Consider the following 72,089-nt stretch of genomic DNA (forward strand, 5'->3'; position numbering starts at 1 on the left):
ATTTTTCCCCGGTGAGATTTAGAATGATAACTAAAGAATATGAGTGGCGACATCCCAGCGATAGGTTTCGTGGATTTTTAACTGTTTTATTAAATAAAAATGTTGAAGAAATATTTACGTTAGAAACTGATAAGACAACAAATCCAACATCATTCTGGTGGGTCATGGAATTTATAGCTGAATCTCCTCAATTATTTACTAGATAAAACATTTGAATCATGATAAAAATATAATGATCACTCGCGATAGTGCATCCCAATACAGGTATAATCAAGCACGTGAGTGGCAAACTAAATTAAAAGGCATCATTGACGTGTACACGATAAAGACAAAAACATACCAAATACGACTAGTTATCGCTGATGTATTAGTCTACTCGGTATCCGCGGTTGTTGTTGCTGCAGGTGTTGTATTATCCACGGTAACAATGCTAGCTCCGGTAGCTGTCACGATCTTTATTTCAGCAACAACAACAATTGCTGGTGTTTTTAATATAATTACAAAAAAAGTATGTACCTGTGCGGTAGAAAAATTATCTGATTAGGCGATAAAATTACACACAGCAAAAGTTGCTTATTCAAAACTTTCTTTGTTGGTATCGAGAAGCCTAAATGAAGGAATTATACCTGACATCGAGTATTTAGAGATGATTACCGTGTGTAATTCCGCTGGTATTAAACATATAAATAAAAATAATGACCGAGTTTCTCCAGCAGATAGTTACGAACACAATTCCGCACAAAACAATGATCTCGGCAAGCTCGACTAAGCCAGAATTTAGTATTAATTTTCCAATCGCGATTCCTATAAATGAAATCGCGCTATCACAATTGCGAGTATATTATGGCTGGCCTAATATTAGATCAAAACCATTTGTCTCGTTAATATCAAATAACTCGATCGTGTTCGCGAACAAAAACAAACCAGACGGAACACCTGACTGGACCGTCGTTGGATTAGCAACAGGTAGTTATCAAATCGAAGAAATTAATAATGAGTTACTACTTAGAATAACAAATATTACCGGAGAAAAAGAACCTGGAATCAAAAATATCAGTTCACGAACCAACGTTATCTTCGATTATTGAGATAACTTCACCTAATTATGCCGTGGATATTTATCAGTCTTCGATTAGAACCGTTCTAGGTTGGCCTGAAATTTAACCACCAACACCACCAACGCCGCCAGAACCTATAAAATCCGATTGTACCACAGACAGGCAATCTCATCATCATATTGATCCAAATTACAAACAACATTTATTTGGGATAAAATATGTAATTTGGAGTAGCAAAATTATCCTGAGACATAAAAGCAATATATTGTGCGACCTTACTGCAACTGCTAAAGATGAAGAAATTTTTAATACATTTTTTGAGTTCTGTGATATTATTGAGTATTTTAAATACATTAATCAAGAGCATAAAAATCAACTACAGCTGCTACGGCGGGATTTTCAAGAGTGTACTTTTAATGTATCAGGTTCATGTAGCGATATTATTAAAAGCGTAGAAGTATTAAATCAGCTCGCAGCCGACATGGAAAATATTAACCAAGTAATTATTCAGGTAACAATTAATGCTAAGGATTTAACCGCTAAACAATCATTTTCAGACGCGTATTCGTTAACAGAAGCAACTTTACCAAATTATAAATTTCCCGATTATACCGTACCTGAATTAAGAAAATCAGTCAGCGATGTCATTGATGAGTTATTTCCTGAAATGCACACCGCGTGGAGAAGATCATTACCACCAGCGAGTATCCTTAGACATAATAATGATCAATTTGGGCGCGGACGGCATATTTCGGTCGAACCAGGAAATATAACAAATGTTGTCGCAGTCAATTTAACGTGTGATATCGTCGAAAACAGCTACAGCGCAGACGCGTCAATATCAAATCAAGCTCAACAGGGTTTTATTCTCTATTCGTTTTCATCAAAAGATATACCCCCTGGCTTTTTAATTGTGCAAGAACCAATTAATCCGGTTTATCTGAGATGTCATAATGATTATTATCAAGAATGAATTTCAGATTAACGGATCAGTCTGGAAATTTACTTGATCTGCGCGGACAAACATTAAGTATTAATTTACTTATAAAATCCTGAGTATATTTTTACCTTTCTATAGAGAAAAAACAAACAAAAAAATAGATAAAAACCTAGAAAAATGAACAAAAACTACTAAATTAATTAATAATCAGTTTTTTTACTGAAAAATAATCGATTTATTAATTTTTGATGGGGTATTTAGCAGTCAAAATTACAAAATTGTTTGATTTTTAATTTTTGATGTGGTAATTGGTAGTCAAAATTACAAAATTGTTTGACTTATTAATTCTCATAGCGTATTTGGTAGTCAAAATCAAGAAATTTATGCAAATTACCTGAAATTTCAGCAAAATTTAAATATTTCAATAAAAAAAATTAATTGAGTACAATAATTAATTCAGTAAAATAATTAATTTTAGATTGTAGTTGATTCCTCTTCGTTGTCCATCAATATTTTTAAATGTCTTACGCGGACACTGACTGTTCTTGCTGATTCATACTCGTTAGATAACTCCGATCTAATTTTTTCGATTGCGCGAGATAAATTAACAATTTTTTTTATTTGTAATTCTTCTACGGTAGCTAATAATCGATAAACCGCAGATTGACTTTTCTTTATTAACCTGTATTCGGACGACAGTGTGTATCTACCGTCATATTTATTTTGTAATATTGTCACGATATCAGGAATTATCCTTTTAGGAATTAGTTCATCTGATAATTTTATTCCTGATAATTTTAATTTTTCAATTGCATTAATCACGTTGTTGATATTTTCGTTATTCATCTATCACAAATATCATTTATCAAAAACAAAAAAAATAGTGTTGATAACTAATTACTTGAATAAGACTGATTTTAGTTATCGTCATCATCAAGTATCAGAGGAATATATGAGAACAAAATCAAGTCACCAAACCGATATGAGAACGTTGATTTGTATATTTTTTCTGCAGTTCGTCGTACTGAAGCAGTGTTGATGCTAAAATATTTACCAGCGGCGGTCATCGACTGAAATATCATCTCCTCGCTGGTCTCCATATTTATTGATTTAACTGCCTTAGCGCTTTTATTTGTGTTACGACCGGTTTTTTTCCGGCGAAGAATTCTCGCTAGGAGTAATTGCTTGAAGGTTTTGTATAGAATTATTTAGTGTGTCTCCGTCTATGCGTCAATTACAAGATTATCTTTAATTAGTCCATGAAAACATTCAAACACAAAACGCTGGTTGAGATAATCTTTTTTTCCGGCCAAAAAATGAAGATAAGCAAATTTATTTATAGTACCAACACATTTTTTTAGTTTAATGTGTCTGACAACACCATCGCAGGATGGTTCGCAGTTATTAATGATTGAATGCTTCATAAATGATGGATTCATATAACAATAATCATTTGTCTAAATCAGATCTGTTTGGAAATCTATTGAGATAATCCTCTTCGCACTTGATGATTTTGTCATCGTCGGTATTTTTTTGTCGTAATGTCGCTTGAGTTCTCTATAGCTTTAGCGCCACATTTTAAGCACAAATGAGTTTTTCCTCTAACTCCAACATCACACTGAATACATCTTATAGGTCCTAAATGACATTTACGAATACCTTGTAAATGCTCACCACAAAATTCACTTTTGCATGATTTATTGTAACAAGTCAATGAACCGATCATTAACCACTTGCACTGATTCATTATATAGTTAGATATTTGTCTAATATATAATATGAATCAAATATTTGATCTTGATGGAGTTGAGCAGATTTTAACCGAGACTGATTCTACCAAGGAGAAATTCTACAAAGATGGTGCATCTCACGTATGGTCCACTTGGAAAACTAGTGATATTGATTTTACAATGAATGATGAACGAGCGAATTAATTAATTGAAAGTCTTAATGATGAAAAGTATATTTTTCGAATAAATTTATTGTGCAAACGAATGATTTAGATGTGTGGATAATTCGCGATAAACGCGATCCGATCTTTGGTGGGAAAATAAACTATAATTTTACATAAAACTCTAAGCCAGGACAATTAACTGGTTTAGATAAACCATGTTACGATCGATCCTATCCTGTTACCGCTGTTGTTTATGGTCTTTATAAATTAAATGATAAACCCGATATCGAAAATCTTGCTCCGATGGAAATATCTGGGAATCTAAATTGTGTAGCAGAACGAGTAATGGAGCACTGTACAAAAACAAAACGCGGATCGGGTTTAACTGATTTGCGACGTGAGAAAATAACATCATGGGCTGAATCACTTAATGATGGAGCATCTATAAATGATGTTGCTGCATTATCAAGGAGGTTAAAATTTCCTATGATGGTAAAAACACTATCGGGGGAGATTTTATACTCGTCAGTAACTAAATCGCGAGGATCTCCAATAGAAATAATTGACCATAACTGTCACGCTTGGACATCCGTGGTAACAATATTTCCGCGAGATCGTGTTGTTAAATTCTATTCTTCGGGGGATGTTTGATTTTATTTACGAAATAAGTAAATCCGATCCGGTATCAATGTGGCTGTTTAAAAGCTCCGATGAAAAGTATGATCAGTTTGTTCGGGTTAACGGAGATTTATACCGCAAGGAATCTCTTCATAATGAGATGAAACAGTTATTAGAAAAGTATTCAATAGCTGATGAACTATTAATTAATTGTTTCACGGTTCCATCAGATGCTGCTCACGTTGCTAGAAAGAAAAACTCGTGGAAGCCAACGCGAAATGAGTTTCTCAGTGATGTACAATCAAGTTGTATTGAATACGGTCACGGCGGATTATGGAATACCAGGTACGACCATAGTTGTATGATATCTGTTGATATGATAGCTTGTTATCCTGGAAGTTTTCTAGGATTAGGTGATTGTGCTGAGTATTTTAAGGAGTTTGGACATCCGACACATGAAATGACTCGTGTAGCAATTAATGGTCCGCTGCCAGATTTTCCGTTAACTGGATTCGCTCGTGTAGTATCGTTTGAATTTGCTAGGGATCTTCATAAAATATGCTATATTTGGTTTGGAAAAAACTTTTCGAAACAACGTTGGGTACCAATAGTACTATTAAGATATATGTTGGACTGTTTGATGTTAAAATCACTGATAATCAGTGAGGCAATTATATCGTATCGAAAACAAACTTCTGTGTGGTTGCCAACGGATCACGATGAGAAAACAGCAAAAGATTTAGGTAGAAAAATAATAGGTAAATTTACTCAGGGTGGCGCGTATGATCACCAAAGACATCATTCTAGATTAATCATGGGTGATGTTGAATTAGATTTTATAATTGCTGATACCGCTGCAAAAAATACATTTTGTAGTCGAGAAGTTGTTCATTTATCCGACAGAAAAAAATTAGGTACCGTTGTTAGTTATATTGATGGAGAATCCCTGCAATATACTCATTTAAGATCATCTGTACTCGCGTACGTGAGTATAAATTTACTATCAATGATAAATAAGTTTCCTAAACTCGCAGTTAGGGTTGCTACTGATACATTCTATATTGAAGCTAAATACACATCATTGCTAAGTTCGTTAGCAGAAACTGAGTGGGGATCATGGAGAATAAAGCGCGAACAAATACTTGATTATTGTGCATCAGCTGATGTAATACTTAGAGATAATTATTGCTGCGGTGAAATATCAGAAATATCGTTGGCACCATCTGTGCACGATCCAATATAGCGATATAAAACAGTCTACGTAAATGGATTAGGTGGTTCAGGTAAAACAACGCGGTTAATAAAACTATTTCACGACTTTGATATGATTGTGTTAACGCCACCACACAGACTCGCTCGAGAAATGAAGCAGCATGGGGTTAATTCGTGTATTTATCACAGCTTTTTAAATATAACGGTGGAACGTGGACATCCTCGCGAATGGGGGAAAAATATATTCCAAAAGTAATTATTTGGGATGATGTACTGTATCTGTTGAGATACTAAAAACATTTCTCGATTGGTTATTATCTAGAAATACCGCGGTAATAATGTGCGGAGATCACGGTCAACCTAACCCTATTGATGGAAAATCTCCTCATGACTGGTTAAAAGGTTTTGTTGATTATTATGAAGAATTTGATACTGATTATAGATCTCTTGACGAAAAATTTTTGAATTTTAGGAAATTAATTCGATTGCAGTCAAATAAAATTCAGTGTGATGTAATGAGAAAAAGTAATCTCAGAAACATCGATGAGAAATTTTCCACTTGCGTGGAGACCAAATGATTTAATAGTTGCTAGCAGAAAAATAGTTAATGATAAAATTCAAGAGAAGTTTTTTCAGCTACATAAAATAAAATTTCCCAACGAGTAAGTCCCGCTTTATTATCGACCAGCAGATACGCGACAACAAAATATTGACGTTGATGTGCCAGGAGAATCAGTAAAGCAAAATTTAGTAATAAATGATATTGTTTTGGTTGATACTGATGTTGCTGAATGTGCGCTGCATGTGAATAAATCTCCTTAGACACTTGGATATGCAATGACAATTCACTCGTCGCAAGGATTAACTATCGCTGATACACGAGTCTGGATTGTTGATGATCGTGTGGAGTGGTCAAATTTAGTTTATTTAGCGGTATCTCGGGTTAAAAAATATCCCACCTCTGTAGAATTGTTCTTGAGGTAGCGGTTAATGATGATATTTGTCACAATGACGTATTAAGAAAAAAATTATCCAGTTATGAGCAGTATGAGAAAAAATTATAATTACAAATTTGACCTTCATGTGGAATTTATTGTATCGCTAAAGCAACAGCAAAATAATCATTGCGCGATTTGTAATTGTATAATGTTGTGGAAATACCAAAAAAATGATCCAAGACAATTTAACGCAGATAGAAAAGATAACCGTTGTGGTCATACAAAAGAAAATATTATGTTGACCTGTCTTGAGTGTAATCGTAATCGTGGAGCTAGTTAAGTGATTTAGGTGGTAATTGAGTATCTGCTGGAACTATTTGTAATTCTTCACGTGTAAAACCGCGTTGAGGAGCAGATGAATCAAGTGCATAAATTGCTGGTCTACCGGTTGATCTTGTTACTGTAGATATTTTATGTGTTGTAATGCTCCAAATTGGATCAGTTGCTCTTTTTCTGCCGCCCTCAAGTTCACCGTCTTTATTTAAATATCGTACGGTCATACTATCTAGCACTGGTTGTGTTGAAAAATCACGTCTTTTTATTGGTATAATTTTTTTTGTAATCGCGATAGCCGGTCTCATATTTATTGCTCGTGTTGGATCGCTATTTATCGCTGATATTACAGATGGTAATCTTTTAGTCCATTCGTATGATCTTGAATCCTGAATAAATTCTCTCGCGTACTGATATCCAAATAATCTCTCAGCTAGAGTTTTATTAAATCGCTCAACAATTGCCTGATCGCGGTGAATTTCAGTGAGTCCGCGACGTATTTTAACGTTATTTTGTTTCATTAAAAATTAGACGGCACCTAAAAACTCTCTGCCAGGATCAACCTGAAGTAAATTTGGCCATTTTAATGGTCCTCGTTGATAATATTTATTAAACGCATCTGCAACATCAACGGCTGTTTTATTTGTTAGTGGTTCCGCTTCTTTATATCTGCTTGCAATATCAACTACGGTGAGTATATACTTGTATATTTTTAAACCAATAATATCATGATGAAAGAACATTATATCGGCTTGATGAACTTCATTAGGAACACTAACGTCAAAATGAGCAAACGGAATTCGTTTTGGTGGTGGTAAATAAATTTGCCACACCGCTTGTTTGGATAACCACGATGCATCAGTTGGAATCTTTACTCGAGCGGCTTTAGCGAGTTTATTTATTGCTGCTTTACCTTTCCAAAATCCCGCAGGAGAATATTAAATCGATCCCATCATATTAATTACCAGCTAATAACGCTAATTTACCTTTCATTGCTGATTTTATCAACCAACTTGATAATTTTTCTCTAATAGATTTACTAGAAATAGAATTTAATGTGTGAATCAATTTTACATCCGCGAGATGCCTTTGTTGTAGATCGTTGCTTCGATAAGCAATATCATGAACGTAGCATGCTCTGTCAATGGCATTTACAGGATCTTCATTTAATTTTGGTTGATCGTTTTCATCAAGTCTGATATCGAGTCGTGTTCCTGGACCATAATAATTATATCCGGGAAGATGTTTTTCTCCAGGATACTAAGCCCAGGGAACACCAGGCAATTTTGTTAATTGTGCGGCAAGATCACCTCCGTAGTTTTTTATTATAAATCTGAACTTTTTTGTGCCACAAACAGCGCATTTACCAGTAATAGTTGATCTGTTATTGCGTGTTTTAACTGTAATTGGATCAATCGTTGATGCGCGTGATTTACATTTTACACAATATAGATCCATAGTATATTTATATCATGAATGGTTTTGATTTTTCCACTACAAAAAAAAAAAAACAAGAACCAGTTAAACATCATGCTGCGTTGCCAAATTCTATTAGAATGTTAATAATAGGTCCATCTGGTAGTGGAAAAACTCAGCTGTTGCATGATTTGGTAATGAGGTGGTTAAAATGGGATAAATTATATTTAGTTGCACCATCTGTTGATGATCAGAGATGCTATGAGGTACTTAAAGAATTTAACGAGAATGCGAGAAAGTATTTTCTTGTTGATATTTTTAGCTCATTTTACAAAACATAATCTTAATTACCTTTTAGAAGCTGTACGTGGTTCTTTAGAAGCAAGAACTTTTTTTAGGGTCTCCTTGGTATTTTCTCACTGCTCCATCCAAAGATGAATGGCATTGCTTCAGAGCATAGTCTGTTTTGTACTGGTGTCTACGACGTGTAATCATACTTTGCAAAATGTTTTGAACACACGACTGTTCACTTTGCAAAATAATTAAATGTCTTGCATAAAAAGATTAATACACATTACTAAGAGGAAGTAGTTCAGGCTTTTATTAAAATATTACCATTGAGTAGTAAGTGAATTTTTTGTGCGGTAAAAGAGAGAACATCTTTGGAATGAAGAACTTTCATATACTGAGAAATAGTAAAACACAGCTGGAAAGATTAAATAAAATGAAATATAAAACATTACTTTATATTTTGAAAACAAATATTAAAGTGCAGAACTTCATTTAACTTGAGCGAAAAGTGGATAAATTGAGAATACTCGCTTGAAAGTGTGGGCTTTCATCTCTTTTATATTTGTTATCGATTTCTTTTGCAATGTAGGAATCTTAAGATTCAAGGACAATGAAGTATTGGATCATATCGTGAAGCTGACTTACAATCGGGCACACAACAATGTTGTGCTGATTTTCTGCTAGTATTACTAGCGGCATCCATAATTACAGCAGCTTCTGCTACAGCTTGCTATGTTAGCCTCGTTCTGGCAATGGAATCTCGGGATGCATATTTGAGAGAGGTCTTATCTGGAAGAAAACCCATAAGAGGCGAAGTCATTTTAACTCTCGAGAAGGGCCTGTAGTAATAACTTACAACCTCACATGCCAGGCAGGTAAGGGCACTTATTCGTAGATTGCTTGTACATACATGCTTTAATAAATGTTTTGGACTGATAAGAGTTACCTAACGTTCCCCAGATGTACGCGGTGTAGGAACGCACACACCAGACGCTTACGTTGTAAGGGATTTATTTACATTTTGTAAGTATCGATCTACTATATATGTTCTTAAAACTACACAACTGCACATTCATATTACATGTGTTTACAACTGCGGGAACTCCGGTATAGTTAATGGGTGTAGTGCTTATAGAATGACGTTATACTTTCGGCCGCATTTAGTATCCATTATAGACGCAAATATTTAAAATGGCTGGGATCTAACTTGACACAGTTGAGTGATCGAGCAGTCGTTTTGACTCTAAAAGCGTCCAGGTGCAGACATTTGCTGAAAAGAGTACATTAGTTTTCTTGTGGCCTACAAGTTAGGAAGTCGAAAAGGAATGCTAGCATAAGAGGCGTATGTTTGCATTGGTCTCAAGTAGCTGTAGTATATGAGAATGAACGAATCATTATCTGATCTGTATTCTTCAAAATGTTTACTAAATTCTCACCGTAAAAAAAGTATTTTGTTTCATTAAGCCTTTTAGGTAGGTGCTTAACTCCAATTTTCAAATAATAAAATAAACTGTTATATTTTGCAAAATAACACAAAAGATGGCTTGGTCTAACTACTTCAATGGCTAGATCACAACTGACTAAAACAGTAAGCACACGCACACTAGTTTCTCACGCTAAAGTTATCATAAGGCATATAGGGTTACAACCGAGTGAGAGGCTGAAGCTGACCTCAAGTGACCCGTAACTGTCAGATCTTTTGTAACAACATAATGTTAATACCGAAAATTACCACAACTCCCCCTAACAATGAATTTTGTGCTTTTTTAATCCACACATTCATTTCTTCTTCTCTCTTGTTATAAATTTGTAAACATATTCAAATTTGACAATGGTCTATTTTGCACATAAATATATATCTGAAATAGTTTCCGATGAGTTGGAAAAGTTTTACTAATTGTAGTTCAAAGTAAGTTCTAGCCCTATGACATTCACAATCATTCTTATACTCATGAAAATAAGTACATGGTGATATATTGGCTTTGCCACTAAAATAGTTTGTCCTTCAATCCAGTTGTTATCACTGCAAAAAACTTATTTGATATAACAGATGTATTATTATGTCCTTGACTACTTCCAGTTTCTAATGTTTACAAGACATAACATAATTCAGAACAGCTATCAAGATCGCATCGCAAAATCTCTATATCTTGCAATCTTATTTATTCTACGTCCACTCCTTGTTCTAATCTCCCCTGTCTGGTTTGGTTCATTGATGAGTAACTGCATCTTGTCATTCAGTTCAGTTACCTCCTTGTTAGTATATTCGTATGTATCGTATATATCTGGTAACACATGTCTTCGTTTTCTCCTGTATATGGTACCATCCAGGGTTTTCACATCATATGACCTTGCCGTTCTAATTAGCCGGACAACTACAGCTGGTTCCCAAAAGGCAAAGCTCTTGTATTCTGATACTTACTTTGTCTCCAGAAGTCAGATTTGGAAGCTCCTCAGCTGTTCTGCCATACTGTTTCTTTTGCTGATTTTTCTTTTCACCCCGTTTCCAAGTTAGGTTTCTCTATTTTATAACTTGCGGACGCTGCATATTGGTAGTATGCGAAGTGGATCGAAGTCTTCGATTCATCAGTTCTTGTTCCGGAGAGCCTGTGTCATCAATTGTGTATTTCAATACTCCAATATCGATAAATATGAATCTTTCACATCTGTGTCTGCCTTATTGTATGCTTGAATCCCATTGTTTGTGCAAACCGATCATATTCTTTTGAGGAGAACAGTGGTCCATTACCACCCTTTACTTCTCGTGGTATTCCATGCTTTGCAAAAACTGACTTTGTGTTTGTGATTACTGTGCTTGCTTGTGTATTTTCTAACTTGGCAAATTCAAAATATATGGATCAATAGTCTATTATCAAGACAGTTGTAATTATTCCACATAAATAAATATATTCCAACGATTTTTCTTCGTGCGGTAGGTTGTCTAGACGTCAATGGTTCTTTTTTATTTGACTTTCTGTATTAATGCCAAGTAGAACCGTTCCATACTGTGTCTGCAATATGTGCATTCATGCCAGGTCAATACGTAAGGTCTCTTGCTGTTTGCTTTGTCTTCTCAATGCCCATATGACTTTTTGCAATTCTTTCAGGATTTATTTTTGAATGGCATCTTGTATTACAATCTTCTCTCCTTTTAGAACTTATCCGTCCATTTTCAAAGTTCATATATGCAGTTCCAGACATTCATGATTTCAAAAGGTATGAGATGTTTATCATTTGGCCATCCCTTTTCAATCGTTTCGCGTAATTCGGTCATTTTATTATCACGTTTAGTTCCATTATATTTGGTGTCTAAGTGTGTATCTGCACTCTATACATTTGACATGATCTTATGCACATATCACTCACTTTCACTATCCATGTTCATCTCAGATGTGTCTGTCTGTCTGTATGCTCTCGACAATGTATCTGCTACAATTAACTCTTTTCCTGGACAATACCTTAAGTCAGAACTGTACTTCTGCAGACGTAAAAGCATTCCCTGAAGTTTAGAGGTGTATTGAGGATTGATTCCAGAGCGTTATGATCCGATTCAACGTTTACTTGACGACCTTAACTATATTGATTAAATTTGTTAAGACCAAATAACATAGCAAACAGTTCTCTTTTGATCCGTGCATACGTTGTTTCTACATCTGTGAAGGACCTTTATGCAAATGCCTGACTGCATTAACACTGTTCCAAGTCCTGATTTTGACGCATCAAAACTAACAAAAACAGGCTTCTTAACATCGAAGTATTTCGACCTAGGTTCCTTGCTTCGAATCTGTTTGTTCGCTTTAAATGCATGTTTCAGTACCGTTTCCCAAACAAATTCCAAAACAAATTGAGTGTCACGTTTCAAACGTGCTCTGATTGGTTCTGTCACTGCAGACATAATTGGGAAAAATTTAGCTAAGTAGTTGACTGTACCCAGTTCTTTTCTTGTCCGTCATAACGGGCATTTCTGTGATTGTTAATCTTTTTCTGGATCAGGTGTAATACCTGATGATGTCAACATGTGTTCCACGTAGCAATCTTGTGTTAGTCCAAACTGGCTTTTTTAAAATTCAGTGTCGGATTTATTTAATGGTTCTCTTTAAAACATATTTTAGTTTACCAGCATGATCTTACTGTGATGTTCCCCAAACAATTATGACATCTCTATCAGTCTTCACCCCAGGCAGGTCTTCAAAACACTGTGACATGCGTTTCGCGGAACACTACACGAGCAGATGTAACACAAAAAGGCATTCTCAGGTAACAATATCCACCAAACGGACTGTTAGATATAGTCAATAACTGGCTTTCTTCATTCAGGGATATTTGCCAGAAACCATGACTGGCATCTAGTATGGAGAAAACCTTAGCACCAGCCATCCTTGTGGTTATCTCTTCAATTTTAGGAAGTTGATAATGCTCTCGCTTGATCGCTTGATTCAAATGTATCGGATCTAGACAAATTCGCAGGTTTACCGACTTTGGTTTTTCCACAACTGCTAATGAACTGACCCATTTTGTTGGTTCTTCAACTTTCCGCATTACATTTTTGCGAACCATCTCTTCCAATGTTGATTTAAGTGGTTCTAGTAAGGCTTTTCTTGATGGATTAATGACAGGTTTTACTTTTTGTTGTCATTTGCAACACGATATTGTTGTTTTAGGCATCCTAGACATTTGAACACACTGGGGAATTCTTTCACGATATGACTGTCCTTATTCCTGTGAACATTGCAAACAACTTGTATTAAGTACAAATCTTGAGAGGCTCTGAACACAAGGATAGAAGATAGGTTTGCTTTTGTGGTATAAAAATCAAATTCGTGATTTTTGCAGTTTAATTTGTATTTGACTGTGACAATTCGTTTGTCACCAGCATAGCTTCTGAGAAATGTCTTACTTGGTTTTAATTCAACGTTGTCAATGTTCATTGTTTCAAAAATGATTTGGAATGATGTTTACTTGCGAGCCAGTATCAATTTTAAATTTGACATCAGTTCCGTGAAGAGTCAGAGTGACGTACCATTCTTCTTTGTCACTGATTTCAGTGTTTACCTTTCACACTGTTCCTACAAAAGATTTCTTCCTCTTCACTTGAGTATTCTTGCATACCATGCACCCGTTTTGTCTTGCAGCATTTCAGAAAATGATGCTGCTTTCGACACTTGTAGCAAGTTTTTCCATAGGCTAGACACCTACCTTTTGCATGTAATTTGCCACATTAACCACATTTGAATAATCTGGAGTTGAGTTCATGTATAATATTGTCGGTCTTTTTTTTGTTTGTGCCATTTTATTTTCTTTTTTCTTCATTTTCACACCATGAACATCTGATGCAGCTGTTCATTTTGCATACTGTGAATTTACTTTTTGGATTCTTCGTCTGCTCTGCAGATAGCCAGTGCTTTTTGTAATGTCAATTGATCTTCTCGTAAAAATCTTTCTTTTACTTTTTCAGAATTATTCCAACGGACAATTCTATCTCTAATCATTTCATCCTGTCGATTTTCAAATTTCCAGTTCTTTGCAATCAATTTAAGTTCAGTTACATAGTGGTCAATGGTTTCATTTTTTTTTTTTTTTTGTTGTATTCTTGTATTGAATATGTGCCTTTCTAATGTAATGTTAATTTTCTGCTTGTTACTGCAATAATCCTCAAACGTTTTGATCAGTGGATCAATTTTTATTCATCTTCATTGGCCTCAAATGTAAATGTGTTGTAAATGTCACTACCATCCTGGCCAATAATACATAGGAAATCACTGAATTTTTCTTTGCCTTCTTTATCTGTAAGCACAACATCCAAGTAACACTGCATAATCTGCTTTCACCTCCTCCAAGTTTCTGCTAGGTGGTAGGAATTAAAGCCCATTTCAGGTGGCTGAATGAGTTTTTTTTAGTTTATCGATGAGGTCAAAATTAACCAACACACTTGTGTGTCCAAATTTCAGAATTCTTATGGAGATACAAGTCTTAATGGTAAAAATCCAACCTTTTCTAGAAGTTCCCTTTCAAACACAACGTTGTGTTTCGAGAAATTGTAAAAATGGTAAATATCCAACCTTTTCCAGAAGTTACCCTTCAAACACCGCGTTATGTTTCCAGAAATGGTAAAAATGGTAAAATTCCAACTTTTTCCAGAAGTTCCCCTTCAAACACCACGTTATGTTTCGCTAAATAACACAAAACATGGTTTGGTCTAGCAAGTTTGATGGCTAGATTACAACTAAATAAAACCGACAACATACTCACACTAATTTCTCACGCTAATATTATCATAAGGCATATATGGTTGGAATGTTATCATAAGGCATATATGGTTGGAATGTTATCATAAGGCATTTATGGTTGTAATGTTATCATAAGGCATATATGGTTGGAATGTTATCATAAGGCATATATGGTTGGAATGTTATCATAAGGCATATATGGCTGGAATGTTATCATAAGGCATATATGGCTGGAATGTTATCATAAGGCATATATGGTTGGAATGTTATCATAAGGCATATATGGTTGGAATGTTATCATAAGGCATTTATGGTTGGAATGTTATCATAAGGCATATATGGTTGAAATGTTATCATAAGGCATTTATGGTTGGAATGTTATCATAAGGCATATATGGTTGGAATGTTATCATAAGGCATATATGGTTGGAATGTTATCATAAGGCATATATGGTTGGAATGTTATCATAAGGCATATATGGTTGAAATGTTATCATAAGGCATATATGGTTGAAATGTTATCATAAGGCATATATGGTTGGAATGTTATCATAAGGCATATATGGCTGGAATGTTATCATAAGGCATTTATGGTTGTAATGTTATCATAAGGCATATATGGTTGGAATGTTATCATAAGGCATATATGGCTGGAATGTTATCATAAGGCATTTATGGTTGTAATGTTATCATAAGGCATATATGGTTGGAATGTTATCATAAGGCATATATGGCTGGAATGTTATCATAAGGCATTTATGGTTGTAATGTTATCATAAGGCATATATGGTTGGAATGTTATCATAAGGCATATATGGTTGAAATGTTATCATAAGGCATATATGGTTGGAATGTTATCATAAGGCATATATGGTTGAAATGTTATCATAAGGCATATATGGTTGGAATGTTATCATAAGGCATATATGGTTGAAATGTTATCATAAGGCATATATGGTTGGAATGTTATCATAAGGCATATATGGTTGGAATGTTATCATAAGGCATATATGGTTGGAATGTTATCATAAGGCATATATGGTTGGAATGTTATCATAAGGCATATATGGTTGGAATGTTATCATAAGGCATATATGGTTGAAATGTTATCATAAGGCATATATGGTTGAAATGTTATCATAAGGCATATATGGTTGGAATGTTATCATAAGGCATTTATGGTTGGAATGTTATCATAAGGCATATATGGCTGGAATGTTATCATAAGGCATTTATGGTTGTAATGTTATCATAAGGCATATATGGTTGGAATGTTATCATAAGGCATATATGGTTGAAATGTTATCATAAGGCATATATGGTTGGAATGTTATCATAAGGCATATATGGTTGAAATGTTATCATAAGGCATATATGGTTTGAATGTTATCATAAGGCATATATGGTTGAAATGTTATCATAAGGCATATATGGTTGAAATGTTATCATAAGGCATATATGGCTGGAATGTTATCATAAGGCATATATGGTTGGAATGTTATCATAAGGCATATATGGTTGGAATGTTATCATAAGGCATATATGGTTGGAATGTTATCATAAGGCATATATGGTTGAAATGTTATCATAAGGCATATATGGTTGAAATGTTATCATAAGGCATATATGGTTGGAATGTTATCATAAGGCATTTATGGTTGGAATGTTATCATAAGGCATATATGGTTGGAATGTTATCATAAGGCATATATGGTTGGAATGTTATCATAAGGCATTTATGGTTGGAATGTTATCATAAGGCATTTATGGTTGGAATGTTATCATAAGGCATATATGGTTGGAATGTTATCATAAGGCATTTGTGGTTGGAATGTTATCATAAGGCATATATGGCTGGAATGTTATCATAAGGCATATATGGCTGGAATGTTATCATAAGGCATATATGGTTGGAATGTTATCATAAGGCATTTATGGTTGAAATGTTATCATAAGGCATACATGGTTGAAATGTTATCATAAGGCATATATGGTTGGAATGTTATCATAAGGCATATATGGCTGGAATGTTATCATAAGGCATATATGGTTGGAATGTTATCATAAGGCATATATGGCTGGAATGTTATCATAAGGCATATATGGCTGGAATGTTATCATAAGGCATATATGGTTGGAATGTTATCATAAGGCATATATGGCTGGAATGTTATCATAAGGCATATATGGCTGGAATGTTATCATAAGGCATATATGGCTGGAATGTTATCATAAGGCACATATGGTTGGAATGTTATCATAAGGCATATATGGCTGGAATGTTATCATAAGGCATATATGGCTGGAATGTTATCATAAGGCATATATGGCTGGAATGTTATCATAAGGCATATATGGTTGGAATGTTATCATAAGGCATATATGGCTGGAATGTTATCATAAGGCATATATGGCTGGAATGTTATCATAAGGCATATATGGTTGGAATGTTATCATAAGGCATATATGGCTGGAATGTTATCATAAGGCATATATGGCTGGAATGTTATCATAAGGCATATATGGTTGAAATGTTATCATAAGGCATATATGGTTGGAATGTTATCATAAGGCATATATGGTTGGAATGTTATCATAAGGCATTTATGGTTGAAATGTTATCATAAGGCATATATGGTTGGAATGTTATCATAAGGCATTTATGGTTACAACTGAGTGAGAGCCTGGGGCTGATCTCAGGTGACCTAAAACTGTCAGAATGTTAATACCATTTATTACCAAAGAAGCTATAATTTTCAATGGCAGGTCAAAGTTGCTATTTTGGTTAGCAATGGATGCATTGTTAGGGCCTATGTGATGTACGTCTGCTAGCGACTATAAGCACAAGAAGTAGTAAGATATGTTGCTTTCTCTTTTCGTAATTAAATGATGTTTTATTAAGCTTTAATCTTCATTTATTAGGCAGTTTTACTTATTCTCAGCTGTAAGGTTATCATGTGTGTGTATTAGGGATTTGTTATATGATTTAACTGTTTTCCAATTTTCTAGTCTTGTACATAGTCACGTTGAATAGAATCCACATCTTTCAAAACAATACAAGCAGAATCTTTACAGCACACTCACCCCATGACCTTATGGACATTAAACATTTGGTTTAACAGGTCTAGCTCTATGGTCTATGTAAGTGAGAACAGTCATTTGTGTTTATGCAAATTAATTAACTGATTATTTACAGGACTTACAATTAGTTTTAGATTTTGAAAATGCTGATAATATTAGAGACAATGCAGTAGATTATGTTTCTCTGATTAGCATGAGTATATTATGTAGAGATTTTAAAGAAATATATATTTTATACTTAAAATCTGACAATCTTTGCCAACCGTTACACTTAAACTACATTTATTTAATATATAAATTTTGAGGAAGTGGATGAAAGTGAGTGCGAGTCTGATCAGATATATAATAATGATTTATATGTTTTCAAATCAAATTCCAGACAACTTATTAGTGAGATATCAAATGTTTAGTTTAATGTAGGAAACACATATCTATGTGCTAGAAACAATCAAGGTTACAGCCAGTTATAGTAATATGATATCAGGATGAAGTTCGCTCGGCTGAAGTGGTTGGAGAGAGCTTTTGAATTTGAATTAAATACATATGTAATCTAGATGTTTGCTTGTCTGCTCTACCAGCAAATTCCCCAATGTAGCTGTCGCCCACCCTACACAGCTACACCATATGCACTGAATCTATTTGCACGAGGTTGTCTCGACCTATAACTGAAGTCTGAGGTACAGGATTGTCTTCTGTACGTCAATGAATGACATAATTTAAGAATAGGTCATCTCGTCTGATATCAACCTAAACGCCACATTGAATAATAACGAAATGCTTGTAACATTCCTATTCTTGATGTACCTAAGGCATATAGAAATAATTACCTAAGCAAGCCAATATTTTTTAGAGTTTATAATCATAAGCAATTATGCGTAAAGGAGAGAAAAATAAACCTTGACTAATACTAACATGTCCCGTATCTCAGCAGGGTTTATTAGGGATGCTTTTATCTACCTACATCTCTCTCTCTCTCTCTCTCTCTCTCTATATATATATATATACATATATATATATATATATATATATATATATATATATATATATATATATATATATATATATATATATATATATCTCCATCGATGGGTACAACTTGGAAGTTGTCGAGAACTTCACATACCTTGGGTCTAACATCTCCAGCTCACTCTCCATTGATTCTGAGATGAATGGCAGGATTGCCAAGGCAGCAGCAGTGATGGCCAGACTTAACCAGAGGGTCTGGAACAACCCCAACCTCACAGAGAAGACCAAACTGCTTGTCTACCAAGCTTGCGTGCTCAGCTCACTTCTCTACAGCAGCGAAACATGGACCACCTATGCAACACACGAGAGGAAACTCAACAGCTTCCACTTGAGATGTCTGCGGCGCATTCTGCACATCCAGTGGCATGACAAAGTACCCAACACAGAGGTTCTAGAACGCGCCAACATGAACAGCATGTTCTCCATTCTCAGCGAGAGGCGCCTTCGCTGGCTTGGCCATGTCAAAATAATGGATCCAGGCCGCATTCCCAAGGATCTGTTATATGGAGAGTTAGCAGAAGTTGCACGACCAACTGGACGACCACATCTGCGCTACAAAGATGTCTGAAAGAAGGATATGAAGACGGCAAACATCAATGTCAACGACTGGGAGAGCTGTGCAAACAACCGTTCCAGCTGGCGTCTAGCTGTCAGGCAGGGAGTTCAAAACGCAGAGGAAGAGAGAAAAATAAAACAAGCTGAAAAGAGAGCTAGAAAGAAGGATAAACAAAAGCTTACTTTGGAGTTACGCCATCGTCTCCCGTAGACGGACGGATGCCAAGAGAAAAAAAAAAAAATATATATATATATATATATATATATATATATATATATATATATATATATATATATATATAATCTTTGTAGGTGCGATTGGGTTTAATTTAACTGACTACTATAAATTTATTCTTTGTATCCTCTGACCTCTGTCAGGTTCGGTTTAGAAGTTGGGAGGGAGGCCCATCCCAACATAACAGTCCAAATGTTAGAATCCAACATGGGTTCTGGTATCTCCAGGGAACTAAGGTAAATTGAACTTGACGTGTTTTAACCTTTGATAGTCCATGGTCAGTTTCTCATTTTTCGTTCATATTTAAATCCATTGCGTGTTGTTTACTTATATTCCATATTAATCCATAAAAGCGATAAAGGGAGAAAATAAACAATATTCTAAAGGACTGAGAATGGATACAATAGTTGCATAATTACATTTTCAAGCGGACACATCAGGAATGGGTGTAAGGAAAGTCATTCCTTTTCGAAACTTAAGAATGTACATGATCCAGTATTGATACACTAATACTTTTATTACTTTGTCATTGCGAGGAAACTAGGCGAGCTTTATTTACTTCAAACTAAAGAGAGATTTATAACACGAAAAAAGATTAAATATATTGACTATACGTATGTTTCATTTTAAATTCGCGATATACTTGTCATTTAGTAATTGATATGTAAACACGGAAGGAGTAGCACGCTTGTTCATATTTTTCCTCATTTAGTCTCTCTCTCTCTCTCTCTCTCTGTGTGTGCCTGACATTTACTCTCTAATAATAATAATAATAATAATGATATAGCTAGTACTACTAATACTGCAACTACTAATAATAAATAGTTATATAAGACAAATAATAATAGTTATGATAACTCATTTAAATTTTTCAATTAGGAGTAAATTCTGTGTAGTTTTATGACGAATGAGTATCCGTTGTCTTAATGAAGAATTTGAAAGCACGGCGGTTTTAATAACGCTGTACCGCCTGATCTCACTAAGGTCATCTTTTTTAATATTCACTAAAAATTGAAATCATCAATTTTAATTTATAATACACATATAATATTCATGTTGCTGTATATTTCATTAGGGCCGTCATATTTATCACTATTATAATTTCGATGAGTCTAGTTGTAGTTGCACTATCTGAGAGGGATAACCGTTAAGCTCATGGCTAAGAAATATCATTATTACGGAAGCACGATTACTACTTCGGTATTTCCCGTACATGTTCATGCAAAACAAACAATATTTTAAAAGATATTAGCTCAGTAGCCAGTGACTTTATATGAATGTAATTGTTTGCATTCACTTTAATTTCCTGTTGAATTGCAAATAAATGTGTTTTACATTTTACTACATCATGCTAGCCGTCGCAGTCTTAAGATTAATTTACCGTATGCACCAATCCCTTTGTCACCATTGTGCCCCGATAAATCGATCCTCACCTAATACGCTAACAGAAGTATATTACAAACGGTGGCATTTAGATGCCATTTGAACAGGTGGGGTCGGTCTAACCCTGCAACATCTTCTGAAACATTCTAAGAATACAGTTAGTGACAGAAATAACATATTGGTATGCTTAACATGACCATGAAATGAAGGAAACAGAGGTGTAAGTTTATTTGAAACCTATACCTATATAAGGAAGGGTAAGTTATAAGCAATCCTAGTCTAATATGTTTGAACAGCAGCATGATTTTTATATAACAAAAGTACTGGTGTCTCCACGTCTACTAATCTAAATCTAATCCACGTCTACTAATCTAAATCTAATCCACGTCTACTAATCTAAATCTAATCCACGTCTACAAATCTAGATCTAATCCACGTCTACTAATCTAAATCTAATCCACGTCTACTAATCTAAATCTAATCCACGCCTACTAATCTAAATCTAATCCACGTGGATTAAACAGGGCCAATATAACTCACGATTTCGTCAAGCTCATTTAGTCTACTCTCGTTTCTCGTATTCGTTGACAACACATAGGCTGTAATGAAATACCGTCAAGGGGAAATTAAATGCAATACGTATACGACCATAATTAAAGAAAAACAAACACAAGTATGTTTGAATTCGAAAAGGCGTATGCATTCAAAGGAGGATCGAATGAATGATAGTCACAGTAACGGGAATTATTAAGCATATGTAAACCAACCAAAACAACCGAGTGAGCCGTACATTGAGAGAAAACGCGTCATAGTATAAGATCTGATTTACGTGCAAAAAATGAATACTGTTTACATCTCTCTATTTTGCTCTATGTACATGGTGTTGCCTCTCCCTAGAAGGCTTACCTTACTGTTACAGTGCTTGCTCCTCGGCAACAGCACATGGTCAGTTGAGTTGTTGTTGTAGGGTTTACCGCCATTTTTCAGCACACGATAGGCTATACATGGCGGCCAGTATTAATGGTGGAGGAAGAACCCGGGAAAACCTCGGAGAGAATCGCCGACCCACGAGAAGCTACTGGCAAGCTTTCTCACATACCCACATTGGCTGAATCCGAGACTCGAACCCATGCAGACAGAGGTGAGATGGCTGTGATCCTTAACGGACAGCGCTTTAGACCACTCGGCCACTCGGGGCCCCTGGTCAGTTGAGTAAATATGTTTAGATGGTAATTAGTCAGAAGAGAAAATATATTTCTCACTTGATTGTTGGTAGGAATTGGCGTTATTGAATTAGCCTTCGTTTCTAGAAAGTAACTTAGTGATGTATATGCGGTATTTTCTTCACAGAGTTATGTGCCCCAAAGACGACTCTTCCCCAGGGAGCAAATTCATCCAGCACAAACTTCCAATGACCATGTGTGTTGGGTGGGTGGGTGGTGGGTGCATAACACGCGTAATGCTTCGTTTGTACGTGATGACAATTGTTAAATGCACGACTGTTTTGCAGCAAAAGATAATCAAACATAATAAAAATGGACTGCTGATGATAAAATATGGCACTGTATCATCATTAAACTTGGAATACACACACACATACACACATACACATATATACACACACATATATATATACACACACAAAAGCCCCCCCCCCCCCATAAAAATTGATAGCTGTAAAGCCAAACTATGCACTTGTACGTAGACTCTGAAACACAAACAGGCAAAGAGCGAAAACAAACCATCACATTGACTTGACATTACTTTAGTATACCTGACTTAATACGACCGGAGTTATTGTAATGGATCAGTGGATTTGTAAATCAAATATTAATGGTTGAAAGATTCATCTCCGCCCAAAATTTTCGCCTAGAGAGTTGATTACATCTTGTTAAATCAATCACAACTAGATATGTTCTACATTGAATGCTGCGTGGACACTCAATAAATGAACAACAAAAGAATGACTTCAGGTACGAGCTGGTGTTATGCAAAGAACATGTGTTTGGAGCCTCTTGATGTCAAGATTAAGCCACCATGAATGAGGCAGTCAATGTCAGTCACAAATGCCCTGGGAAGGAGCCACCATGAATGAGGCAGTCAATGTCAGTCACAAATGCCCTGGGAAGGAGCCACCATGAATGAGGCAGTCAATGTCAGTCACAAATGCTCCGAGAAGGAGCCACCATGAATGAGGCAGTCAATGTCAGTCACAAATGCTCCGAGAAGGAGCCACCATGAATGAGGCAGTCAATGTCAGTCACAAATGCCCTGGGAAGGAGCCACCATGAATGAGGCAGTCAATGTCAGTCACAAATGCTCCGAGAAGGAACCACCATGAATGAGGCAGTCAATGTCAGTCACAAATGCTCCGAGAAGGAGCCACCATAAATGAGGCAGTCAATGTCAGTCACAAATGCTCTGAGAAGGAGCCACCATAAATGAGGCAGTCAATGTCAGTCACAAATGCCCCGAGAAGGAGCCACCATGAATTAAAGACGTATGAAATTAGCAACACTTTATAAAGGTTCTAGATGAGAACAGATGATGTGCTATCACGTAGGAATCTAATCTCCTCTCGGTGGATTGTATGTTCGCTATTTTCTATTTTCTACACATGGGGAAGAGGTAATACGTACTAAAATGTGAAACGTGTTACATTTATAACTAAAACTTATGGCAACAAGTCACTACTTATGGGATATTACGTTTTGGCAACTCCAAACCAGACCGTTATAATAACTGTATCAAATTGTTTTTATACAAAAAATTGTACGGTGGACTATTGTTGAGTCTAAACAATGATACAATTGAAACTAAATGTGGAGCGTGAAATGCATTGATATAGCTCATATAGATCATTTGGATAGAATAGTTGTGCATGATTTGTATGCAGTGTCAATATCGTGGCAACCGTACCACAGGCTGGCACGTGAAGGACGAGGCAAATACATCTATGTAATCTACGCACATTTCCTATTATTCCGATATTTTTAGTTGTATTACAGCGACACCATACACAATCAATAATGTGAAATAAAACATTTCATCAGCTCGTCATTGGGTAGAATGTATTAGAATGTGTCCTAATATGAGAGCAGTGCAATGAATACTGCATCAAGAAAGTAACCGGTAGGCTCGTGGTCGTTTGTGTTTGCACATATTACGCATACAGAACGTACATTTTGGGGATGATATTCCTGTGATAACGTTTATCAGTATGATTAATTTATTAATTGTCTGACATTTCATTCATCATTTGTGTTCTCAACGTGTATTGGACCCGCAGTTTGTACAGCTCTTAGGGATGTCTCGAATTTGTTGATGATGCAAGTTATAAAAACAAACAACAACAATTTTAAGTAGAACGGGTATCAAACAACGTCTTTCCCTCTGTTTTATGGACTATCACATCAATATCCATGATGTGTGAGATTATCAACCATTTGATATAAACCGACTGTTCTATTCGTTGCATAATGAGAACATATTCAAACCTGGTGATCTGACCTGTTTGTTCAAAATATTTTATTCAGTCTATATCAAACTGTACGATTTCTTAGCTGTTAATTTTGGTGCTTTTTAGTCTTTCAACACCGCCAGCATGTTTGAATTCAGGCTGATAAATCGTTTCACATATTTAGGTTGTATATGTAACTGCATGCTTTGGTTGAAACTAAAGTGAATTCACATTTAATGGTTATGGAAAATAAGGGCACTTTTTATGCATCAACTATATATGGGAGGAAATCGTTGAGTACCTGAAAGCTTCAATAGGTACTCCCAAACTCTCACTCAAAATGACAGAGATTCATTATGAGACACTATCTAACTATCACTGAACAGTCCTGATCAGTGCCATCCGGACAAATTTAGGTGTGACCCGTGTGCTTAAATTATTGACTTAATACAATGCACCTATGATAAATCGGTACTCATTATAAGTGGAGTCTAGCTGTATCTGCACTATTAGAAAGGCATCACAGTTCAACTCGTAGCGAATAAAAGCCATTTTATCGGAAGCACTCAAATTGTTTCAATAGTTACCATACAAGTACAAAGAAAACAAAGCAAAATGTTTTTAACACGTGTAACTCAGTAACGAACGCTTTTATCTACATATCATTGTTTCGCATTGACTTTACTTTGCAATCTGTACTTGCAATTAAATTAAGAAGGATTTTCAGTTCATACTATTCTTGTTAATACTGAATATGAATGAATGCTAAGCTTTCTCGTAAAAACGTAACTAAAATTCATTGAATTTGCCCTTCTAGATCTCTTTCGGTTCCTTAACTTCCTTGATGGTCCAATATTTTATGTTGGTACATTACGGATGCGCCGCGTCCTTCACATGTCATCTTTTCGTCATAATGTCCTCTAAGTCAATGGATGATGAACTTTTGTGGCAATGCTAAGATATGTAGTGTTTATCACCTAGATATTGTATAGCTTAAAATTATTTTCTGTCAGAAGAAGTTAGTAATGCTTGAGAGAGATAAAACGCGATTTTGCTTCATTATACGGCTTCTCAATATAGTGGCTAGTAATGTGGAAAACGATGGCGACTTTCGATAGGTTAAACACGTACATTTATGAATGTAAATGGTTCAGTTAAGTTCACTGCCTATAAACTTTTACATGTTCCAATTACTGCAGTATTTATTTGTGACAAACATTATCGTTAGCATGGCCTTTGATTAGTACGAATTTACTTTCAAGAAACGCAGTTTCAAGTTTGGAAGCAAAACCATAGATTTGTACGCATTCTAAATTGTACACGAGCATATCACGCGCATGCCTATATAGTACATCGGGTTACGATGTCATGTTTTTCATCACGTGCACACATAGCATAAGGAAACATCATCACTGCAATCATGTGGATATTTTACTAAAGGGATGTCATACAAAGTGATTGCTGAAAAGTTGTCAGCTCAGTGGTCCGAATGGCAAGAAGTTGAATATCGTGAATGTTTAAATGGTTCGATTAAACAGGTATCGTGTAGGTTAATGTAAACCGTGTAGATGTTTTCAAATGGTTCGATTAAACAGGTATCGTGTAGGTTAATGTAAACCGTGTAGATGTTTTCAAATGGTTCGATTAAACAGGTATCGTGTAGGTTAATGTAAACCGTGTAGATGTTTTCAAATGGTTCGATTAAACAGGTATCGTGTAGGTTAATGTAAACCGTGTAGATGTTTTCAAATGGTTCGATTAAACAGGTATCGTGTAGGTTAATGTAAACCGTGTAGATGTTTTCAAATGGTTCGATTAAACAGGTATCGTGTAGGTTAATGTAAACCGTGTAGATGTTTTCAAATGGTTCGATTAAACAGGTATCGTGTAGGTTAATGTAAACCGTGTAGATGTTTTCAAATGGTTCGATTAAACAGGTATCGTGTAGGTTAATGTAAACCGTGTAGATGTTTTCAAATGGTTCGATTAAACAGGTATCGTGTAGGTTAATGTAAACCGTGTAGATGTTTTCAAATGGTTCGATTAAACAGGTATCGTGTAGGTTAATGTAAACCGTGTAGATGTTTTCAAATGGTTCGATTAAACAGGTATCGTGTAGGTTAATGTAAACCGTGTAGATGTTTTCAAATGGTTCGATTAAACAGGTATCGTGTAGGTTAATGTAAACCGTGTAGATGTTTTTAAATCGTGTAAAATGTTGTAGTCTTAAGAGGTGACACGTTAAATCAAATATGATGCTAGGAATGCTATATGGAGGACATTAGTATTTAGATTGCAGTTGTAAAACTGGGAAAGTTCTAAACCAGCTACATCTTCTGGCGTATTTTAATAATACTTATAACAAGGGAATACAACTTTTTACTTTTCAATTGACCATGAAAGAAAGGAAACATGTACAGGTGTGCGCTTATTTAAAAACCTGACCAACATAAGTAAAGTTATCTGTTAACAATCTCTAGTTCCGACCTTGCATAGGTGGTACTCAACACACTTTTATCAAAAACACCAAGGTGCTTCTCCTACCCTCACAAGCTTGTATTTAACAGCGTTGATCAAACTGAGCTAAAACAATTCAACAGTTCGACAAGTTTATTTTGTCTACCTCTATTTGTTTTATTATTTAATATTGCATACACTGCTTATTTATTAAATACTCTCAGTGAGAGAGATTAAAGCATATTATCAAATGGTTACATAATTTACTGCTTGCACATTTACATGTACACGATCAAACAATAACAATTTGAGTAGGAAAGGTGTTTACATTCAATAGAGGATAATTAGCTGATATCGAACAATAGAGTTAACATGTACATGTAAACCAACAGAAAGAAACGAAGTAGCCGTATACTGCGAGAAAATAGGTCATATTAAATGGCCAAATTGAGAACGAACAATGTCTACAAATATATCTTGCTCTTTGTACATGGTGTTCCACTAATGTAGTGCGCGATTGTGATGATACAATTTAAAATTATGCAATGTTCCATGCTGGAGAACAAACTGCAAACATGACCAGGAGAATGTGTGTAACACAAGACTTTTTTGTAGTTCAATACAGTTAGGCTAGCATAACAAACAAAGTTAAAAGACTTGCAAAAGGAGCAAACATTAATAGCTGAAAATATAATTATTCGTTTCAGGTCGAGCCTGAAACATAACAAGTCAAAGAACGAAAACAAATCTTCACATAAACTTTAAATGAGACTTAATCTACCTGACTGAATTAGATCAACATTATTCTAATTTTATTTGTACACTAATTATCCTTGGCTTGAGCGGTTTTTTCTTCTTCTAAAGTCACGTGAAATTAGCAGCAACAAAAGTCCTAAGCGAGAGAGTACAACGTACTAACACGCAGAAAACAACTTCCCCCTTCTGTTGTTTGTATGCTCTTGTTTTCCAATTGTTTCCCACGGAAGCAAAGGTGTACTCTCTAAAGGGAGGAACCTTTTAAGATGTACGGCTACATCTTATATGGCAACACGTCACTATTGGCTGAATATTTGTTTTTGTCTCTGTTTTTTCTGGCAGTTATGTGAGCTTTATCAACTTTTCAAAACTCTTTTGTACGATGGACCAATCGTGAGGCTAGCATTTTGTTTACTTTTTTAACTATAACACAATCGTTATGTCTCGCATCATTTGCAACATTTATTTGGGTAATATTGTTTTAGACTGCAATTAGCGCAACATCCACATCACATAATAACAATTTATGAAAGTTAACGCAAAGCAATCTGCACTACCTATATCAATTATCCCAGAATTGTGATTCCTTTTGTTGTATCACAACGACGTCATACACAACGAAGACTTGAAATAAATCATTTCGTGGAATTCAAAATGAGTTACAATAAATCAGAGACGATATGGACGAAGTCAAAGGATATGCCCATGGGAACAAAAGCTGCAGAATCACAAGGTTTTGAGAGCGCGAAATCTTATTTGTAGTTGCACAGATCACGTATAGAAAACATATGTCGGTGATGTTATAGTTGTGGCTATGTTACTCTGTATGATTAATTGCTAATTTTAGGACATTTCATTTGCTGATGTATGCCCTCATTATGTATTGCAACTGCACTTTGTACTGGTTTTATGTATGTATCCAGTTTGTAGATCGTTCAGGTTATATTAACAAACAATAAGAACATTAAATAGACTTCGCAACATATAACACCTTTTCCTATGTGTCATCGGTTTCCATTGTTAACACATCAATAATCGTAGGTAGGATATCATCATCCTTGTTAACTTGTTTGTTCTATTCGTTACGAAATGAAGCACTTGTTAAGATTTGAATGTACGATAAGCACCTATTTATATAGTATATTTAACGCATTTAATATCAAACTATACACTGTTATTATTTTCTTGCGTTTAGCCTTTACAAGGCCTTCACATAGAACATCGTTTAATTCATACTGTTGTCTTTTCACATGTTACGGATCAATGCCATCTCACCTCTGTCTGCGTGGATTCGAGTCTCATATTCAGCCAGTGTGGGTATATGAGAAAGCTTGCCAGTAGCTTATCGACCGTCGGTGGTTTTTTTCCGGGGATTTCCCGGGTTCTTCCTCCACCATTAATACAGGCGGTCATGTATAGCCTATCGTGTGCTGAAAATGGCGTTAAACCCTACAACAACAATAACAACTTGTCTCATGAAACAGTTTGACGTTCATTGATTGACATGCTCTAAATTTACTTCCGCGTGGCTGATCATATCGATACAGGTTATATATAATTGTCGCCAACAAGACAAAAAAACATACTGCAAATCAGAAATCGCAAGGTTTTAAATCCCATAATCTGTGCCTTTTACGAATATACGAATATGCCTTATCGAATGTTTACTTAGGCAATCAACACTTCTGAATATTCACTTCAACCGTTGTTGTAGTTGTTGTTGTAGGGTTTAACGCCATTTTTCAGCACAATATAGGCTATACATGGCGGCCAGTATTAATGGTGGAGGAAGAACCCGGAAAAACCCCGGAAAGAACCAACGACCCACGAGAAGCTACTGGCAAGCTTTCTCACATAACCACATTAGCCGAATCCGAGACTAGAACCGACGCAGACAGAGGTGAGATGGCAGTGATCCGTAACGGTGAGCGCTTTAGACCACTCGGCCACTCGGAGCCCCACTTCTACCGTTCATTGATTGTTTTACCTATCCAAGGACGCTTTACAAATGCTATTTCTCCCCATTACTTAGCTCATTGAAAGGGTATCTGAGCCAAGCAGGAACGGTTGACTTAGTCTTAATCTAAGACACTTTTATCAACTCTGCACAAGAATAGGACACAGTAGTTGCAAGCGAATGCCACTTGTCCGTATTAATAATTAAACAGTTGTTCCTTGTAACACATTTTTATGTTCGTACAATGACCGATCCAAGAGCAGAACTATGTGCTGTAAAAGTATTTGGAAAAAAACAAACTTTCTGAAAGGACTGACAATTTCTCTTCTTCTACATGTCTGTGTATACGGAAGTGATTCTGACATTTGGCTGAAACGTTAGAAAACGAAGCGTTATATATGTGCTTTTATAAGATCGTTAATCTGTAACAGTCTCACCTCATGTTCATCGTGGTTTAAAAAGATGTGTTTGATGTTGACTGAAACAGTAATCTGTGGACGAGTGTGTCCACATGGTATCAATATATCGAACTGCAATATATCCGTACACTCATTTTATTTCTAAGTGGTTATTAAGTGCGGCTACTCTCTCTCTCTCTCTCTCTCTCTCTCTCTCTGATGTATGTTTCAATACATCACGTGAGCGATGATAATAGTACCTTTGTATGCCAAAGCAAACACTTATTCACTTTTTCGAAGACTGTCGATTGGCTATTAGATACGTTCTCTCCTTGGCTGAGAGTGCAATATTTTAGAAAAAGAATTATTATTATATTGACTTCCTTAACATTCAAATTGTCCGAATTAAATGTTGTATATATTACTCGATTTCTTCAGATATGCATAAATTGGCAGTTGCCGGAGCGATCTGTGGTGCTGTGTCACTTGTTCTCTGTATCATAGCAATAGCTTCTCCGCGTTGGTTGGCAGAAGATTTGGATGTGGCAGAAGTATACTACGGACTGTGGAACAATTGCTCCAAGGATTATAAAACGGGGCATGAGAAATGCGGGTTAAAGGACATATTTCCAGGTAATAAGAGGAAAGTAAATCACTGTCTCTGTCTGTATGTATGTCTCTTATTTATGAGTCTTCGTAGTCGACCAGAACTCTCCTGTCATATACCAGAAGACTATATGTCAGCATAATTTACATTATACGTCGTATTGGCTACATTGACCGTTCATGAACATTGCAATAGAATTCGCCCCATCGTCACCTATCGCAAGTTAAATAGTCATTTTGCTTATGTATATCTGCCATTTTTTGTCTGTTTCTTCATCTGATCCTTCCTATTGCAAATTTCGCTTCTCCTATATTTTTCATTATTGCTTGCATATATGTATATCCATGATATCAATTTTTTTATAACGGCATTTTTGTGTCGTTTGATTTTACACTAGAGTTCACTGAGTTTGCAATATTAGCGTCGACTTACAAAAATCTGACTATATTAATCTATGTACCAAATACACATCGTCATGTTCATTCTGTTCATATTTCAATGCATATGCAATATTAAAAACCAGTTGCTACTGTGATCTTCAATCAGAACTGACACGCGTAATATGCATTTATATTTTATGTTGGTAAAGCGACTGTACTCTAATAAAGTTTGACAAGTCTCTATTTAATATCATTATCAATGTTATGAATGCGGTGAATGTACACCTAATTATCAATGTAATTTTAATCTCTATCTGTTTAGAAATAAATTTGTTTTTTTTTTCTTCTCTTAGACTGGACAATAGCTACACTGTTCCTAGAGATGGCAGGGTTGATCCTTATCTTTGGTGCTGTTTTACTTGAAATCGTGTACATTTTTATCACTAGATATAACCACAAAGCTGGAAAAATACCAGGACTATATGCGATCACTGGTGGTAAGTTTAAACGAAGAATCAATTCAACACTAATTCAATTATACAAGTATATTACCATGTAATATCAAATATTTCAGTATCCCTTCTTCACGATATATTTAATTTCTGCTTTTCTCCGACATAATGGGAGCTGCATTCCTTGTATGTGATGAGGTTAGATCCAATTTTCTGTGTTGCATTTTACAATATGATTGTGACAGTACTGAATAAATTGTGTTTCCTTCTTGCGTTCAAACCCGGCGGCTTAAATCAGGAATAACTAAATTTGGCATTTGTTAAAGCACAGGTAACAAGTAACTGACAGGTTACCAAGTCACATTTTCTTGCCATTAATTCTCTTTCTCAAACACATTGTCTTAGCTCTCATTTTTGTGTAAAAAGAAGTCAAATATAAAAAATGCATTTATAAATTTATTAAATAACGTTTAAACTTTCTATAGCACTCTCAGCTGTGTCTTGTTATATTCCCATTAGTGTAATTGTCAGTTGTAGCTTAGAACCATTGAAAACAGAGTCGGTAGTCTTCGAAAGCGATAGTGCTGGCTTGGCACCAGATTTGCAATGTTCTTCGTCAGTCCTTCTCTCTCTCTCTCTCTCTCTCTCTCTCTCTCTCAAATATGTTTCAGAGTATCTATGTTGTGTAATAGAAAATTTGAGTAAAGGTGGTAACGATGTCAGTATACGTTTGGTTTAGTACTTAATAATATATCAATACAAATATATTATTTAACGCCGATTTAAAACGGGCAAAATACAAGTACATGGTCACACCACTGTAGCCGACCAGGGCTGAAACTATGGTAGTATTTGAACCTGTGTCATTGCCGACACGCGTCCAACACTCAAGCCAGCCTCGGATGCGAGAGGTCGTGGGTTCGATCCCCAGCCGAGTCATACTAACAGCTGCCTCGCTTGACGCTCAGCATTAAGAGGTTAGTGTTAGTACTGGTCGGCCTGGTGTCAGGATAATTTGACTGGGTGGGACATCATGCTACGTGTCTGTGGCATGATGTCCCAGTGCGAGACATCAGCACACACACACACACACAAACACACACACACACACACTCAAACCAGCGTGCCAACTCTGGTTGAAAAATGAATAATAATGGATAAACAAAGCTACCTTTTCAATTATTCGACGTGAGAATGATATGATTGGTCCATTTACATCAAAGCAAACGATTTTGTATTCATGGAAAAAAAATTTAAACAAGGATTATACATCAGGGTATCACGCAAAAGCCGTTTCTTAAATTTAGAGAAGTTTGAGTTCTAAACGCACATGACATAACAAATTGATCGTTCAATAATGTGCATGCGTCGCTAGCAAATAGGACCCATCAGATTCATTCTGTAATGCATTTCCTTCAGTACTCGAGTCATATACTGTTCTATACATTCAGTACTCGAGTCATATTCTGTTTTATACATTTATTAGGACAGAAATTTTTAGTACAAGTAGCAAGATTGAAAATTCCTCTAAATTGTATTAAGAGTAAGTTTTGATTAAATTGTATTAGAAGTAAATTGATAAATCATATTGGAAGCAATTTTCTACTAAAATATATTGAAATTGAATCCATTTATTTGTGTTACAATTATATACTACTATTCAACAATGATTACGCTATTATGATCAAGTACGAACCGTCTTATACAAAACATTACTCTTCGTAAAAGCTAAGTCAATCCGTTTCTCAAATCCGAGAGAGAGAGAGAGAGAGAGAGAGAGAGAGAGAGAGAGAGAGAGAGAGAAGAAAGGAAGTTCAATCCTCTTGAAAGAGGTGTCACTTGATGATGTTGAAAATACAGCTACATGTTTGAAAATCTTGGCTTGCGAGGGTAGGGGATCGAGCTGTAAAGACAAAGCCTGTTTGAGCTTCTGGCCAGCAAAACTGATGTCAGCCCGTGGCTGGGTCTTTTTATACCCGTTTCTTAAGACAACGCCAAATATGGCGCGTTCCTAGCTTTTGCGTTGGCCACAATCTCAAAGTGAGGCTTCGTAGTCTCTTACAGATTATTGTCTAGGTTTATGTACATTATTACGTAGGTACTTCTGCAAGATCAGCACATTTGCCCTCTATAGGAATCTTTGGAATCTGTCTAGTTCACTATTTACGTAACCTAATGAATGTACTCTTTTTGTGCTGAGTCTGAGATACAAGTAATGTTTTGTATAAGACGGTTTGTACTTGATCATAATAGCGTAATCATTGTTGAATAGTAGTATATAATTGTAACACAAATAAATGGATTCAATCTCAATATATTTTAGTAGAAAATTGCTTCCAATATGATTTATCAATTTACTTCTAATACAATTTAATCAAAACTTACTCTTAATACAATTTAGAGAAATTTTCAATCTTGTTACTTGTACTAAAATATTCTGTCCTAATACATTCAGTACTCGAGTCATATACTGTTTTATACATTCAGGCCATCCGACTCATTCTGTAATGCATTTCTTGCAGTACTCGAGTCATATACTGTTTTATACATTCAGTACTTGAGTCATATACTGTTTTATACATTCAGTACTCGAGTCATATACTGTTTTATACATTCAGTACTCGAGTCATATACTATTTTATACATTCAGTACTCGAGTCATATACTGTTTTATACATTCAGTACTTGAGTCATATACTGTTTTATACATTCAGTACTCGAGTCATATACTGTTTTATACATTCAGTACTTGAGTCATATACTGTTTTATACATTCAGTACTTGAGTCATATACTGTTTTATACATTCAGTACTTGAGTCATATACTGTTTTATACATTCAGTACTTGAGTCATATACTGTTTTATACATTCAGTACTCGAGTCATATACTGTTTTATACATTCAGTACTCGAGTCATATACTATTTTATACATTCAGTACTCGAGTCATATACTGTTTTATACATTCAGTACTTGAGTCATATACTGTTTTATACATTCAGGCCATCCGACTCATTCTGTAATGCATTTCTTGCAGTACTCGAGTCATATACTATTTTATACATTCAGTACTTGAGTCATATACTGTTTTATACATTCAGTACTCGAGTCATATACTGTTTTATACATTCAGTACTCGAGTCATATACTATTTTATACATTCAGTACTCGAGTCATATACTGTTTTATACATTCAGTACTTGAGTCATATACTGTTTTATACATTCAGGCCATCAGACTCATTCTGTAATGCATTTCTTGCAGTACTCGAGTCATATACTGTTTTATACATTCAGTACTTGAGTCATATACTGTTTTATACATTCAGTACTCGAGTCATATACTGTTTTATACATTCAGTACTTGAGTCATATACTATTTTATACATTCAGTACTCGAGTCATATACTGTTTTATACATTCAGTACTTAAGTCATATACTGTTTTATACATTCAGTACTCTAGTCATATACTGTTTTATACATCAAGTACTGGAGTCATAAACTGTTTTGTACATTCAGGCCTGGTTATTACTCTCGGAGCCATCGTCTGGGCAGCGAAGTACAAGGATGATCAAGATTTGGCAACGTGTCATCTTTCAGGTGGTTTCTCCGTCGCTATTCTGTCAGCCGCTATGTCCATCCCTACCGGAACTTTGCTTTTACTGGCTTGGAGAGCGGAGTCGCGAGAGCATTTATATATGGCCCTTTGAGGATTTTTTAAGACTAAAAGATTGTAAATCGGCCCTTTGAGGATTTTTTCAGACTAAAAGATTGTAAATCGTATCCCCGATTTTCAAACCGATATAACGCCTTCGATATCAGAGATTCCATTCCAGAAACTACAGCACTGGTATCAATGACTCTTATGCACTCTGTGTATACCAAACACATAATGCATGTACAAGTGTGACTGACTGTGTTTCTTCATCATGTAATGTTAAAATAATAATGCCGACATATTATCATTGCTGCATAATTTCTTTCCCTTTTCATTCTTCATTCTTTCCATCAGCTCATTCATATTTATTTTTCTAAATTCAGCTCTTTTGTTTTTAAAAATGAAAATGAAAATGCAATGATAGAGATTCGCCGTATTCCTAATAATGTTATTGACATTGAATCAAATAATGAATAATTTATGACAAAATATGGCGATTTAAAATTATTCTCATTATTTAGTAAAATTCACATCAACATCAAAATGACACTCTTCGACTGCTTCCATAACCTGACCATTACAGTTCTTTATTGAAAACATGTCACGCAATTTTTATAGACCAGATGCAGAACAAAATGGTATGGCGCCCAATTACATAGTCCCACTGAATCAAAACATCTGGCAGGCTAATCAAGACAGGCTCCTTTTCCAAAACGACTGATTTCCTAATTGTCCAGCTTTTAAAGCAATCTTTCGCCAGCACCAGCGCCAGAAAGCAAAGTTTGTTTTAAGGAAAGAATATATATATGCAAAGCCGATGAATGGTTTTAATAATATCAGATAGCATTTCTGTTCTCGTTCAGAGCAGGTCCTATTAACTACAGAGTGAACATGACCGTACACATATTGAACATCAGAATTTACAGGAGCTTAATGTAAATGTAACAAACTTTCATTCTAGAATTTATTGATGCCTTTAACTAAATGTGTGCGTTTACATTTTAAAAGACCCACCGTTCTCCATCCCTCTGAAATGTATTGGTGTTAAATTATGGATAAATTATGTGTCTATTTTTACATTTTAAATGAAGTCTGATATTGATTGTGTCTAAATCATTTTGGAAAAGAAGATCCTTGATTAGATTCGTATTAATCAATATTATCACATTAGGTATTTCAATTCATTTTCTGTGTGCCGCTTTGTCAGTTTAATTTTAAAAACCAATGAACTTCAAGTGTGATGTATCGTAAAACGTGTAGGTTGCATGTTTAAATAAGCATTTAAGTATTCTACTGTCTGCTGCACTAAATGGACAATTTGCACATATAAACATATGTTAATTGCATTTAGAATGTTGACGTTGTGATACTAATAGGAACGATTACTAGCTTCTTATGCACAACATCAATATGTGCAAAAATTCGAAGTAGGTCAATGGTAACCATGGTTACTAATGTTTCAGGCATGCACTTTGTTTAATTGATACAAGTTCAAACGGGCCGTTAGCTATTCAACCAATAATAATTACAGTTGCATCAGTTTGTAAATATAGGGAAGATTTCCATTGGTCAGAACAAATCCATGTGATCAGTCTCATTTGGGTTTATTTATGTATAAACTGTACGGAAATCTACTTTATACTAACTTTTGTAAATAGTCACGTGCAAAGTAACTATTATAAACACGGAATGGGAAGGCATACACACTGCATGTCAATACAATCAATAAAATCAACTACTGTTAGCGTATTGTTTATAGATGATTGTCGGAGAAAAATGGTGGACTACTAAGCGAATTAGGTGTTTCGCTTGAACATGCGTTGATTTGTCATGGGCATTAACATGGCTAAGAGTTTGTGTCTGGTCAATTGACAGTGGTCCGATCAAACGAGAAATCAATATAAGTGATTTCACATCGTCTGTGTGCATATGCAGAGTCTTCAACCTATCAACTAGTCCGAACGAATAAGTATACTTAAACAGTAATACGTTTTACTCTAATACGAGAAGAATAAAACGACATATGGGACCTTATTTACCACGAGTTTGTTTAATCAATGTTATCGTTAAAGCAAGACATTTTAGTATTATCTCACCACAAAACTGTCAAAGATATAACTTGCATTATTATACTCTGCTAATATCAATAAACGCAAAGAACCCTCAAAGGTGTATTGAAAACCAGATGTAGAGATTTAAATAAAATTGAGATGCATTAATGTATTGAAGTCTGCTAAGAAGGGCGATTAGGGCTAAATAGAGAATTGTTTTCCTTTCTTGGTCAAACAATGCTACTAGTTTTAACCGCGATTAAATGCAACATCCGTTCTTTCTCGTCATTTACATCTTGTATTTCACAACATTTTAAATGTTCATTTATTTTTGTGAAAAAATACAAGTAAGTTTTCAAGTTGAACTTATAGTTCTACAATAATGTGACAACCATTCTTTGCTGTTTGATTTTGGTTCATATATAAATTAATGTGTATCATAATCCGCAAGTTTGTCTATCTAGATCTGTTCGTAAATTCGTTTGTTATTCATTCGTTTGTTCATTAATTCTAATTTCTACACCTTAACTTACCCACATAATGGCAGCAAAGTCTGTTTGTTTGTCTGTCTTCGTGCTTACCTCTTGTAACTGTCAGACTGGCAGGTGAAATTGATGAGTAATTAATAAGCTTAATAATGAGAATCTTCATAACAGATATTGGTTTAGAAACATCGCCAGTCAAATCTTAAGGCCCCCTCCTCCCCCACCCCCAGGTCTCTTTCTCAAACTCAACTTTTCCAAATGGTAATGGCTATCATTTTCAACCATGTATAGTAATTTGTCATGGACAATAAACCAGTATAAAGGTTTCTCATTTAAAACTCCTCTATAAGGGATTCTCTGTTCACATATAAATATGATTTTTCTGCATTTTGTGGAGCCTTTAATCAAGACTATGTAGAAGGCCATACTGCCGTATGACAAATTGATTCCAATTTAAAGAATTCATTTATGATCAATTGTTCTCTATGATAATAATATAATTTCTTGTCAGCTAACATACTTCGCTTACAGCGTGTTAGTTACGAACTTTGGAAATGAGCATGTTCAAACTTTCCAGACTGCTCCGGTGGGCTAGTGGTTAGAGCGTCAGCCTCGGATACGGAAGGTCTGGGTTCGAACTCCCGGCCGAATCATATCGAAGACTTATAAAAATTACTAACAGTTGCATCACTAGTCGCTCAGCATTAAGACGTCAGTGTTAGGACTGGTCGATCTGATGTCAGGATAACGTAAATGAGTGGGACATCATGTTACATGTCTGAGGCATGAGGCCCCAGTGAGAGACATCACTATAAACTGCCACACTGCAGATATCGTAGCTTAATGACTGAAAAATTGATAAAGCTACGTTAAAAATCTTAATCACACACACACACACACACACACACACACACACACACTCTTTCCACGGTAGTGTCTTACTTTAAATCAAAGCGAGCACAACGACCGCAGCTTTCTTCGCAACGTCTCTTTACAAGAAGTCATGTCCTTCAGCAGTTAATAGGTAGTTATTTTCTATAGTTACTTATTCGGCTGTCATGAGACGCAAAATAAATTACATCAGGTTGTTGCTGTCACGATGTAAATGAACACAAACAAGACTTTTCTTTATTTTCATTGATTCTATTATTTTGAGAGCATACATACATGTTAAACCATTTCTTGCTCTTCAGTTGCTTACACTACGAAACCAGTCTCTATATGTTTGATATTCGTTTTTTTTTTTACTAACTGCTTCATTCGACAACACAGGTATGCTTTCACGTGTTCGTTCATTTATGTTACTCCTTTATTCAATTGCATTCCGAAAGAAGACCCCGCCCTCCTCCCTTCTGTTAGTTAGCTGAAATATACCGCGTTTTCGTGTCATTACTCGCGAAACGTATCAAGTGAAGGTAACAACGCGAAAGCCTTTTATCTGACTTGGAAACTTAAATTTCAGTAAATTATATTTATTACTCTGAGTCCTACATATTTGGGGCATCGTATATCACAGTGGTACGCGTCTTCCCAGATATCGTATTTTCTCGTGATTGTTTATGTCTATCATCACGACCAACCGACCCAGTCCTAGCGTATAGCTAGAGTTTATTGTTTACATTAACCTATACTAGCATAATAAATTTGTGACATTTTTAAATATTACTTGTTAACAAAAATACAACTGCATGGTGGGTGTTTGTCACGAACGGAGCAACATTTGTTTGCATAGTGTCACAGAAATTGATGTGCTTTAATTCTCGAACAAATATACAGGGTCGGCCTTAGGTCGGTTGGACCGATTTGGCGCAGTCGGGCCCCGCGCTCACAGGGCTCCGCGCCATTGCAATTTTTAAAAATAGTCCAGAAAGAGAAAGTAATTTTAAGGCGATGGAAGAAAATATTAAGTTCAATATTATATAAAACATGCTTAAAAGTTTATTTCCAAATGCCGTGCTCACAGGGGGCCCGGTGCGTAAATCCAGGGAGGCCCCGCAAAAATGATCAATACAGATCATTGATGCAAGTTACTTCCCCACGTTACAAATGCGAGCTGTACATTGCGATCAGAGGGATCACCCGAACAAACTAAAACCAGTCTCTTCAAGGCATCTATTTAATAAGGGTCGCTTTTGTATCGTTTCCCATTTTAATGGCATAATGTATGTTGCAAGTATGATGTGGTTTCATTTAATTTCTAACATCATTTTTGTGTTCACTTTCTCGTTGCCATGGAAACCGTGTGTTAAGAAAAGACCAAAGAAGGTTTGCAAAGCATTGCATATTTTCCACGTATTTCTCAATATTATATACTAATTTACTGTTAACTAATTTTAAAACAAACAGTTTTCATTATTTTTCTGGTATAAAGTTGATTTCAATGTGATTTTGATTTGCTGACAAAATATCAGAAATAAAAACTACTAACACATGATGAATACTTCTGACAATCACGTCTGCAATACACTATTTTAAGTTGAGTTTCATCAATAGAATACTGATCAAATCAAAACCCGTGTACGTTTGTGGTATGCACTAATGGGGGAAGGCGGACCGGGTGGTTACCCCTGGCGCCAGTGGTCCTGGGTAGCTGAACACCCATTTGGGTCCTCATCGTCGCACTCGGCGCAATTTACCATTAGTACACCACTGTAGTTTGAAATATTGTTTAATATTATTGGCTGATATTATTATTTATAAAACATTTCTAAAGGATTTTGAGTTTTCTTATTCACCAAAAATAACGTTTCTTGTTCCCCTTTTCCTCTAAATGAAATATGTTCTATTTATACTAAATTTCCGTAATTTTATTGCCAAGACAAACACAAAAACACGCACAGAGTCGTACAGAAGACCCAAGTTACTGTAGGATTTAAAGCATTGCTATATCATGTGAATTTATGTCGCTTTCTTCGTCCAAACCTTTCCTATACATGTCTACGTATGAGGATGGTATCGTGAGACTACGTATTTATTGATTGTATAAAGAGCATTCCTCATTCATGAAGCAATGTCATCTCCTGCAGTAGATTTACGTGCACCGAAAATCGTATATGTTCTAGTTAGAGGTCGCGCAAGAAGGTAAGATAAGAATGACATACTATCTTTTTTTTTAGTATTTGTTGCACATTTTATATTAATACATTGGGTCACATTAATTTACAATGCTATAATTGTATCAAAAGGCAATGTTATATTGTGGAACATGGGGACATGATTCGTGTGTTAATCTCTAGAATTATTAGAGATAATAGCAACAAAAAAAATATTTTCATGTTTATATTTACTAAACAGTGCAAATTTGGTGGTATTGGAGGAATAGATCAAACATAGCTAATGTATTTCCATCAGAACATATTGATGACGCTAAAGACCAGATCTAGCTTGGCTGTATTGCCCTTTAAATTGGGATGATTATAAATTAGTCTTGGATACTACCTTCCTAATTGATTGGAAATAATGCAAACTTAAATTGTTGTTACCGTATTCTTGCAACTGTTTAAGTGAAACTCAACCAGAAGGTACAAATCAGAATATTATATTGTATTATAACCGACTAAAATAATGTTAGATTCCTAGAACTTGCAGGTTCTTATAACTGTGATTCTTCTGTTATCCTGTTGTATTTCGAATACTATCTTAGTTTGGCACTTTCAGCTGATTCTTGAGTCTCTTGTATAACTGGTTTCGAAAATACAGAGACTGGTCTTCTTTGCTACATTTTGGTCTGTATCTTTTATCAGAGAAAAACAATAAAACCATTCTGATTCAGTTTTAATGTGGAACACGAGATCTAAGCCCGATAACTAAGACAAAATCATACATCAAGACAAGTTTTACTTGAGAACCGAACTATGCAATAAATATCACTTGAGAGATAAATACTGTACAATAAGGATCAATTTGTAATCTTTCCCGTGCAAGTAGTGTTGGTGACCAGGGAGAAGGTACACTTGGGCATTATCGTAACTAAATATGTGTAAACATCTTTTCTAATGTGTAAAATGCAAAAGGATTACTGACAGCCAGCCCATGACACTGTTCATGGTGTCGACCCTACTCACAATATTCTTGATTTCATGGATGAACTTTTAGAATTTTTTCCAGTAAATATTATTTGTCCCCATAAGATCAGGCACGTCAAAAAATAGGATAATTGTTATAGATACCAGTCAGTTTCTGATTAATTTTCTCAGAATCTCCGTTCGCGTCTCTCCCAATAAATCCTCTTGCAGAGGGAAATAATAAAATTCGTTGGAGCTAGATTGTGATCTATCTAAATTAGAGTATGACGCTGTTAACTGCATAATTTATTCTACAATTCCAACACCAGCATGGAGTATAAATCTAGAAACATAATGACTGTGGAAAAGCTTCATGAAATCGAAAATATTTTATTTTTTTCTTTCACAAATTTAAAGTAAAAAACAAAAGACTTAATTCAAAATAATCCCACTGAAGGAGAAGCTTTAAAAGCGACCGGTAGGGTGAGAAGTATTAGCAGGAATATATAACGAATCAGCTATGGTTAGCCAAGAATATATCACGAATCAGCTATGGTTGGCCAAGAATATATGACGAATCAGCTATGGTTGGCCAAGAATATATGACGAATCAGCTATGGTTGGCCAAGAATATATGACGAATCAGCTATGGTTGGCCAAGAATATATCACGAATCAGCTATGGTTGGCCAAGAATATATGACGAATCAGCTATGGTTGGCCAAGAATATATCACGAATCAGCTATGGTTGGCCAAGAATATATGACGAATCAGCTATGGTTAGCCAAGAATATATCACGAATCAGCTATGGTTGGCCAAGAATATATGACGAATCAGCTATGGTTGGCCAAGAATATATGACGAATCAGCTATGGTTGGTCAAGAAGCTGGGTCTTAGTTTTAATCACTATGCGAGAATCTTACTGCCGTTGGGCTGATTTCGCTGTGCATGTATCCGTAGTCCACTTACCCTTCATCTACATCCAGTGGACACTAATAAATGGTCAGTTACCATCTCAGGTATTTACCAAGTGTAACCAATCTGATCCTTATGAGAAATAGTGTTCCGCTATATATCTGAATTCAGAATGAATTTATGTATTTTTGGTCTCAGTTTTGTAACGTAGTCTCTACATTATCTGCAATGAGGAGTTCAAGCTAAATCCTCATTCAAGTACGCTTTTTCTCAAAACATAATGTGGGGCCTTCATTAAACCACACCAGGTCGGATTTTAGTATTTCAATGAATCACTTCAGATGTTTAGAATGTTCGATCCAAAATCATACTTATACGTCTGCACATACATTTGCAAATACGTTTTATGTAGAATTGTTTAGATTTATTTAGTAAATGCAAAGGGGAGTGCATGTAGAGTGCTTCCAGCAGCTGAAATGTAATTTTCAAGCCATACTAATTACCTAATTCCTTTCTGAAAGGATGTGGTCAAGATAATTTAGGAGTCAAGAATAGGCAAAAGTAAAGGTATTCTGAACCCCTCCTATGCCTCCATTTCTATGTAAGTCATCATTTTTAGTTCCATTAAAAAGAGCGAAAAATCCAGTGAATTCCTTCGATAAGCCTATTTAATGAATTCAGGTAATAAATAAAACATTTACTACTACGCGCTTTTACTTGTTTTAAAAAGACAAATGCACCCATTACTTAGTGGCAACAGAAAAATGGATATATTTACTTGTACGTGTTTTAAAAGAAAGCATTATGCATATGATGACACATCTAGTCGTCTGCATTTCTAAATCAAGTTTGCGTTTCTGTGTATAGTTTTCATCATTCAAACCCCAATGCTTCTAGAAAGATTGAATGTCTCAATTATAATACATTTAAATTTACCCGGACACAAACCTGGTGACAACAATAAGCTCATCTTTCAGAGGGCAAGAATTCGCCCAAATATATCTCCGAGTGGGCGGGTTGGTCAAGTGGTTTCGTAGAAGAATTTAGTTGTTTCACATTAGATGGGTTAGATCATGCGAGTTCCCCTACGATGTTGGAGATTTGCAATTTTTCACGAGTCAGTAGTGACAATATGCGTGTTTTACCCTCTCACTTTTACATACGTAGCTAGGACTGAACAAATTTCCCCTTCTTATTTATTGTGTTATTGTTGTAACATCAAGTATGCAGACATACTTTATGTTGTATTTAGATATTTTTTGAGAGGAAAATAAACATTTCTTTGGATTATTCACTGGAAATAGAAATTGCTCATTTGACCAAAATATGATTATGGGACTATTCTGCCTCATTGGAACAAATAAGGTATAAATTCAAAAAAATTGTCATATGTAAAAGGTTCTCTCTGCAATAAGAAACACGATTGTTAAGACCCAGTTACGAAAAAAAAAGTTGCCTTACTCTCCAATTAAGTGGTCTAATTTGGTGAGTTTATTTGTACATTTCATATTATGTAGGTTTTCACTATTCACCAGAATCTGAATGAAATTGTTATAAGAAAAAGCAAACTGAGTCGATCTTTATACCAATAGGATGTTCTGATGAATATACATTCTCTCAGTAAATTGATTGCTGTTTCAGTCTCACCAGTTATTTATAACACAGTATCTGTATAATAACAGCAATTTTTAATTCCTCAAACTTTGTTCAAAAATACCAAACGAAAAATCAAAACAAATAGTTAAAAACTACTAAAATTAAATAACAAATATTACAAATATTAACTATAGTCACATACAGTCCGCGAACAATGAAGAATTAAAATGCCATTTACTAATATTAGACGCTAAAATTATCTACAAAATGCATTCAGCAGCTTGAATTCTTAATTACTTTTTAAATAATGAGTTAATAGTACATATTTTATTAGAGGCAATAGGATGGTTGCCAACACAAGCAGTGCTAATAAATACACAATAGTTGTGAAAAACACCACGAATATAACATATAATGTCTGGAATTGATTTAAATCCCCAGCCAAACTGTAAGGTGTGTTATTGGTGTATGCAAAATATACATTCTGGTATCACGTACATTCAGTGTGTCGCATTTTAAAATGGCTGTTAGAAGAAATGTCATTAGCAATCAAAAACAAATTTTTGACTACCCTGTTAGCAAAAACAAATCAAAACAATGTCTCCTGCTTCCTAACCACTTTTTCTCCTTCATACAAAAACAATGATATTCAAGTATGTAAAGTTAGGAAGGATAGACGTTTACCTCTAAAATAACAAACGATTAAGAGCAGTTGTATAACTGTGACCAAAAGTGAATTTCAAGTTAGAATAAAATAACACAATGGGGATATCCCAATAAGTCATTTTGCAACCAAACGGTGTTCGAAATCAGATGATATAATTTTATATAACTCAGAATTTTTAGTACCAGTATTGAGAGCAAATATATGCTATATTTGTGTATACACCAAGAACCTTCTCTACAATTCGGACAGGGAAAACGACGACGGAAAACGTAATCTAAAACTAAACTTACTAACACTTTATTATGACTGACCAACGCCAATTCCTCTACTGTACAGTACCACACCGACCACATGTATACACTATACCCACAAAGACACTTATATACAATCACACACAAGGAAAGGAGTGCTAACACATAAACAAATACACTATCAAGACTGAATAGAGTAGAACTCCTGATATATTCACTAGCATATTATCAGCCCTAAAAATAAAAAGGCATGCTAACACAGACACAAGCATACCCTCAACACTAAAAATGATAGTATAGCTCACACATACACAAACAGACTATCAGCCCTGATAACGTTACGAGTGCTGACACATACACAAACAATCAGCCCTGATAACGTTACGAGTGCTCACACATGCACAAACAGACTATCAGCCCTGATAACGTTACGAGTGCTCACACATACAACAAATAAGGTCACCCTTTAAAGAATGTCATGGTCAGTAAGAATATGTGTTTGTGATCATGCCCTACCCCTTGCACATTTTATATGTGTAAAAGAAAGTGTTGAACTGTACGGATATGTGCTGGTTTGCAAATAAAAATGGTGTTGGATTGTATGTGTAAGTCCTTGATCTTAACGACTTGTCCCTTTAAAAAGGAATCTGTATGGGAGAGTGTGGTATTGTAAATAATGTGCGTCGAATTGTATGGACATTTTTTTTGTCAGTAAGGGTGGAATTTGGATTAAATACAAACGTGTTATTAACTATTACATACACCAAGCCACCCTTCATCCGTTGGTTTGTATGTGTTTTTTGCTCACTAGCGATGTGTGTTCGTCTGTGAAAGGGGTTACTTGTCTACCAATACATGTTTGTCAGTCTTGTATTGCAATGCTATAGGCAATTATCGCGATATCCGTCCTATTACGATATCCACACAGGACTATACTTTCCCATTATTTTAGAGACCCATAAGCCACATACCGTCCCAAAACATGGGCCCATGTTAGAGTCCCATGAGCCATGTAGTGTCCGAAACATAATACAAAATTCCCATAAGACCCACATTGTCTTCCGTAAATAATGGTGTTGTTTTAATGAACGAATAGAGTGACTGAAATTACCGGAAGTTTTGTACCTTGCAAACCAGTGCCAACTGCTAGTCTTTTCAGCAAACGTCACACATGTGTACCTTTTGTAACTTATGGCAGTTATTTTTTTTCTTTATTCCTCATCCAGTTGAAAAATGGTTGAATAATGTTCTCTTCACATTTATGTGTAATGGAACTGATATTTCTATCCAAATGAAAAGACAGCTGTTTTGCAAAATTGCTGTGATATATGACTCTATATTACAGGCACAAAACGAATTCCCATAGCGATGTTTTAGGTTCAGAAGTAGGCTTCAGAAGCTATTATTGCATGTCAACAGTTGCAGGAGTAAAATACACCATGTACAAAGCTATTTCTTAAGCAGATACGATAAAGCTATATAACGGTACTTGTGTTCTCAGTTATATAAGTACTTCTTTCTTTCTAAGCCACATTATGAAAGGAATTAATAATTCTACGGAAAATTCGGAACGGATTACAGGAAACAAAGAAAATTAAAATCGTTCCTGTGTGTTTAAGAAATTTATTTTAAATTAGCAAATCGGTGCATAAATAGTTTCATTAATGTCTAATTTATAATGTTTTAAGTATTACTTATATAAAAAATATTATCTTTCCATCACAGACATTTATTCCACAACGTTTCGAAAAGTTCTGCGTGTTCTCCCCTAACAATGATTTTTATCCTAGAGGAAAACCATTAAAAGTGTGCCTTTCTGTTTTAAATAGATTCAATATATTTAGCTAAAATTTTAATTAGCTTCGAACAAAAAAATAGAAAGCATTTTTTAAAATGTCGCTTTAATGGTTATTCACAGAAGGTGAGGGAGATACACAACCTTAACACACGGTGCAATTTTGGCACACAAATATTTAAAAAACACATACACATCTTGCACCAACATTTTGAAATACTAGTTTTTGGTCGTATTATGATACTTACATGAAATTCATTATGCGAAACAGGCAGCGACGGAATGTATAGGATGACAGCGAATATCAGTGTCCCCCAAATTTAGTAACCGTAATGGTATTGTCGCCATAACGTCTACCAAGTGACGATGTATTGTCACCCCAATGACGGTTGCGCTATAAGACACTATTACAGAGAGAGAGAGAGAGAGAGAGAGAGAGAGAGAGAGAGTTGACGACAGCTGAAAATAAAGTGATAGATACAGTAGAAAAGAAACTAATCATTAAAAAAAAAACAATTTTAATTCTAATCGGCAGTATACGTTTTTCATTAGCTCATACTAGTTTTTCTGACTATAATGTATGACTAGGCATTACGCTCTATTGATTTGCATCGTGTTTGAAAAGGTTTAGATTAGTCTCAATGAAATGTTCCAGTGGAAGAAGCAAAAATCTAGATAACTGTTTGTAACAGTCTGTCAGCTAAACGTTCAAGCCATGCATTATATCAGAGAAACAGGTGCGGATAAGGCGCCTCGAAGTTATGTTCATATTACATGGGGATAAAGGACACATTTAAGGTGATCTATTCTGAAATGTTAGAGTATTTAACAAATTTAAAGAATCAAACCTGACATTTTTACGAAGTAAATGGTCTACACCAGCCAAACATTGTAAACAATGAAGAAAGGTTTAATTTTGGGGCATTTTCCTGTGCTTCTTTAAGTTCAATATATATCCCCAACAGTGGGTAATATAATTGAAAGTATGACAGAAAGCATCAATTCAGTTACATGTGTGCTATTCAGATTGAAAATCAAAGATTTATGTTATAAAATATTCAAAACGGGAAATGTTTGTGAGTTAAATCTTAAACAAATTAGACACACTGTTTGAGATCATATCTGTTTCCCAAAAATAAAGTTTAGCACGGCTGATTGCGGCATGTTGTAAAATTGCTAAAGATTTCCAAAGGTCTCATATGCATTTCGTTGACTTTATCATTTTCTTTCGGAGTAGTTTAACTGGGATTAATTCAATTTATATTATTTTTTATTCTTGTTTGTTATTATTAAAGTACTAGACGGAAGACGCAATCCCCTCACTCCAAGTCCATATCTATCTCAGATTTCAATCTCTGGCAACTGATCACACTTCCGGTACTTTAAAGTGTGCAGATAGCTAGCTACCACCATCTTTTGAAAAATAAAATCACGAAACTTTGGTTCGTTCTTATACTTATTCACCCAGGTGTAACAAATCACCCCAGTTCATTGAGGAGTTTCCAAACAATTCGTTATGGGAATGGCTTCACCGTTGTGCAAATGACCTCATCGACTGACCAATATTGCTATTTACCGGCCTATGCTATTGGCTTTCCAATTTAGAACTCTACCATCCAATCAAAATTCATTGCAAGAGAAGATACTAATGTGAATGGTAACATTTTACTATTGATGCTATAATACAACAACCATGTCATTTAGAGCGAAGCCATAAGCGTTGATTTTCGAAAGCGGACTACATTATGGTTTATTATATATTGCAAATTAATATAAATCAATCTAAGCAAGCTAATATTTTGTGAACACAAATACATCCATAAATAAATATGAAATCCATTTTCAGGTTTCTTTATCACGCGTCATTATCTCAATATAATCTCTGTCCGATTGTGAAGCGGTCTCTAAACGGTTTATATTTATTTCGACTTTTATGGTGACTTCTCATATTTTTATTATGAGATAGGGGGATTATTTTTGCGTAACTTTTACAGACTGAACCGGATTAAAATATAAAGAAAAACTGTAAAGTTCCTTATTTATGCAATGATCATTAGTCCACCCCTACCCCCAGAAAAAGTACAACATTTAAACATGCCAATAATAGTAATTGTCATATACAAGATACTGGCATCATCGTTAAAACTTATATTAGGACAGAATTTTTAGTAAAAGTAATAAGTTCGGAATTTCTCTAAATTGTATTAAAATTAATTTTTGATTAAATTATATTGAAAGTAATTTTCTATTAAAATATACTGAGATTAAATCCATTTGTTTCGGTGTTACAATTTTGTACTATTTAATAATGATTTCGCAATTTATGAGCAAAATGCAAAACTCTCTATACATTTCCCTTGTATCATAAGTCAGCAAAAAACTACACTTCGTAAGTTGTGAGATAGACGAACTAGACAAATTCCAAAGATTCCTTATAGAAGGGTACATTAGCTGATCTGGCAAAATTGTCTATCTAATGACGTACATAGACCCAGGCGGTAGTATGTAAGGAAGGATGGAGCCACACTTAGAGATTCTGGCGTACACAAGAACTAGACGTATGTCCATATTTGGTCATGTCCCAAGAAACTGGTATAAAAAGCGCTAATCTTGGGACACTCCAGTCCATTCGTCAGAAACTCAGAGAGGCTTGTGTCGTTACAGGTAAGATTATTGTCTAGGTACAATTTTTATGTAGTATAAGGATTTTTGGTGTTAAGGTGTTAATTTAACATCATTACGTTGCAACATGGAGTGTGTCTTTACGATTCTTTACTATAATATATTGGAAAGTTTAATTGTTTGAAGAACTTACATGAACCTGTAATTCTATTATTGATTATAGTAAAAAAACAACGTTCGCTAACAACTTCATGCTTAGTAATAGTTAATTTAGAAATAAAATACTCTTTAAATAATAGAGTTTAATATGTTGACATTTTATATTAAATTCAGTAAAATATATTTCAATTGCGGTATTAGTCTGCAATATTGAATTTTAGATGCTTTAGCTATCTTGAATTTATTCGATATTTAATTATCTGCATTATATTCTAAAAGGCAGATATTATACAATGTATGAAGTTGGTAAGTGAAGGAATATCGTAGTTTTATATGTATCTTTTATATCCGTAATTTAAGTTTATGCAGATTGATATTGGAATGTTGATATTGGAATGTAATTTTATATGTTGAGTGTTTTAAGAAATGGTCTATTCGTCAGAAACTCAAAGAGGCTTGTGTCGTTATAGAATCCCGAAGTACCCTCGCATCGCCATATTTCCCAGATGTAGCCATATCTTCGTTGTCAAAGTGACACCTCTTTCAAGAGAGTTTGAACTTCTTCTTCTTCTTCCTCTCTCTCTCTCTCTCTCTCTCTCTCTCTGGTGATAGGAACAGCTTGACTAAGAATTTATGAGACGAACAGTCTCGTAAAACTTACTCCAGAAATTTTGAGTTTGTAAATCTAGTATGTTATTCACTCAGTGACTCTTGCTGTAGATTTCCAAGCAAGATCTGCAAATGTGTGGAGAAACATTATACCCATAACTTTATAATGAGACATACTAATTATACGGTTTGGACAACGTTACAGTTATTTATAGGGAAATTACCTAGTCCATCTTGTATGAAAAGCAAAGTAGCTCAGTTGATTGAGATTTAGACTCTTAGTCCAACGGTAGCGAGTTTTAAACCCGCACAGGCCAACTCATATCGGCTGCCTCGTAGTGTTCTTTTCAATGGCACTTATGTCTCATTAGAGCAAGATGCGCCATCATGCCTGTCATAGAAGATGCCTGTGGAAAGCACGATTCCCGTTGGTTCGGTGGTTAGCCGGACCAACGACTGAATGTGCAGGGTTCAAATGATACCATTGGACAAACCTGGGTCCGCTATCACGGTGCATTCTTGAGCGTTAGCACCAAATAACCTGATTGTGTTTCTGTGTCGTAAAGGTGTCAACCGAATCAAACCTTTCCAATGCTTTTAACGGATGTTTTTTGAATAAGTGCCATATTTCTCCGTATCTTTCAGTGTAATAAATTCATTTTATGTAATTAAATAAAAGAATGAAAGACGTATGGATACGTTTATAGCAAAGAAACCCGAAGACAAAAAAATGCATTGATATAAAGTAATTAATTTTAAAACTATACAGCTTTGTGTCAATGGATGATTTTTGCTCTCATTTTATGCCTGATTGAATTTCGAATATTGTGTGAATGATAACTCCATTGAAAAGTTATACAATACATTCCAAATACAGAATTAACTTTCAGCTCTAATCTGTTCTTGTTACGCGCTGTCTTATTTTCACAAATTTGAGCTTATATTCTTTCTTCGTTTTTTTTTAAAGGTTCGTGCTGGTTGCATCAGGGACGATGATAGTGATCATTATTATTATTATTATTGCCAGTAGTAGCTGTAGATGTATTTTGCGTAAGAAGGGGATTGAATTCAAATGTAATGTTCCAAGCAGAACGGTGTTACTTCCCTTACACGCGTGAACTAATATTACGCTATCTCCTAAAATTAATTAGTTTAGAGGTAATTGGTAAGAAAATGTGCAGATCTGTATGCTTGCATGGATATTACATATTTTATGCAGGATTAAAATCATAAAGTGTGTATCTTCCAGACATATTTTCACTTTATTTGGGATCATTTCTCTGTAAAATAGTGTGGTTATTTGGCACTGAAGGTAGCCAAGATCACACACTAATGCATGAAGTATTAAAGTAGTTCGTGCATTAATTACAATAAGTATTGCAATTTGTATTTTGGTTATATATTTGTTAGATTTGAATGATCATGTGTTCGAGTACACGTAGGCGATGTTTAGTCAATATTACTCTAACCGTGTTAATGGCCACTTACCAAGTGAAGACGTCATCATAATATGGCTTAGTTTGGTAGATGTGATTTTACATGCTACCGTAAGATACGAACTTCTCGGGATATATTCACGCAAAAGTTTTTTGTAATTTGAGATATTTGTGTTAGGTGTTTGGGGATTGTGTTATTAGGTACTAATCTATGTCTTGGTAAGTTTTACCGATGGGTTATGCAAACGACAATCATGAATAACCAAGGAAGTATTGGGCTTACGTGTATTTGAGGTTGTTAGTCGATTCGAGAAAATATGTGTGTGTGTGTGTCCTAGATAATTTAGAACGTTTGGAATATCTAAAATGTTTAACTAATCAGACCGCATCATGCTGATGAATGACTTTTGTTTGAGAATACCGGAAATAAGTGTTCAAGTGAAGTTGCTATCACAATGACGTTTCACGTTCCATTCGTATATCCGTCCCTCGAAAGTTATCTCATCGACATATATACTCGGCACTATCATGACAGTCATTATTAAGGTGTTAACTGATGCTTGAAACATGCACAATGTGTTTATGTGTTTGTGTGCCTGTGTATGTTTTTATATAGGTTCAGTTAAGATAATTGCACAGAAAAATTCCTAATGTGCGTCTATTCAGTATCCAGTAATTAAACATATTTTTTTGTACAATAGCGCATATACTCTCCGCCACGTGTAAGTGCAAAATCAGACGGACTGCTATAGCGGAAGGATTTATGCGTTTTGCTTCTGTTTGTATTTTAATACAATATTTGCGCGATGACAGAATACAGTGAAAGTGGGTACTATTACTGAATGTGATACACGGAAGAAACCATCTAATTTATTACTTTTTAATAGCAACTTTATGAAAATTTCCATAATGTCTATCAGTAATTAAACGTAGTTCTTTTGCGTTCATCACCATGCACGGCACGCTTCAGCTTTCATCCCTATGTGACTTTAAATATGGACCAGTAGGCCTCAGATCACAGTTATTATCCTTCCATGTTATGCATAGCCGTTGGTAACTGACTTAAGGGCGTGACATTGAGAGAGCTTCCTCTTAGGGTGACCAACTCATTTTTGTTTTTTAATGCGGTAAACAGACTTACTCAAATGAGACAAGAAGAAAGCTCCTACATTACACGCAATTATCGTTGTGTTTAATGCAGAGAAGACAATTTTAAAATTCTGTGTAATTTTATAAATGTAATGTCTGCAATTTGATTATCAACATGGTGTGAAAAAAAATAAATCATTTATAATCGAACTTGGAATTTTTTCTTTCTTCACAATATCGCCCCCTTTAGGATAAGATGGAGGGGTCCTAATTGTAGTATGGCATCAGGCTATGCTGGTTTTGTAATTGTATGATGGAGTAGTCTTTCAACAGATAATTGAAATTAATTAAAATACCATTGCTAATGTAAGTATGTATTTTCAGTTACTGTCTTCCACGGAAGTAGAGTCAGATATATATACAGGTTTTCCTATTTACTAATTTAGACAGTCTAGTAGTATGTTAACTTTCATTGCCTTGTTTCCCCACAGCCTTTGTGATGAATTCTAACTTGAAACATCGCTTAAACTAACAAAATCCAGTTTGGTAATTCATTTTGTTTGCAATAGTATTACAGCTACAAATGGAAAGGCGACAAAGTTTGCCTTGTCTTTTTTCCCTTGGAACTAAGACAGTCATAATCATTCAACATCGAAATAAATTTGGTATGTGTCATTTGCCAGAGTTATTTGAGTCAGGAAATGTCATGTAATGACCTCCTTCTGTCTCTAGTTGTTATTATTGATATTATTATTATCATTAGTAGTAGTAGTAGTACTATGTTTATGTGTGAAAAGTAACAACCTGTGGCTGTTTTACATTGTTTCCAGAGAAATCACATTAAAAAGCAAGTCGTTAAATGTTTGATGGGTATCAATTACAGCGTTGATAAAGTCTTACGTTTCTTTTGTCTTCAAGTAGGCAGAAGAAGGAAGCAAAACCGTCAGCTTTTGTAACACCCTGCAAAATGAAAATGTAAGAGGAACTTACACTATTATAAATTAAATACAAAATAATCCTAAAAAGTTATACTGAAGTCCAAATGAATCGAAAGTTCTGAATGAATTTCAGATCCACGAATGTAAGTATCACAATGTCATGTCCCTAACTCCTTTGACTAACTCACAATAGTCCCAGAATAATGATCTAGTCCATGAGTATTTTGTAAATCCAATTAATAAATTTATAATCCTTACAAAGGTCTACTCTCAAATTATCTAAACACAACATTAAACACATGTGCAGACTAATTTTAACATTTGAATCAAGAATCCGAAATAGAAATGAATCTGAAATAGGAATGAATTTTTGCTCAGATCTCTCCTTAAATACACCTTCAAGTATCTATTACGACTATTGACAGATCCAACTACTCAGTCTAATATTTTACAATACCTATGCACATGACCAAATCCATCCATTGGGAAATAACTTAAATTTTCTAATAACCGACATTACCCAACCAGCCAATGAGAAATTACCCCAAAACTTGTGAATAGTTTTCTTTTATTACAAACTTGACAACATCTATTAATTGATCATATGCAATCTACTGGCACTGTAATGTTTTTGTATTTTTTAATTAAAAAAAATAGAATATATGTCCGTGTGCAAAATTAGTTATGTAATATCGTTATAGATCATCACTACATGTACCAAGCAGAACCAAAATTAAATATACATAACACCATAACAGAAGAAAAAACACAATGTTTGCAACACAGAATGACATCTGATAACTGTAATATCACATTATTCCCTTTCACAAAGTTAATGATTCCGTTTTCTAGAAGAGGTAATCGGTACCAATAAAAGTTCACAGTTTAGCAATTGGAACAGTATATCGTTGCTTAACGAGTTCCTGGACGACGACTGTCGTTCGTGTTGTTGAACACAGTTTTGAGCGTCATTAGCTTTTCGAAGACAAGGTTCATCTTTAGCTCACACCACACGATTACATTAAGCTGTGTAAGAACCCAGGAGGTAATGAACTTCCCAGGTATTCATTTTATCACGAATATTGAGAAATCATGAATTCACATTTGACTTTACATCTTGAAAATATCTATCAAGTAGGTCGATGAACGGGACGTTTGCTTACGTATGGATACAATTAGAATGGATTGGAAAATACAACGATGCTATCAAGGCATTTTTCAAAATTCAAAATGTTCAGTTCAAAATTCAAACTTCGCATTCATAGAACAAAGTTCTGAGCTCACCTGTTCTCGAAAATCCATCAACGTCTATATGGAATGCTGGTATCTTCCGCATATCGAGGTGCACAAAATCCATGTAGATTTCTGTGGTAATGACTCCTTATGTGCGACGACTGGTTCTCTTTTTAACAGCTCAACATTCACACAGCCGGGTGTCATGCCATTATGTTGCCATCTGTATTGCTCTTTTGATAACTATTTCATTTGCTACTGACTATTTTGATATGATGCCAAGAATGTTGCCATGGTGCCAACTACAATTAAACGAAAACTGGTCAGTTAATATCTGATATGTTTCATCGTGTGGTACCAACAATGATATGTCTTATGTTTGTGGTACAACACAATGAAATATATCCGGTGTTAACGTCTGTCAAGATCTCTGAATTGATGTGCCAACATACGTAGTATACATCCTACAAATAGCACCAAGCAAGTGCAAGAACAAGGACAAAGTACCCGTGAGCATCATAAAATATGCGTTTCTAGCTGCGAACGATCCACAACGACATGCAACATTCACTCTATAGTGTGTATAGTCAGGGTAGGAAAATACAGTACACTAGGTAATGTACTGCATATCATCGTTCCACTACAACATCTATGTATTACCTTATACTATTTCGTGACACTGCTACAAGACAGATTCCAAGATTGTCCTCTCCTGAGAAGACAACGGAGCTAAGGAACGTTCGCAGAAGATTTTATATCACACATTAAAAATCTTCATTTCCAACAGTTTTCTCCGGTCAGATGTGTGACAAGCACAACAAAGCATTAAGGGCTGCTCTTGTTTCTGGAGATCTTGACATTTATTGTTCTCCTTGTTTCGTCTCCAGCTGTGGTCTGTGACTGTTGATGTTCTCGATAAAGAACGATATCCTTTTCTTGTATCTTCATATGTTTATGTTCCATCTCTTTTAATAGTCTAGGATCACTTCTTCCAAAATGTTTATTTCCAGAGTATTGTCGAAGTCTGCATAGAAGATAACATTCACTATATCCAAGAGAACTAGATCAAAGTGAATTTATACATAAACATTTCTGACAATATCCAGCCACGATCAAAATCGCGTCACTTGCTTTTTACCAATAAGAAATGGGATTCGGAGCTAGCCTTTTTTTCTTAACGGATTTAGCTTGCCATTTTCCCGCATGATGTCCTAAAAGGTTACACAAGCACGGCATAACTTATACTTACCTAAATTAACCAACATATTTGCATCATCATATACAGAATTTTCGAATCATTTTCAAGTGATCATTTCAGGGTTTGATGATGACGTCATCAATGAACGCGTAACAATTGCCCAGTCAAGATGATAACATAACAAATTAAATGCTGGAATGTTGGTTGAGGATTTTTTATACTAAATGTCATCACTTTATTTCGATAAAATCCATCTGGATTTGCAAATGCCGAAATTTCTATTGTTCTTTCCATGAGTTGAATTTCCCAGGAACATTTCAAATGCTCAAACTATGTAACATATTTAAATTGTGTCAATGCAATCAGCATTTTTTGGCGTTGGAACTGAATCCGTTTTGCTGACGCTTTTGATTTATCTATAGTCACTAAACATATGAAATGTATTTCATGGCTCAAGAACAAAATTACACCGTGATCTCCAATTGCTTTTATTGGGTCTGTAAAATCATTATTCAGTAAAAATTGAATTTCTTCACATATTCCAGTTCGAGGGGATTCATCCTGCAAAGATGCTGTTTCACAGTTGTAGAATCCAAAATCTCATCTATATATCGTTAGAGATTGTATTTGTTCTTGTTGGAACACCAGGAAGTAAGCTATTGTATTCACATATTTACTGTTTCAATTCACACATTTCCTGTGGTTGTTGATATGAACGTTACTTGCTTAGATTGTTTAATTGTTAATTCCAAAGACTGGTTAAATTAAAGTAACTACAGTAATATTGCAATTCATTATTAAAATCCTCTATCTGTCGGGTACGTAAAACTACACTGTGTGAAAAACAACTGGCCTTTTATAATTTCCAACTGCTCTTTTTGTCATAGCTCTGGTAACTGCACAAGAACGATACAAATCAGGGATTTCACTCTCAGTAGGATTAACTTTCTGATCCAAACAATGCTTCATAGTCAATAGTTAATAGAGGATTAACCACGACCTTATCTCCATCGAGGGTAACGACTATTATTAAGTTAATACCTTCTATAGGTTAAGAAGCAACTGTTCCAACGTGTCCGGAAACTAAGTCTGATGTCGAATGTTCACACTGAGACGAACATTACCAAAGCCACATTCTACCCGCCTGAATAAAAAATAATTTCACTAGAAGGAGACTTTTCAAGTACACATCGTCTGGCCATCTCAGGTAGCTTCTATCTTGGAAACATTGACGGGATCGAACCCGAAAAGAGTTAAATCGTTTATTTGTGACGATGCCAATGAACGGATGATTAGCAAGTTTACCTTCAAAAACATGGTATTCCATTTTAGTTTCGAGTCGACGAGCAACGGTGAAGGCTTTAATTTCCTCTCCTAGTAGAGGATACTTGGCTATCGTTCTGCTCTGCATTTCACTGATGTCATTCCTCACCTGATGTGAGACCTCCGGACATCATATGTAGAGTCTGGCGTATTCCGTGCTCATGTTTAATCCTTAGCCTTAGCTATCAAATGTATCACGGAATTATTTCGATTTATTCTCAGACGTACGTACATTCACCCGATTCAACAATTATTTGTCTTGCAACCACATATCCACCAATACACAGTCCATCTTTTCTAAACTGTGTCTTTGTTTGGCTTTCTTTCGTTACCCGTTAAATCCAGTCTTGTGAGCACAATTTTCCGCGGTAAAAACTGCCGTTGAACTTCTTCGATGTATCGTCTCATATTAAATTTGATACTTTCTTCAGTGGTTTAATGCTGATATCTGTTGACGTAAATAACACAAAAAAATCATGAAAAATAGGTTCGAAACGAACAGTCTAAGGGGTGGCAAATATTACACTGGCAAAGCAAGACCTGAAGTTTAATTTATAAGCAAGATAAGCTATATTTATTTAAAACAATCTTTGAATAACCATCAGCAAAGTAGATATCTGCAATTTTGTGTTTAATTTAATAAGTTCCAGTATTCATGTGGCTCTCGTGCATCCAAAAAAGTGGCTCCTTTTTCAGTGGATCTTCTGTAACTGACACTATACTTATATCAAGTGATCCAAGTTGTAAGATTGTCTCTGCTTCGAAACCTATCCGATAAACACACACACACACACACACACACACACAAGAAAGTTCACCTATGTGCAATTGCGTGAGTTGTAGCACAGATCACAGATCCACGTGCTTATATTGTGCATTAGATGTGTACATCCTTCCTTCACCTTCAAATAAACTGACCTCTGCCTAATGTACGTGCGTATGTATGTATGCCAAAATGAGTTCCGAATTTGTGTAAGGTCTCAAAGGAGTGTGGCAACAATATAGACCACGCCCTCTACGATGACGTTCCATCGCTCATTCATGGAAACCGTGGCCATGAAAACTTCCCTAATGGAAACAGACGACCAACGCCATCACAATCAGCAGCAAAGTCAACGAGTTGGAACAGGAGGAAAATAGGGAGAAGATGAATGATGGTCGAAGCAGAGAAGTCTTTATTGGAATTATTAAGTTCCTTGACCAAAGAGTCAGAATACTGACAGCTATGTTACAAACGTCCAATCGCTCATCGCAATCAATAGAAAACCACGACAAATATTTGAAGATGCATGGAGTCTCATCCAAGAAATAACGTCTTCAAGAAGTAGAATAAAGACTTGTTTAAAAAGAATGTTAACCTCTGACTACAAGGTATCGAGACGCAACTCATCACATTCCTTCGGGAATTATTCCCTGTTTATCATTTCCAGTGAAGTGTGTTGCTTAAAGATAACTCCCTGAATAGTGCATTATCCACTCTCACACAGTTCGCAAAAGTCACTTTAGGAACCGAAAGGATTGCCTGAAAGGATTGTCTGAAGGTGATCAGCACTGACGACAGTCATTGATCAAGGAAACACGAGATATATGTCCCGTTGTGGAATGACAACAACACCATTCTGGAAAATTGTGATTGGTATTGACTACGACAAATCCAATATGGTATCATGAACATTTCCGGAAACAAACCTCAACCCATTTCAAAACGTGTGATTGCAGTGGTCCACGTCTATTGTGATGCCATGGTGTTGCCTTACATTCCCTAGAAGACACAGTCGGACTTATTTGTAGACCATTTCTCGAGCAATGACAGTATGCTGCCCTGAAAATTATGAATTTCTCTTTCAAATGAATCCTACAAAGTAATAGACGTCAGTGGAATTACGAAACTGTTATGGACCACTGAAAGCCACATGTCAACAACTAACTTTGCCAACACTATGAAAATGTTCTCAAAGTAGATCTGAATGCATTTTACATTAAAACGTATCTCATTCCCGTTTAGAAATAAGGCACTGTACATGGATATTAGAGACAATATACAATAAATTACTTGGTTACAAGGCCCACATACTATAATATATTTAATGACTTATTGTTGTTTCATAAACCTATTTTAATGTTCTCAAAATAGATCTTTATTAATTAAATATGAACGTTTCCAAAGGCCGCCTCTCTCCCTCCCTCCCTCCACCCCCCCACACATCCTGGCAGGGTACGAGCGAAAATTCTTGAAAATACGAGCGTTGGGGATTTTCGCTTATGTCATAGGACGTTGGCTTTGGAACTATGAATGATGGTAAAAGTTAAGTCAAAGCTACCAGAGAGAGAGAGAGAAAGACAGACAGACAGACAGATAATATTATAGTCGGTAGTAATTATAATTAATGCAGAATAATAACTTAGATGTACTGTTAATATATTAAATATTTTAATTACCTCTTGCTGGTTCGTCGTTTTTCTTAGTTCCTATGCCACACTTATTTTCATGCGCCGATTCGTGAATGACTGAGCCTTCAATGCTTTCTTCATTAGAACCATATTTCTTATTTAAATCATAAATGTGCCCTATATAGATTTAATCAATGCAAAAAACATCAGAAACTCAATGATTAAACAATCAGCTAATCAATATCCAAAGGTAACTGTAAGCAGCCACTTAAAGCACTTAAGAACCACATTTTTGTCGTGGACACCCTCGGCAGGAATGTGAGGAGTTCATTCGCTCGTTTAATACACAGTTGCATGTAGCCAATCTTAACTCCGTTCTCAGGGCAATTATGTGTATTTGAATGTAATATAAATAAAATATATGTATAGTATGTATGCTGTATCAATGATATACCAATCGTTGTATAAATTTTGCATTAAAAAAAAATCGGTCAGCCCCGTTATCTTTTAATTATATCATATGCCTCTCTTGGCATGTCTTTGAAATAGCGCACATGCTATCCATATTATCCATATATTGGTCCACATAAACTGACGAAATTCTTGCGTATTATTCCTTTTTACTGATTGACTGCGATCTTGGGAAAATTTCATTACCCGCCGACTGGAACGTTTGTTTCCAATATTACTGCGAACATTTCGGCAACCATTTTTTCGAATCGAATGCTCAAAGAGAATTGTGGAAAAAAGGTCATATCCGTCTGAAAATAGCCCATTTATTCAGACGTGGGTTCGTTACGATGTGTATAGATTATCATGACCTGATTGACAGACTGACTGAGTGTTTGTATTTTTACGGCGCACCAGCAATGTTAGGCTATTTAGTAACATACAAAAGGTTATATGTAGGTTCATTTAAAAGCGGAAAAAGGTTTCGTATCGACCAGCGATATAGAACCTAACAGTTGAACGTAAAACGATATGATGGTAACGTTATATATAAAGCTTCCACATCAACGGGCAATGAAAATATTGTTTTTTGAAGAAGACAGATAAAAAGGTATTGTAAATAAAGGACGGTATATACTTTACATAAAAATGCTCAAGGTGATAGCATAAACGTTACAGCTTTGAATTAATATGTGCTTTTATCAGGAATTCTATAATAATTCTATAATAATACTAATAATAATAATACAAGAGATTTTTATTGTATAACATAGTTCCTCATGCAGTTTGCGATATTATTGATCGCGCTTAGGTTGGAGGTCGAAACAAACCACCATAAGTGATCAACAGTGGGTTGGTTCATCGTAAGAAATGCACTCTGGTGGATCTTCGCTTTGTAGCAGGTTGGAGTGGGTGATATAAATATGACAAATTGTAATTCTTGCAATGACTACCTCCTCCCTACGAATGGTTTTGTAGGATGGAGTCCATTCGAATAGGGTTGGTTTGATTGCATGAACTTTGTTATTCACTGCACCATTCCATGCTGCCTGCCACTCCTGACCTAAAGACTCTTTGATACTAGGTTTAAAATCAGTATATGACATTTTAAAATCAGATGGTTTTTTGTATAGGGCCAATTTAGCAGCGTGATTTGCCCTTTAATTACCTTTAATACCAATATGGCTAGGTAACCAAAAGTATAATATATTACGGGACGTACTCAGCTCAGTATGTTTAACGAGAATATTGGTTAATAATGGGTTCTCTAGTTTTCTGTAGTGTATTGACTGAAGTAGTGATAGTGAGTCGGAGAAGATGATGCAGTTTAAAATACGTTTGTTTTCGATATATTGCAGGGCAAGGTCTATAGCTCTTATTTTGACTGAAAACAATTGATGAACCATTTGGTAAGCGAACTTTGGCTGAGTGGTTTCTTTTAACGAGGACGGCTGCAGCAGCCTTTTCATCATTCATTGATCCATCAGTATAAATTCTTGTGTAGTTTTCAAATTCGGGCAGGAGATCATTATAAGAGTTGTGGAAGATGGAAAGGTATGTCACAGACTTGTTTCCAAAGTATTTTGGGTTGTTTAAGTAGCCAGTGACGTGTTTCGGAGACGGACATTTTCTGAATTCTAGAAAGATCAATGTGTATACTTTCAAGGCTGGATGATATTCTAATGCCAAAGGAAGGTATAGCGTTTGGTTTATAAATGTATAAAGTTTTGTATTTGGGTTGAAAAACACTCGGAAAAACAGGGTTCAGAGGGTTTGATCTTAAATTGAGATCATACTGCGCGGAATGCATTTCACTACGATGTGATAAAAGTGGTTCGCTTCAACGAGAAGACTTTCACACGGGGATGTCTTAAATGCTACCAGGACGAGTCTTTTTCCTTGATGATGAATTGGGTCTAACATCTTTAAATGTGACTTCCTAGCTTAACCATAAGCAATGCAACCATAGTCCAGTTTGGAGCGAATAAGCGTTCTATATAAATTGAGGATGACTTTTCTATCAGCACCCGAGCCAGTGTGCGCAACTAGGTTAAGTAGATCAAGAGTTCAAGCATTTCGTTTTCAAGTTCATTGGGTGTGGAATAACAGTTAATTCTCTGTCGAAGATAATACCTAAAACTTTCTTTCGTCAACAACTGGAATAGGTGTTCCGTCCAGCGTGAGTTTAGGTTCATCATGATGTCACTGTATCTGATAGAAATGCATATATTTCGTTATTGATTTAGGGAATTTGAAACCTGTAGTACTGATCGAATTTTTAAACGTGTTGATATTTTGCATGAGATGTCTTTGAATTGTATGCATGTGCTTTAATCGACAACATATAAGGTTCAATCCACACCAGGAGCAAACCACTTGGTGATGTTACTGATTTTGATGTTAAAAAGTGTCACGGATATAATAATGCGCTGGGACACACCCATCTATTTTGCTAGGACATATATGAGAGAAAGTTTGAAACGAAAGAGGGCAGACAGTCTTTCAGAGCCAGATTATGCAGGTAATTTAGCATCCAGTCTTTCCATGTCGTGTCATAAGCCTTTTCTAAATCAAGGAAAACTGCTACGAAATATTTCCTCTTGATAAATGCGTGGCGGATAAAAGTTTCCAGCTTAACCAGATGAGCATTGGCACTACGGCCAAAACGAAAGCCACTTTGGAAAGGAAATATTAAATTGTTAGTTTCCAGGTACCATACAAGCCGAGAATTGATCATTCATTCTATTCTTTTGCACACAGAGCTCGTCAGTGCAGTAATAATAATAATAATAATAATAAATAATGACCTTTTTTAAAGAGAGTAACACAATTAGCTAAGAAATAATCTACCTTGAGGCCCTCATACAAAGGAATTTTTTTTAGCTGCATCTCTGAAGCCACTGGATATATCGGGTTTGGAAGAAGGAAATATAGTATGAATTTCTAATCTCAACTTAAATACTATTCCAGAGCAGAGTTCTAGAGTATTGGAAACCTTTTTTTAAATAACTCCTAATTTGGTTTGGGAATTTTATTTTGTTTGGTAGACATGAATCGCAGATAGGGATTATTACCAGGTAGACTATATTGGAATAGTGATTGTAAATATTCAGGAGCACTATAATGGGATATATCCTGTACATTGATTTGGCTTTTCTCAACATATTCGGTCTTTAATAGGTAATACTTTTATCTTACCAGCTAAATTTTCCTTGCTTTCTTTCTGGATTGATATTAGCCCAAATGCTCCTTTTTGAAAATGTGCCAGCTTTACTATGTTTTTATCATTTTAAATTACCCCATACCGTATTACAGTAGTCTAAATAGGGTTGTATGTAACTGGTATAAAATAGTTTTATGTGCCTTTGAGGGAGGAAATATTTTATCCTACTGAGAAGCCATACACTTGAAATGACCTTTTCACTGATATGTTTGACATGTTCAGTCCTTGAAAGGTTATTGTCTACCAGAACACCAAGTAGTCTATCATGACAGATCAGTTGCAAAGTTTTATCCTTCCATGTCAGACATAGTTCATTACTATCAAGATTTGTTCTTGTGCTATGTTGAAATAAGTAATATTTCAGTTTTAGCAGTATTTACAACCGTAACATTGCATTTGCACCAGTTTTCCAGTTTGTTTAGGGCATTCTGTAAAGAAATTTCGAGTTCATGCTTTGTTTTTTGGATGTCTGACAACGTGTGTCATCTGCATATAGATCTGTATATGACATTGATTCTCGTAGAAAAAGTGGTAGGTCATTAATAAATATCATTAATAAATAAAATAAATAGTAATGGACCTAGAATTGAGCCTTGTTGTACTCAATATATAATTGTTTCATGTTCAGAGAGAACATTATTTATATAAACATGTTATGTTCTCTCACTTAAGTAAGAAGTAAACCATCTAATCTTTCTTTCATCACACTCGTAGATTTTCAGTTTCTTCAAAATGATTTTAGGATCCACCATGTCAAAAGCCTTCCTGAAATCTACAAATACAGATCCTATTATTCTACCATGGTCAAGTTCTTGAAGCTATTTATCAGTTAGGGAGATCAAACCAGTCTCACAGGAATGTCATGGACATGTTTTTCAATCAATTTGGACAAGTTTGGTAGTATTGAGATTGGTCGGTAGTTATTAGCGTCATCCTTGGAACCAGGTTTGTTAATAGAAGTTACCTTTGCAGTTTTCCATAATTTGAGAACAGATGTGGTAGCAATACTTAAATTGATTATGAATGTTTTGCTATCTACAGTAGTAGAGGCAGAAGATTTAATGAGTCGTGGACCAATCGGATCAAGTCATGTTGCTTTCTTGGTGTCAAGTTCACTGAGACATTTGTTAACAACGTTTTTGATACTGGTGGGATAGAGAAACATACCTCCTTAGAGATTTTGTTGCTGCAGAACATTTTCAGTTCATTAAATTTGTTTTCTATCACTGGTTCTTTTAATGTTGTAGTAATGTTGGTGAAAATAATACTGGAAACATTTGCATTGTCAGTTGCATCAGTGACTATGGTGTTATTTACCAGAAGTGAGTGAATTTTATTTGTCTGATATTTGTGTGTTAATCCAGTGGTTCAATGAAGACTTTCCAAATGGAGTTTGTGTTGCTTTTTTGTTTTTGCCAGCAATGATTGATAATAATCTTTTTAGTTTATTTAATCATACTTGTTATTTTATTTCTCCATACTTTAGCTTGTGAATTGTTTATCATAGCCTTGAATCGGTCTCGTGTTTTCATAGCATCTAGGATTTAAGCAGTAAGCCAATTAGGTTGAATTTCAGTCTTTACTCGATGTACTTTCAGTGGTGCATGCTTAGAGACTACATATATGAATAAGTAATTCCACACCCTCAGAGCTTCATCTATGTCATCCAAATTTTGGATCATATTCCATGGAACTTTAAATAGGTCATTGAGAAATTGTTCTTCATTAAAATTTTTAAACGTTCTGTAAGTGATCATTTTGTGTGTATTTCTTTTGTGTGTATTTCTTTTCTTCTTGCATTTAACCTTTCTTGTCAAAAAAGTTAGATAGTGGTCACCAAGACCAACATTTGGTACATTAACAAAAGCCACATTGTCTGGTAGGTTGGTATAAATGTGATCAATAAGAGTGCTTGATTTTTCTGTTACCCTTGTGGGCTCATTTACCAGTTGGTCTAGGCCTAATGACTCACTAGATTCCATCCAGTTGCTCCTTATTTGAGTATTGAGAAAGTCCTTATTTATATATCCGAGTATATATGTTTATTTCTCCTGTGCAGGAACATTTTCCGTTTGTTTCATATATTTATCATTCCAAAGTACTTTGGAGTAAGGAGGCCTATAAAAGAAACCAACTAAGAATGATTTTTGCATGATTTTGAACACTTTCCACCAGATACTCTCCATTTCATGTGACTCCAAGTCAAGTCGTCTTTCCGCGTTTGCATCTTCCCTAATTTGATTTAAGTGATTCCTAAAACATGTATAGTACTTTACTTGAAAGACAAAATTAACTTAATCTTGTATATTTCCCACTATATATTATACATTTAAGTGACATATGTTAAAATCTTTTGTATTTAGTTTCATATCAATTATATGTATGTCATCATGCAATGGGGTTCTCACTGAGATTGTCTCCATACTACTTTTATGATGTTGATATCCTATTTCTATGTATAGATGTATTAACATCTTCAAAGTCACATACAGACCCTGTCCATCTGTTAACCTTTGCATTTACAATAGTGTCCACTGAATAGTTAGAGACAAGAGTCTCACTAGGTACATTTTGCAAATGAAGCATTGGAATTTTTCTCTTTGCCAGCTTCCTAATATGTATAATATATTGATTGACAAAGTCTTTGTTTGTGTCCCTATTTATGACATCTGAAGCGTTCAATATGCTTGTCATGATGGCATACATGTAGGGACTCTTCATTATAGTGCCTGAAAATGGGGGCATATATGTTAATATTTCTCAGTAGTTGAGAGGTTCCTTTTCTGCTTAAATGAATTTTGTCTCTGTGCTAGAGACTTAAATTGACATATTGGTTCTGAAAAGAAAAGGATGTGTTTTGTGGAATGTAATGTAGGTTGAAGTCATTGCATAGGTCAATTATCAAATCATTGATTTCTTTCACATTGGTGTCCACACGAGGAGGTAGTCCTGATATCATTACGCTATATGTAATTGGGATGCAATACCTAGCAGCATACAGTAAACTGTCAAAATCTGTTTTGATTTGTTTTAGTGACCCTCCTTCTCTGGCATCATTTCCACCTACTAAAATAATATGGGTCGATAGTTGGTAGGACCGGCGATACCTACACCTGGTTTGGGAACTGGTATTAATTTTCCTTCTTTCCAAAGTTTCGTATTCCAGTAATGCATAAATCATTGAAGATTTCCAGAACTATTAATGATGGTTCTGTTAGGCGTTTCAAAAACGGGTAATGTATTTCGTCATGCCGAGCGGATGTATCATGAGCTTTATTCGAATATTCCATAAACTCGAACAGTAAAAACGGTTGATTATAACTTTATGAGTTATTCGATGTACGTTTCAACCCAGTCTTTTCTTTTTTAGTCTTTAATCTTGGGAAGGATTCTGAATAATAAGACGATGAGGAATATTTAGAGAAAGTATGAGCAAGTATGCTAACCATGTCATGTTTGAAATTGAAATTATTGTTGTTTAGTTTCAAATGTCGGAACAAATTGTGTTTTCCCTTTTCATTTATTTTGCGGATCTTGTCGCCAACTTTCTTCATAGAGAAACGAGAATTTAAAGTTAAAATATATTTTTTTCCGTGATGAACTTATAATTTCTTTAATCGTGCGGCGAGTTTCGACCCGAATAATACGGTACTTAGTGAAATGTTCGGGCATCGGATTATTATTCAATTTGTTAGAGCTTATTGGATATGTCTAATGGCCTCTTTGCATTCTTTGGTGAATCACTGTTTTTTAGCTCTGTTAGTACTAATTTTATAGGACTTTGGTATGACTCGGTCGGGGTTCGGGCCCGTAACCTACCGCATCCTTTCTAAGTCCAGGTATAGCATCATCATCTCCGTCAGATCATTACAAACTTACCCTGGAGTATTTTTTAATGAAAAGGAGGGCAGTTTCCTTTTTTACTGTATCTAGTCCTACCTAATTTATGCGGTAAAAAGATCATATAATGCATGAATGAACTTATTAAAGAAAATCAATAATGTAACGTCTGAATGTAATATATATATATATATATATATATATATATATATATATATATATATATATATATATATATATATAACTCATATAATTAACTGTTTGGGATAAGTGAAGCTAATTATGCTCATAAATAATGTATTAATGTAATGATGCAGAAAACTATATATGTTATTGGGGAGTGCCATCAACAGCAACTTTGAAATGTAGGCTTTCCTTGCCTATACAGATTGCCACTATATATTTATGACGCCAATCAACATACATTGTTGACAGGTTTCAAAAGGTGAACAGGTCATAACCACTCTTTCCTCATGATTTCAAGTGAACGCAAGTAATAAGCAATGTTTAAGGAATTATTGAATTCCAATTGATGCTTGAGGAAATATCAAGACTATATTGCCACAATGCCCACAGGAAAATCATGGAACGTGAATTCAGTGCTGTGTAATTAACATGAAAGAGTTCAGATAAGTGAAATATCTAATTGATTTCGGCAAAGCTTTTTAAAGCTTCAATAATTAACCTAATTCTCCGCCACATATTGTGCACGTGAAATCAGTGACGATATTAGAGGCAGAATAAAAAAGATTCGATCGTGTGTCGTTTACACAGACTGGAAAGATATAGGAAGAACGCATGATGCAAATGAGTTGTTTAAATGATTGATATAATCTTTGCAATGAATATGTAAAATAAATATAATTAAAGAAAGAAATGAGAGTGTATGATGAAAAACATTGTAGCTACAGTGATAAACATTCATCCTTATGTAGCATTAAATAAGAATCTAATATAAATTTTAAAAAAAAAACTGTATAAATAGTTTATATCGTTGATTAAAGATAAGATTAAAGCATTCACTACAATTCATTTAAAACATTTGGAAGTCGTTATATCCAGAGTCAGTGTGTTCATTACATATTGTAGACTTAGGATACGTGCTTTGGGTTTAAACAAATGCAAGTTTGCCAAGTTTATCAGTGACAATCAAGTTCCAAAAAGTAGCAAATATACCTCCAGCTTCAGCAATTATAGTACCTGCACGCAACAGTTGGCTGCTCGGTTCCATGCTATTATTGTTCATTTATTTTGATTCAGATCTCGACCAGGCAAAGTGGAATCACATCCTTCGAAAGAAAAAGCTCGAACATGTGACGCTTAAATGGTTTGGCTTGCGCAAACCCCACCCCACCCCATGTTAAGCACTGTTAACAAGCAGAACGGGTGATGTTGCCTGCAATATTCCATAGCTAGGTCCACTGGCTCACTAGCGAGGTTCCACTCAGTATCTGGGACCAAGGATATTGGGGAGATAGTGAATGTGAATGATGACCGCCTTGTTACAAGAATTGAATTTATTGATCACAATGAGTAGTTGTTTTCCTGCTAGATTCATTTAAACTTGTTCCACATGTCAACTGTATCTCTGATCATTTAACTGCAATTATCAAAATCATAACTATTATCTTCATTAGTCAAAAATTCGTCACCTTGTCAACAATTCCACAATTAGTAGAGTCCCTATGCTCCACAACGATATTCAGAACTGAAGGCAATCAACGCTATTATTTCAGCGTACAACGTATAGAAGAACAATCCGCTATTAATTGTTTAAATTTCAAACTAGACCTGTATTTTGAATGTTTTGATAATTTAATCTTCAACTAGCAACAACGATATAAAATAAAAGCCTCTAATCAAATATATTACAACAGTTATTGTTTAATTACTTACTAGTTTCTCTCATCATACCAATAGTTATGATTGAAAACGCGGACGTGTAGGTGTTGACTGCACATAAAATATGGCCAATGCATCTACAACCAGACTACGTGATTCACGTTCGAAGACAAAATAACAAACAAACAAAAATAGACAAAGGATTTTAATATGTAAAATCAAAATCATTAAAATATTCAATTTAATGACTTTACACTAGAACTGCGATTTGTTCCTATAGCTTTCGGAAGAAGCTATGTTCGCCCAAACAATGTTAGCTTCATCAATCAGTGCAAGAAACATGTTAACTGAAACAACTTAAAATCACTTTATTATGTACGAAAGGAGCAACAATTTAGTCTTAGGACCTAATTTGAAACATTACATATTGGATATATTTTTCATAAACGTTATTGTTGTAAAATGCTTTAAAATAACTGAGCTAATTTAAATTGATGTAATGATATTGCTTAGCTGTCTATAAAATATACTATTAATATATTGATGAACTTAGATCTTTGAACCTAATTATCTTTATAATTTTAGTAGCCCTTTTATCGCAATAACTACGTATCTTTCATACTGATTTGATGGGAAGTCCTTTTGTAGAGAGAGAGAGAGAGAGAGAGAGAGAGAGAGACAGAGAGAAATGACGTGTCAAATGACCTTTTTGTTTGGCATGATAAACGAAGTAAAATGTATTTTGAGATTGCAACATGAAAATAAGAGATATCCCAAATAAATAAAACAGGTATTATACATCGAACTCTTAACTCCCTTATTGTCAGTGACACAGGTCTTGTTTCTAAGCTTCACTAGGTATTGCTACGTATATACATAATTTCAAATATGATAAGAATCATGAAGGTCAAGATCAAATAAGTTTGGACATAAAGTATACAAACAACATATGTGTACTTGCCTGCTAACTTAAATTTAAGTGGTGTGCGTACATAAGTGCATTTACCACTAGTCAGTGACTGCACTGCATCTTGAAAATTGTTCCTGGGGGAAGGAAAAAGAACCTCATCCCTCAGGTTTTTGTGAGCACAATGTGCCCTGATAATATTAGCCTCAGGTATGAGTCTTTATTTTGGACCCATTACGGTCTGACTGGAGCGCTACTCATGAGAGGGAATGGACCTACGCACTCATGATCCTAAACAATTTCTGTCTACCAATCACAGTGGTGTCAACCAATGCAGTTTGTAACGTCAGTCGCGATAGGTCGGCGACAGTGACATCACAAGGGGACGCCTACTTTAGACGGATGGAAATAGTTCCACATCTCCGCACATGTGTACGAACGTCTGGAAGTGAAAAGTGAATGAGATTCCGGCAAGAAGGCAATCCGCAAAGGAGTTACTGAAACCAGCACGTACGTAACCAAATTTATGTCCAGTTATTTTAAATGGACACTTACAAAACCAACTTTGTGTAAGCCACCTATGCAATTACTATACTTTCCCTAACTCCTAACGAATCCAAATAATTCTAGTACATAGTGTACATACTAATTTGCCCTAACTTTTTAAAAATTTTAATTGTCTAAGCGACAAAAATAAATGTAGTCACTGTTATGTAATTTGGTTTAAATTTTCATGCAGGCGATATAAAGATCAAGTCAGTTCACACAAGGACACATAAATATTTTTCAAATGGGTTCTCGAGCCAAAATGAGAACCAAATTCATTCAACCAGGCAATTTTGATGTGTTGCTCGTCCTTTTCAAATCTAGATCAGGAACATCGTCCAGGCAGGTCCGGAAATGGTCTCCATTGCTGTTTTCGCAGTCATGACGACTTTTCGGCATCAGCGTTAATACTGTGCAATTAATAACCGGTCACTTGTAATCCGTTCTTTTTTCTTGATTCTGATTCTAAGGCAGGTTAGTTAGGTCTTCGTGGGCTGCAGCAGGTGTATATAGCACGCGCTTCTATTGTTTTTTTTTTAATAGTAAGTCACTGCCCACGTGCTGAATGATTTTCCACTCCCTGCTCCCTCCTTTTTTAGCCTAATGACGAGCGCTCCGGAGTATTTTCCCGGTAATGTTCTATTGTCTTCCAGCAAAGACTTTATGCGGCCCTCTTTTATTATCCACTGCAACAATTTGTCATTTGTCTTCGCATCACGTGGCTGCTGCACTGCACTGCTCTGCGATGTTCACTGGACGACGTCCCCTGGGTGAATGTCGTATGACATATGTGTGCTTAATACGGACGGAATAAATAGATCGTTATTACCGGGAAGAAATGTCTAGAAGAGTATAGAGGTTAAAGATGCAAGTACAAGAAACGAAGAATTGATGACTGACACAATGCAGCATATGAAACCATATATAACTCAGGCTGCAATGTGCGTCATATCAGAATAATAATAATAATAATAATAATAACTAATGATACTGCTACTATTACCAATAATAACAGAAAAAGAAAGGGAAGTAGGAAAGGAAGAATAATAACTACGATTCGCACAGGTGCGTATTCCTTATGCGCAAAATATAGTTTTGGAACACATTCAATACTGCTACAAGCAAATGGTACAAAAATATAAAATACATGGACATCGACATTACATAATATAAAACTAAATATG

General features: G+C 35.2%; 1 protein-coding gene across 2 annotated transcripts; it reads left to right on the top strand.

Annotated features, from left to right (window-relative positions):
- Positions 1-9,432: 9,432 nt before the first annotated feature.
- LOC149783289 (uncharacterized) lies at positions 9,433-37,876 on the top strand. 2 transcript variants are annotated; one of them, XM_089931524.1, is made up of 4 exons: positions 9,433-9,575; positions 30,674-30,868; positions 31,576-31,719; positions 35,195-37,876. In XM_089931524.1, the coding sequence occupies exons 2-4, from the start codon at positions 30,676-30,678 to the stop codon at positions 35,383-35,385; spliced, it is 528 nt and encodes a 175-aa protein (XP_089787650.1). In that variant the 5' UTR covers positions 9,433-9,575; positions 30,674-30,675; the 3' UTR covers positions 35,386-37,876. The 2 variants fall into 2 exon arrangements, with proteins under 2 accessions (XP_089787650.1, XP_089787649.1); XM_089931523.1 differs by lacking the exon at positions 9,433-9,575 and adding an exon at positions 9,618-9,723.
- Positions 37,877-72,089: the final 34,213 nt, after the last annotated feature.

The sequence above is a fragment of the Sinohyriopsis cumingii genome, chromosome 14, assembly GCF_028554795.1.
Source record: "Sinohyriopsis cumingii isolate HCF-2022 chromosome 14, ASM2855479v2, whole genome shotgun sequence".
In the NCBI taxonomy this organism is placed as follows: domain Eukaryota; kingdom Metazoa; phylum Mollusca; class Bivalvia; order Unionida; family Unionidae; genus Sinohyriopsis; species Sinohyriopsis cumingii.

What these genes read in the sequence shown, in the direction of transcription:
- LOC149783289 (XM_089931524.1), top strand. Translation starts at nt 30,676, where the DNA reads ATGCATAAATTGGCAGTTGCCGGAGCGATCTGTGGTGCTGTGTCACTT. An exon ending in GTTAAAGGACATATTTCCAG is followed by an intron (nt 30,869 to 31,575) that starts GTAATAAGAGGA and finishes TTCTTCTCTTAG; the next exon opens with ACTGGACAATAGCTACACTG. An exon ending in ACTATATGCGATCACTGGTG is followed by an intron (nt 31,720 to 35,194) that starts GTAAGTTTAAAC and finishes TTGTACATTCAG; the next exon opens with GCCTGGTTATTACTCTCGGA.